The 71,142-nt window shown below is 47.4% G+C and overlaps 4 protein-coding genes across 7 annotated transcripts in view; all 4 read left to right on the top strand.

Moving 5' to 3' along the window:
* The first annotated feature begins 8,727 nt into the window (after positions 1-8,727).
* LOC130208245 (ubiquinol-cytochrome-c reductase complex assembly factor 1) lies at positions 8,728-22,053 on the top strand. Its single transcript, XM_056437264.1, has 10 exons — positions 8,728-8,867; positions 9,099-9,312; positions 11,640-11,729; positions 12,529-12,636; positions 15,312-15,384; positions 15,464-15,521; positions 15,721-15,829; positions 19,848-19,925; positions 19,984-20,097; positions 21,121-22,053. The coding sequence occupies exons 2-10, from the start codon at positions 9,241-9,243 to the stop codon at positions 21,253-21,255; spliced, it is 837 nt and encodes a 278-aa protein (XP_056293239.1). The 5' UTR covers positions 8,728-8,867; positions 9,099-9,240; the 3' UTR covers positions 21,256-22,053.
* A 9,042-nt stretch (positions 22,054-31,095) lies between these two features.
* On the top strand, positions 31,096-53,324 carry fam83c (family with sequence similarity 83 member C). Of its 2 annotated transcripts, none has more exons than XM_056437256.1 (5): positions 31,096-32,056; positions 34,976-35,143; positions 35,478-35,602; positions 50,340-50,558; positions 50,859-53,324. In XM_056437256.1, the coding sequence occupies exons 1-5, from the start codon at positions 31,544-31,546 to the stop codon at positions 51,613-51,615; spliced, it is 1,782 nt and encodes a 593-aa protein (XP_056293231.1). In that variant the 5' UTR covers positions 31,096-31,543; the 3' UTR covers positions 51,616-53,324. The 2 variants fall into 2 exon arrangements, with proteins under 2 accessions (XP_056293231.1, XP_056293232.1); XM_056437257.1 differs by having other exon boundaries at positions 50,862-53,324.
* Positions 53,325-53,914: 590 nt separating this feature from the next.
* LOC130207821 (uncharacterized) lies at positions 53,915-54,568 on the top strand. Its single transcript, XM_056436541.1, has one exon. It carries the CDS (start codon positions 53,915-53,917, stop codon positions 54,566-54,568), a length of 654 nt encoding a protein of 217 aa, XP_056292516.1.
* A 15,778-nt stretch (positions 54,569-70,346) lies between these two features.
* The window catches only part of mmp24 (matrix metallopeptidase 24), a 45,233-nt gene continuing 44,437 nt past the window's right edge, over positions 70,347-71,142 (top strand). For 2 of the 3 annotated variants that reach the window (XM_056437253.1, XM_056437254.1), the window contains exon 1: positions 70,347-70,686. In XM_056437253.1, the coding sequence (XP_056293228.1) occupies positions 70,549-70,686 (138 nt within the window). In that variant the 5' untranslated portion in view covers positions 70,347-70,548. Of the gene's footprint in view, positions 70,687-70,857; positions 70,990-71,142 lie in introns of all 3 variants that reach the window. The other variant, XM_056437255.1, reaches the window with a different exon arrangement.

Raw genomic sequence — 71,142 nt, forward strand, 5'->3', positions numbered from 1 at the left:
AGTAGAGGGGAGGCGGGGTTAACCTCCCGGAAAACGGAAGTTAAGGGTGGTTGACGGGAACCGTTGTTGTTGACGTTGGAACTTGGAGCTGCTGAGCCGAGAGGAGCACGCTGTCTGTGTTGGTGAATGCCCAATAAAGGGAGGAATAATAACGTTGTCCCGTCTCCGTGTCATCAGTCCATAACGTCCGAGACGTTACATCATTGCGCCACCAAGGTCCTGCGATGTCAGATCAGAAGCAGCTAAAGTAGCCTAGCTTGTCTTCTTGTCTGCAAGTGTTCATTTTTCACAAAAGAGAGTAACGCGAGTAACGAACTCATTTAAATTTCAGTAACTGTAACTGCGTTAGTTGATTAAAAAAAATACTTCGTTACACGCTCGTTACCGCTAAAAGTAGTGGGTGGAATTACAGTAACTTTGTAACGCGTCACTCCCAACACTGCCTGGGGGTGACAGTCAGTCAGTGGGGGACCCGGGCTCCATTGATGAGCCCGACTGCCGACGGGAAACAACTTTCGGTGTGGCGGGAGGTCTTTGTCCTGATGGACCGCAGCCTCCTCCCAGAGGGGAGGGACTCGAACAGGGAGTGTCCAGGGTGGGAGGGGTCAGCGACAATCTTTCTGGCCCGCTTCAGTGACCTGGAAGTGAACAGGACCTGGAGGGAAGGCAGATTGCAGCCGATAACCCTCTCGGCCGAGCGGATGATGCTCTGCAGCCTGCACTTGTCTTTGGCTGTGGCTGCAGGGTGCCAGACGGTGATGGAGGAGCAGATGATGGACTCAACGATGGCCGTGTAGAATTGTACCATCATTCTCCCTGGCAGGTTGAATTTCCTCAGCTGCCTCAGGAAGAACATCCTCTGCTGGGCCTTCTTGGTGATGGAGCCGATGTTCAGCTCCCACTTGAGGTCCTGGGTGATGATGGAGCCCAGGAAGCGGACGGACTCCACAGCGTCAACGGGGGAGTCACACAGGATGAGAGGCGGGTGGGGCTGCATTCCTCCTGAAATCCACAACCATCTCCACTGTCTTTAGAGCGTTGAGCTCCAGGTTGTTCTGGCTGCACCAGGTCACCAGGTGGTCAGTCTCCCACCTGTAGGCGGTCTCGTCCCCACCAGAGATGAGCCCAATGAGGGTGGTGTCATCCAGGAACTTTAGGAGCTTGACGGACTGGTGACTGGAGGTGCAGCTGTTGGTGTACAGGGAGAACAGCAGAGGGGAAAGAACACAGCCTTGGGGGGAACCGGTGCTGGTGGTCCGGGAGCCTGAGACGTGTTTCCCCAGCCTCACGTGCTGCTTCCTGTCGGTCAGGAAGTCTGTGATCCACCTGGAGTGGGGTGATTTGGGCCTGTAGTTGGTGATCTGCCTGAGCCTCTCCAGACAGAAGCAGAGTCGTTTGCTGAGAGCTGCTGTTGCAGTTTCTCAGAGTACAGTCGTTTAGCATCTCTCACCGCCTTGCTGAACCTGTATTTTGACTCTGTGTACAGGTCCTTGTCCCCACTCCTGAATGCCTGGTCCTTCTGCAGTCTTAGCTTCCTGAGCTCCGCTGTGAACCAGGGTTTGTCGTTGTTATAACTCACCCTGGAGCTGGATGGAATACAGCTGTCCTCACAGAAGCTGATGTAGGAAGTTACAGCCTCTGTGTACTCATCCAGGCTGTTGGTAGCAGTCCTGAAGACATCCCAGTCAGTACAGTCCAAGCACGCCCGTAGATCCTCCAGAGCCTCACTGGTCCACTTCTTGAACTTCCTCACCACAGGTTTGCAGAGCTTTAGTCTCTGCCTGTATGAGGGAATCAGATGAACCATGACGTGGTCAGAGTTTCCCAGTGCAGCTCGAGGGACGGCGTGATAGGCCCTGCTGATTGTTGTGTAGCAGTGGTCCAGAATGCTCTTCTCTCTGGTAGGGCATTTAATTAACTGTCTATATTTAGGAAGTTCGTGGCTGAGGTTTCCTTTGTTAAAATCATACAGTCCAATAACTAAAGAGTCCGGAAGGTCCGCTCCACACACCGTATCTGTTCGGCGAGGGTCCGCTGTGCCTCTTGCACGTTTCCCTCGCGGCATGTAAACTCCGGCCAGGATGAATGAAGCGAACTCACGTGGGAGTAGAAGGGTTTGCAGTGAATGATAATGATTCCAGGTCCGGCGAACAGTGCTGTAGAATCACCGTTACGTCGTTGCACCAGCCGTTGTTGAGGTAGAAGCAGATTCCTCCACCCTTTGTTTTTCCCGGAGAGCTCCGTGACCGGTCCGCTCGGAACAGCTGGAAGCCAGCCAGCTGGAGCGCAGAATCTGGTATCGATCCACTTAGCCATGATTCCGTGAAACACAGGACGGAGGATGAGGAGAAGTCTCTGTCTCTCCCCACCAGCAGCTGGAGTTCGTCCAGTTTGTTGCACAGTGAGCGGACATTGGAGAGAAATATGCCCGGCAGCGCTGTACGAGATCCCCGTTTCCGTAGCCGTAAGCGCCCTGAACGCTTCCCTCTCCGCGGCGTCTCACCGCGTGGGCGGTGAGCACACCTTTTACAAAAATGTCCAGTAACTCCACAGAAGTTAAAAACGTTGGAAATAAATCCGCTGGAGTTGTTCCCCTGATGTTCATGAGCTCTTCTCTGGTGAAAGAGCTCCGGGAATCACAGCAGAAAACAGTATTTAAAACGAAAACAACAAAAAACATCGCGCACCAACACACCGAGGCGGCCGTCCGCGGCGCCATCAGGAAGTATGAATGTGTGTGTATGTGTGTGTATATATGTGTGTGCATGTGTATGTGTGTGTATATATGTGTGTGTGTGTATGTGTGTGTATATATGTGTGTGTGTGTATATATGTGTGTGCGTGTGTGTATGTATATATGTGTGTGTGTGTGTATATGTATGTATTTGTATGTGTGTGTGTGTGTATATATGTGTGTGTGTATATGTGTGTGCATGTATGTGTGTATATATATGTGCATGTGTATATATATATATATATGTGTGTGCATGTGTATGTGTATATATATGTGTGTGTGTGTGTGTGTATGTATGTATTTGTATGTGTGTATATATGTGTGTGTATATGTATGTATTTGTATGTGTATGTATATATGTGTGTGTGTATGTATGTATGTGTATATATGTGTGTGTGTGTATGTATTTGTATGTGTGTGTATATATGTGTGTGTGTGTATGTATGTATTTGTATGTGTATGTGTGTGTATATATGTGTGTGTGTATGCGTACATGTTTACATAAACATCATTTTTTCACTCTCCAGCTCTAGATGCACAAATTTTATTTTACACCTGAAGATGTGAAACAGGAGAGAGACACACATCTCTGTGTAGTCATGTTGTGACTGTATATATATATATTAGTGCTGTGAAAAATAACGCGTTAACTCAGTTAATTCAATTTCAGGTTTAACTAGTTTTTTATTTATTTACGCATTCAACGCATGCGCAGAATGAGCTTCCAATCCGTCTGTTGTTGGTCGTCGGGACGAAAAAAAAGTCACTTGCAGAATGAGCTTCCAATACACCACTTCAACCTGAACTCTGTCCGCTCTCATGCAGACGGTCTGTTCATCGTAATGATCCTTCCGCAGGTTCACCTCCGGAAACCTTGTTACGACTTTTACTTCCTGTAGATCAGGGTCTCAACACGTCGATCGCGACCTGCCAGTCGATCGCGGCGTAGTGTCGGTAGATCGCATGACATTAAAGAGATTGGCCCGCCCCCTGGCATGTTCTCTAGAGCACGTCTTTGTTCTTTGATTAAACTAAACGTCTGTTGTTGATCGTATCTCCACAGCAGCATGTCATTTCTGTCTCTTCGCGTTGCGTTAACACTTATCGATCTCCGTCTCGCGCGCCACAGAGCTCCGTGCGCGCGCATCGGGACCGAGCAAAACCAAAGTCACTTGTCAATCTGTCCACCTGTCCGGGCCGGTGAGGTTTCAGCTTTGCAGCGGTGTCCCCGCCGTCCCTTTCATCACGGCCCAGTTCATGAAGAAAACCCACACAGTCAGTTTGCCTCAGCAGCTGCTAGAGGAAGACTAGAGGCCTTTAGATTGTATCATGGTGGAGTTAATGGTTGACAAACAAGAGAAAAATGTTCTGTTTAACCTCCTGTTACCTTTACATTTACTAACATATTTTACCCTCAGGGTCAATTTGACCCCAGCAATTAAAACCTCCAGAAAATTATTAGAATTAATATTGCTTCCCAAGTTTAAGTGTGAGGTAATTTATGTTTGTTTGTTGACGACCTAAATAGCCCTTTAAATAAATAAAAAAGTTGATATTTCTTATATGTTTGACACAGTGAAAAACAGCCTGGGGTCAAATTGACCCCAAAGAACACCGACATTAAACATTGAATGGGGTCAAATTGACCCGAAAGGTAACAGGAGGGTTAAACATTCTGTTTAGGATGAAGATGTATTAATGTTCCATATGGAAGAAAACTGCTAAATAACTGCTGAGTTGCAGCACCATTGTATAGAAGAATGTATAAATGTATATATCCGTCTTTTGTCACTATGTTCTCACAAAATATACCGAGAATATCAGTAATATGTGATTAATCATGATTAATCCACAAAAACCTGTGATTAACCCGATTAAAAATTTTAATCGTTTCACAGCCCTAATATATATATATAATATAATATATATTATATATATATATTATATATAAAGATACAATATATATAAATACATATATTGTGTATAGTGCAAATGGATCAAATTCTCACAGGTTCAGCTCCAACATGCTCAGAGGAATACAGTAAACACTCACAAACACACACACAGAGAGACACACACACACTCACACACACACAGAGACACACACACACACACCCACACAGAGACACACCCACACACACACACAGAGACACACACACACACCCACACACAGACACAAACACACAAACACACACAGAGACAGAGCCACACCAACACACACACACACAGAGACACACCCACACACACTTACACTCACTCGCACGCACACACACACACACATAAATTCACTCACACACACACACACACTTACACATACACACACACAGAGACACACCCACACACACACACTTACACTCACACTCACACACACACACACATAAATTCACTCACACACACTTACACATACACGCACACACACTCACAGCTGTGTGGGTTAGATCATAGGTTTGTACAGCAGGCTGCTGCCCCACGTCAGGAGGTGTTAGTGGGAACACAAGCCAGGGGGTGAAGGGAGGAGGAGGAGGAGAGTTAGCATAACCTTCAGGCTCAGATGTGTCACTTGTCTTGTTGTCTTAGCCCCAAACCACAAGCAGGAGACACACACACACTTACACACACACACAGAGACACACACACAGAGACACACACTTACACACACACACAGAGACACACACACAGAGACACACACACAGAGACACACATTTACACACACACACAGAGACACACACACAGAGACACACACTTACACACACACACAGAGACACACACACACACACACACATACACAGAACCAACACTACCACTTTAGTCCACAGGGGGCAGAACCAACACTACCACTTTAGTCCACAGGGGGCAGAACCAACACTACCACTTTAGTCCACAGGGGGCGCCAGAACCAACACTACCACTTTAGTCCACAGGGGGCAGAACCAACACAACCACTTTAGTCCACAGGGGGCAGAACAAACACTACCACTTTAGTCCACAGGGGCATCAGAACCAACACTACCACTTTAGTCCACAGGGGGCAGAACCAACACTACCACTTTAGTCCACAGGGGGCACCAGAACCAACACTACCACTTTAGTCCACAGGGGGCAGAACCAACACTAACACTTTAGTCCACAGGGGGCATCAGAACCAACACTACCACTTTAGTCCACAGGGGGCAGAACCAACACTACCACTTTAGACCACAGGGGGCAGAACCAACACTACCACTTTAGTCCACAGGGGACATCAGAACCAACACTACCACTTTAGTCCACAGGGGACATCAGAACCAACACTACCACTTTAGACCACAGGGGGCAGAACCAACACTACCACTTTAGTCCACAGGGGGCAGCAGAACCAACACTACCACATTAGTCCACAGGGGGCACCAGAACCAACACTACCACTTTAGTCCACAGGGGGCAGCAGAACCAACACTACCACATTAGTCCACAGGGGGCAGCAGAACCAACACTACCACTTTAGACCACAGGGGGGCAGCAGAACCAACACTACCACTTTAGTCCACAGGGGGCAGAACCAACACTACCACTTTAGTCCACAGGGGGCAGAACCAACACTACCACTTTAGTCCACAGGGGGCGTCAGAACCAACACTACCACTTTAGTCCACAGGGGGTGCCAGAACCAACACTACCACTTTAGTCCACAGGGGGCAGAACCAACACTACCACTTTAGTCCACAGGGGGCGTCAGAACCAACACTACCACTTTAGTCCACAGGGGGTGCCAGAACCAACACTACCACTTTAGTCCACAGGGGGCAGAACCAACACTAACACTTTAGTCCACAGGGGGCAGCAGAACCAACACTACCACTTTAGTCCACAGGGGGCAGCAGAAGGAGGAAATTTAAAGTTTCCCAGAGGATCCTTCAGTCCTTCTACTCTGGAGCTGTAGAGAGCGTCCTGACAGGAAGCATCACAGCCTGGTTTGGCAACTGCTCCGCTCAGGACAGGAAGGCTCTGCAGAGAGTAGTGCGTTCGGCTGAGCGCACTATTGGAACTACACTCCCCACCCTGCAGGACTTGTACACCAGGAGGTGCAGAACCAGAGCCGGCAGGATCATGAAGGATCCTCACCACCCCAACAACAGACTGTTTCAGCTGCTGCGGTCAGGCAGGCGCCCGTAGTCACGCTGCAAGAACAGAGACTGAGACGGAGTTTCTTTCCTCAGGCCATCAGGACTGTGAACTCCGACCTCACCAGGACCCCCACATAGACCCACACACACACACACACACACACACACACACACACACACACACACACACACACACACACACACACACACACACACACACACACACACACACACACACACACACACACACACACACACACACACACACACACACACACACACACACACACACACACACACACACATAAATAGTGTTTGTGTTGCCCCATAGTTCCTGCTTAGGCATTGCCACTTTCATTTCACTGCACACCCCTGTGTGTGTGTATGTGACAAATAAAAATCTTTGATCTTGAAATCTTAGAACCAACACTACCACTTTAGTCCACAGGGGCCAGAACCAACACTACCACTTTAGTCCACAGGGGCAGAACCAACACTACCACTTTAGTCCACAGGGGCAGAACCAACACTACCACTTTAGTCCACAGGGGCAGCAGAACCAACACTACCACTTTAGTCCACAGGGGCAGAACCAACATTACCACTTTAGTCCACAGGGGGCAGCAGAACCAACACTACCACTTTAGTCCACAGGGGGCAGCAGAACCAACACTACCACTTTAGTCCACAGGGGGCGCCAGAACCAACACTACCACTTTAGTCCACAGGGGGCAGAACCAACACTAACACTTTAGTCCACAGGGGGCAGCAGAACCAACACTACCACTTTAGTCCACAGGGGGCACCAGAACCAACACTACCACTTTAGTCCACAGGGGGCAGAACCAACACTACAACTTTAGTCCACAGGGGGCAGAACCAACACTACCACTTTAGTCCACAGGGGGCAGAACCAACACTACCACTTTAGTCCACAGGGGGCAGAACCAACACTACCACTTTAGTCCACAGGGGGCAGAACCAACACTACCACTTTAGTCCACAGGGGGCAGAACCAACACTACCACTTTAGTCCACAGGGGGCGCCTCAGGTAACCTAAACAACGATGAATGACTCGTGTTTAGCTTGCCGAGCCGGTTCTTCTGATGATGCAACGCTTCTTAAAGGACTGTATTGGACGCTGTGCACTAAATCACATGTTAGTGTCTAATATCTTTAAATCATTCTTCATACAAAAAGAACAATATTTTCTTGTGAAGGACAAGAGCCTTAACATTGTAGTCATATATGTATTGTAAATGTTTTTATACTATTATCTTATGGTGTAATTTCAATTGTATTGTGATTTTTCTATTCTATATTTATGTTCTTGACTTTCCTGTATTTGTATTACCTTATGATAATATAAATATTATTTTATAATATTTATATTATCATATAGATGTATTATTTTTTACTATTATCTCTAATATTATTATTATTATTTATTATTATTATTGCTATTATCTCTATAATAATACTGATTATTATTATCAATATTATCATTCTTATATATTATTATTTTTATTATTACTATTATCTCTATTATGATAATTATAATTATTATTATCCATATCATTATTATTTAATATTTGTATTATTATTACTATTGTCTATATTATTATTACTATCATTATTATTTTATATTTATATTTATATTATCATTACTATTATCTTTATTATAATAATATTAATTTTAATAATAATAATAATAATCCATCCATTTTCAATACCGCTTCATCCTCAGTAGGGTCGCAGGGCGCTGGAGCCGATCCCAGCTGACAGGGCGAAGGCGGGGACACCCTGGACAGGTCACAGTCCATCTCAGGGCTCACAGAGAGACATACAACGATTCACTCTCACATTCACACTTATGGGCAATTTAGAGATCAATTAACCTGACGGCATGTCTTTGGACTGTGGGAGGAAGCCGGAGAACCCGGAGGGAACCCACGCTGCCACGGGGAGAACATGCAAACTCCACACAGAAGGACCGCCTCGACCGGGAATTGAACCCACGGCCCTCTTTGTGAGGCGACAGTGCTAGCCACTACACCACCGTGAAGCCTTAATAAAAATAAAAATAATAATAATAACAATAATTATTATTGTTATTATTATATATATATTTAGTGTATGCATCTACTTTGCATCTACACGACTAAAACGTAAACACCGTAGGAGTCTTCAGGGTTATTAATAACCTTCCTGTTATCCAAGCGGAACCGTTTCGCTGAACCGTGTGTTTCCCGTCGGACAGTTATCGACGCCGGACAGTCACCGTTGACATTGCCAGGAAGGCGGAGAGCAGCCCGCCGCTCCACCGGACCCGCCGCCGCTCCACCGGACCCGCCGCCGCGCCACCGGACACGCCGCCGCTCCTCAGCCCGGGACCCGGAGCCATGTTCCGGCAGCCGCTGCTGTCCGCCGCGAGGACCGCGTCCAGGGCCGCGCGCGGAGCCGTGCGCGGGAAGGTAAGCCACTCGACCGGTGTCCCGGTGTAACGGGGCCGCCGGTTGAACAACCGTAAGTCTCCGAGTGTTCCATGAACTCACCGCAGCTCCGGGAGGAGTTAAACTCAGTCACGTTATAAACACCACACCTGTCTGTCCTCAACAGGCAGGTAGACCGGATGTCTTGTTTTGTGCGCGCGCATGTGTGCGGTGTGCGCAGCTGCTGGTTCAAAGAGGTCACCTGGTCACCTGGTCACCTGGTCACTTGGTCACCTGGTCACCTGGTCACCTGATCACCTGGTCACCTGGTCACCTGGTCACCTGGTCACCTGATCACCTGATCACCTGGTCACCTGATCACCTGGTCACCTGGTCACCTGGTCACCTGATCACCTGGTCACCTGGTCACCTGATCACCTGGTCACCTGGTCACCTGGTCACCTGGTCACCTGGTCACCTGATCACCTGATCACCTGGTCACCTGGTCACCTGGTCACCTGGTCACCTGATCACCTGGTCACCTGGTCACCTGATCACCTGGTCACCTGGTCACCTGATCACCTGGTCACCTGATCACCTGGTCACCTGGTCACCTGGTCACCTGGTCACCTGGTCACCTGATCACCTGGTCACCTGGTCACCTGATCACCTGGTCACCTGGTCACCTGGTCACCTGGTCACCTGGTCACCTGGTCACCTGGTCACCTGGTCACCTGGTCACCTGGTCACTTGGTCACCTGGTCACCTGGTCACCTGGTCACCTGGTCACCTGGTCACCTGGTCACCTGGTCACCTGGTCACCTGGTCACCTGGTCACCTGGTCACCTGGTCACCTGGTCACCTGGTCACCTGGTCACACGGTCACCTGGTCACCTGGTCACCTGGTCACCTGGTCACCTGGTCACTTGGTCACCTGGTCACCTGGTCACCTGGTCACCTGGTCACCTGGTCACCTGGTCACCTGGTCACCTGGTCACCTGGTCACCTGGTCACTTGGTCACCTGGTCACCTGGTCACCTGGTCACCTGGTCACCTGATCACCTGGTCACCTGGTCACCTGGTCACCTGGTCACCTGGTCACCTGGTCACCTGGTCACCTGGTCACCTGGTCACCTGGTCACTTGGTCACCTGGTCACCTGGTCACCTGGTCACCTGGTCACCTGGTCACCTGATCACCTGGTCACCTGATCACCTGGTCACCTGGTCACCTGGTCACCTGGTCACCTGGTCACCTGGTCACCTGGTCACCTGGTCACCTGGTCACCTGGTCACCTGGTCACCTGGTCACTTGGTCACCTGGTCACCTGGTCATGTGGTCACATGATCACCTGGTCACTGGTCACCTGGTCACCTGGTCACCTGGTCACCTGGTCACCTGGTCACCTGGTCACCTGGTCACCTGGTCACCTGGTCACCTGGTCACCTGGTCACCTGGTCACCTGGTCACTTGGTCACCTGGTCACCTGGTCACCTGGTCACCTGGTCACTTGGTCACCTGGTCACCTGGTCACCTGGTCACTTGGTCACCTGGTCACCTGGTCACCTGGTCACTTGGTCACCTGGTCACCTGGTCACCTGGTCACTTGGTCGCGGTCACCTGGTCACCTGGTCACCTGGTCACCTGGTCACCTGGTCACTTGGTCACTTGGTCACCTGGTCACCTGGTCACCTGGTCACCTGGTCACCTGGTCACCTGGTCACCTGGTCACTTGGTCACCTGGTCACCTGGTCACTTGGTCACCTGGTCACCTGGTCACCTGGTCACTTGGTCACCTGGTCACCTGGTCACTTGGTCACCTGGTCACTTGGTCACCTGGTCACTTGGTCACCTGGTCACCTGGTCACCTGGTCACCTGGTCACCTGGTCACTTGGTCACCTGGTCACCTGGTCACCTGGTCACTTGGTCACCTAATCACCTGGTCACTGGAGGCTCTGCCTGGTCACCAGAGCACACACACACTGATGGAGTTGTCCCAGTTATGTACTTATATCACTTTGAAGTATTTAATATGTATTTATTATTTAATTCATGTTGTCCGTATTCATTCAAATGAAGAGCATGAATTACATGTCAGAGAAGAGTGATTATTATAATGATCTAATGATTTAATGATTTAATGATCTAATGATTTAATACCTTTTGTATGTTAAAGTGTCTCGTTTGGTCCAAAGATTTAATTTACTTCATGAAGTGGTCTCAGAGGGTCTGGTGGTCTCAGAGGGTCTGGTGGTCTCAGAGGGTCTGGTGGTCTCAGAGGACCTGGTGGTCTGGTGGTCTCAGAGGACCCGGTGGTCTGGTGGTCTCAGAGGACCTGGATCTCGTGGGTCTGATTCTTCTCTGTTTAGGCGGCGCTTCAGGAAGCCGGTTCCTCCAGAGCACCTGAACGCCTCAGAGGCCTTCAAGGGACATGTAGGAGGATACACACCACCACACAGGTAACACACACACAGGTAACACACACACAGGTAACACACCACCACACAGGTAACACACACACAGGTAACACACACACAGGTAACACACACACAGGTAACACACACACAGGTAACACACACAGGTAACACACACACAGGTAACACACACACAGGTAACACACACACAGGTAACACACACACAGGTAACACACACACAGGTAACACACACACAGGTAACACACACACACAGGTAACACACACACAGGTAACACACACACAGGTAACACACACAGGTAACACACACACAGGTAACACACACAGGTAACACACACAGGTAACACACCACACAGGTAACACACACAGGTAACACACACACAGGTAACACACACACAGGTAACACACACACAGGTAACACACACACAGGTAACACACACACAGGTAACACACACACAGGTAACACACCACCACACAGGTAACACACACACAGGTAACACACCACCACACAGGTAACACACACACAGGTAACACAGGTAACACACACACACAGGTAACACACACCACCACACAGGTAACACACACACACAGGTAACACACACCACCACACAGGTAACACACACACACATTCACTCATTCATAAGTGGTGTAAGCCGTGTGAGTTCCTCTCCTTCCATTCTGACCCTTCACAATAAAAGCCCGGGCCCCTGCGGTCTGCGTCTCTCTCCGCCTGCCAGGCGCTGCTCGGGGCACGGTGGGGCGACCCGGCCGGACGACGTGATTGGTCGATGCCTTTTATTGAACATGTTTCTTCTTCTGTGGTCAGCTCTGCAACGTGAAGGAGGGGCGGCAGAACACGGAGGAGGAGGTGGGGGCCTTCACCAAGCTCATCGAGGCCATGGGCTTCACGGGGCCCCTCAAGTACAACAAATGGGTGAGGGGGGGTCATTCACGGGCCCCTAAAGTACAACAAGTGGGTGAGGGGGTGGGGGTCATGGGCTCCACGGGGCCCCTCAAGTACAACAAATGGGTGAGGGGGGGGGGGTCATGGGCTTCACGGGGCCCCTCAAGTACAACAAATGGGTGAGGGGGTGGGGGTCATGGGCTTCACGGGCCTCAAGTACAACAAATGGGTGAGGGGGTCATGGCTTCACGGGCCCCTCAAGTACAACAAATGGGTGAGGGGGGGTCATGGCTTCACGGGCCCTCAAGTACAACAAATGGGTGAGGGTGGGGTCATGGGCTTCACGGGCCCCTCAAGTACAACAAATGGGTGAGGGTGGGGTCATGGCTTCACGGGCCCCTCAAGTACAACAAATGGGTGAGGGGGTCATGGGCTTCACGGGCCCCTCAAGTACAACAAATGGGTGAGGGTGGGGTCATGGGCTCAGGGCCCCTCAAGTACAACAAATGGGTGAGGGGGGTCATGGGCTCACGGGCCCTCAAGTACAACAAATGGGTGAGGGGTCATGGGCTACGGGCCCCTCAAGTACAACAAATGGGTGAGGGTGGGGTCATGGGCTTCACGGGGCCCCTCAAGTACAACAAATGGGTGAGGGGGGGGGTCATGGGCTTCACGGGGCCCCTCAAGTACAACAAATGGGTGAGGGGGGGGTCATGGGCTTCACGGGGCCCCTCAAGTACAACAAATGGGTGAGGGGGGTCATGGTCACGGGCCCCTCAAGTACAACAAATGGGTGAGGGGGTCATGGGCTTCACGGGCCCTCAAGTACAACAAATGGGTGAGGGGGGGGTCATGGGCTTCACGGGGCCCCTCAAGTACAACAAATGGGTGAGGGGGTGGGGGTCATGGGCTTCACGGGGCCCCTCAAGTACAACAAATGGATGAGGGGGTCATGGGCTCCACGGGGCCCCTCAAGTACAACAAATGGGTGAGGGGGTGGGGGTCATGGGCTTCACGGGGCCCCTCAAGTACAACAAATGGGTGAGGGGGGGGGTCATGGGCTTCACGGGGCCCCTCAAGTACAACAAATGGGTGAGGGGGTGGGGGTCATGGGCTTCACGGGGCCCCTCAAGTACAACAAATGGGTGAGGGGGGGGTCATGGGCTTCACGGGGCCCCTCAAGTACAACAAATGGGTGAGGGGGGGGGTCTTGTGTCATGCCCCTCAAGTCAAATGGGTGGGGGGTCATGTGTCATGCCTGTCAAATGTGTCAGGGTGTCTTGTGTCATCTTGTGTCATGTGTCATGTGTCTTGTGTCTTGTGTCTTGTGTCATGTGTCATGTGTCTTGTGTCATGTGTCTTGTGTCTTGTGTCATGTGTCATGTGTCTTGTGTCTTGTGTCTTGTGTCATGTGTCATGTGTCTTGTGTCTTGTGTCATGTGTCATGTGTCTTGTGTCTTGTGTCATGTGTCTTGTGTCTTGTGTCCCGTGTCTTGTGTCTTGTGTCATGTGTCATGTGTCTTGTGTCTTGTGTCTTGTGTCATGTGTCTTGTGTCTTGTGTCTTGTGTCTTGTGTCCCGTGTCCCGTGTCTTGTGTCATGTGTCTTGTGTCTTGTGTCTTGTGTCATGTGTCTTGTGTCTTGTGTCATGTGTCTTGTGTCATGTGTCTTGTGTCTTGTGTCATGTGTCTTGTGTCATGTGTCTTGTGTCATGTGTCATGTGTCTTGTGTCTTGTGTCATGTGTCTTGTGTCTTGTGTCATGTGTCATGTGTCTTGTGTCCCGTGTCTTGTGTCTTGTGTCTTGTGTCTTGTGTCATGTGTCATGTGTCTTGTGTCATGTGTCATGTGTCTTGTGTCATGTGTCTTGTGTCATGTGTCTTGTGTCATGTGTCTTGTGTCTTGTGTCTTGTGTCTTGTGTCCCGTGTCTTGTGTCATGTGTCTTGTGTCTTGTGTCTTGTGTCATGTGTCTTGTGTCTTGTGTCATGTTTCTTGTGTCATGTGTCTTGTGTCTTGTGTCCCGTGTCTTGTGTCCCGTGTCTTGTGTCATGTGTCTTGTGTCTTGTGTCTTGTGTCATGTGTCCCGTGTCTTGTGTCATGTGTCATGTGTCTTGTGTCCCGTGTCATGTGTCTTGTGTCTTGTGTCATGTGTCTTGTGTCATGTGTCATGTGTCTTGTGTCCCGTGTCTTGTGTCTTGTGTCTTGTGTCTTGTGTCATGTGTCATGTGTCTTGTGTCATGTGTCATGTGTCTTGTGTCATGTGTCTTGTGTCTTGTGTCTTGTGTCTTGTGTCATGTGTCTTGTGTCTTGTGTCATGTGTCTTGTGTCTTGTGTCCCGTGTCTTGTGTCATGTGTCTTGTGTCTTGTGTCATGTTTCTTGTGTCATGTGTCTTGTGTCTTGTGTCTTGTGTCATGTTTCTTGTGTCCCGTGTCTTGTGTCCCGTGTCTTGTGTCTTGTGTCATGTGTCCCGTGTCTTGTGTCATGTGTCATGTGTCTTGTGTCCCGTGTCTTGTGTCATGTGTCATGTGTCTTGTGTCATGTGTCATGTGTCTTGTGTCCCGTGTCTTGTGTCTTGTGTCATGTGTCTTGTGTCATGTGTCTTGTGTCTTGTGTCATGTGTCTTGTGTCATGTGTCATGTGTCTTGTGTCATGTTTCTTGTGTCCCGTGTCTTGTGTCCCGTGTCTTGTGTCCCATGTCCCCTGTAGAAGATAAAGATCGCCGCTCTGCGCATGTACACCTGCTGCGTGGAGAGGATCCACTACGACGACTTCTTTGACCGTAGGTGTTCCCGCGCTGCAGTACCGCCGACGGCCACCAGGTGAGACCGGAGCGCCTCCTCACCTGTTCTCTTGTTCAGGCTGCTGCCTCCCGGACACGCTGAACTCCTGGTTCCTGGTGGCCCAGCTGCACGTGTGGTGAGACACGCACAGAGACACACACACACAGAGAGACACACACACACAGAGAGACACACACTCACACAGAGAGACACACACTCACACAGAGAGACACACTCACACAGACACACACACAGACACACACACACAGACACACACACAGACACACACACACACTCAGAGACACTCAGTGACCCCCCCCCCCCCCCCCCCCCAGGATGTGTCTGGTGCGGATGCGGCAGGAGGGCCGAGAGGGGAAGTACATGTGTCAGTTCATGGTCCACGCCATGTGGGAGGACGTGGAGCAGAGGAGCAAGATCATGGGGGTGAGTCCAGGGGGGAGGCTAGAGTGTGTGTGTGTGAGAGTCTAGAGTGTGTGTGTGTCTAGAGTGTGAGAGTCTAGAGTGTGTGTGTGTGAGAGTCTAGAGTGTGTGTGTGTGTGTGTGAGAGTCTAGAGTGTGTGTGTGTGTGTGTCTAGAGTGTGTGTGTGTGTGTGTGAGAGTCTAGAGTGTGTGTGTGTGTGTGAGAGTCTAGAGTGTGTGTGTGTGTGTGAGAGTGTGTGTGTGTCTAGAGTGTGTGTGTGAGAGTCTAGAGTGTGTGTGTGTCTAGAGTGTGTGTGTGAGAGTCTAGAGTGTGTGTGTGTGTGAGAGTCTAGATTGTGTGTGTGAGAGTCTAGAGTGTGTGTGTCTAGAGTGTGTGTGTGTTTGAGTCTAGAGTGTGTGTGTGAGAGTAGAGTGTGTGTGTGTGTGTCTAGAGTGTGTGTGTGAGAGTCTAGAGTGTGTGTGTGTCTAGAGTGTGTGTGTGAGAGTCTAGATTCAAGATTCAAGATTCAAGATGTTTTATTTGTCACATACACACACAGGGTGTGCAGTGAAATGAAAGTGGCAATGCTCAGCAGGAATGTGCAAGGGCAACAAGTACACACTATTTACAAATAAAAAACAACACAATATTTACAGTAAGTGTGTGTGTGTGTGTGTGTGTGTGTGTGTGTGTGTGTGTGCCTAAGAGGGGCAGTTGTGTGGGTCTATGTGGGGGTCCTGGTGAGGTCGGAGTTCACAGTCCTGATGGCCTGAGGAAAGAAACTCCGTCTCAGTCTCTCTGTTCTTGCAGCGTGACTGGAGGCGCCTGCCTGACCGCAGCAGCTGAAACAGTCTGTTGTTGGGGTGGTGAGGATCCTTCATGATCCTGCGGCTCTGGTTCTGCACCTCCTGGTGTACAAGTCCTGCAGGGTGGGAGTGTAGTTCCAATAGTGCGCTCAGCCGAACGCACTACTCTCTGCAGAGCCTTCCTGTCCTGAGCGGAGCAGTTGCCAAACCAGGCTGTGATGCTTCCTGTCAGGACGCCTACAGCTCCAGAGTAGAAGGACTGAAGGATCCTCTGGGAAACTTTAAATTTCCTCAGCTGCCTGAGGTGGTAGAGGCGCTGCCTTGCCTTTCTCACCAGAGTGTCTGTGTTTGTTGACCATGTCAGATCCTCGGTGATGTGGACTCCCAGGTATTTATACCCAGTCACCCTCTCCACAGTAGTCCCGTTAATCCCCAGTGGTGAGTACGTCCTCTGTTGTTGTACCTTCCTAAAGTCCACAATCAGCTCCTTAGTTTTGGTGACATTCATGATGAGGCTGTTGTCCTGGCACCAGAGTGACAGATCAGCAACTTCCTCCAGGTAGGCCTTCTGCCGTTGTCGGAGATCAGGCCCACCACCACTGTGTCATCCGCAAACTTGATGATGGTGTTGGAGCTGAACCTGGCCACACAGTCATGTGTGTACAGGGAGTACAGTAGGGGGCTGAGGACGCAACCCTGGGGGGATCCTGTGTTCAGGGTGAGGGATTTGGAGGTGTGTCTGCCCACCCTGACCACCTGTGGCCTGGCGGTCAGGAAGTCCAGGATCCAAGCACACAGGGGGGTGTTCAGTCCCAGCTCAATCAGCTTGTGTGTGTGTGTGTGAGAGAGTCTAGAGTGTGTGTGAGAGTCTAGAGTGTGTGTGTGTCTAGAGTGTGTGTGTGTGTTTGAGTCTAGAGTGTGTGTGAGAGTAGAGTGTGTGTGTGATAGTCTAGAGTGTGTGTGTGAGAGTCTAGAGTGTGTGTGTGTGTGTGAGAGTAGAGTGTGTGTGTGTGAGAGTCTAGAGTGTGTGTGTGTGTGTGAGAGTAGAGTGTGTGTGTGTGAGAGTCTAGAGTGTGTGTGTGAGAGTCTAGAGTGTGTGTGTGAGAGTCTAGAGTGTGTGTGTGAGAGTCTAGAGTGTGTGTGTGTCTAGAGTGTGTGTGTGTGTTTGAGTCTAGAGTGTGTGTGTGTGTGAGAGTCTAGAGTGTGTGTGTGTGTGTCTAGAGTGTGTGTGTGAGAGTCTAGAGTGTGTGTGTGTGTGAGAGTCTAGAGTGTGTGTGTGAGAGTGTGTGTGTGTCTAGAGTGTGTGTGTGAGAGTCTAGAGTGTGTTTGAGTCTAGAGTGTGTGTGTGAGAGTCTAGAGTGTGTGTGTGTCTAGAGTGTGTGTGTGAGAGTCTAGAGTGTGTGTGAGAGTCTAGAGTGTGTGTGTGTGTGAGAGTCTAGAGTGTGTGTGTGAGAGTCTAGAGTGTGTGTGTGTCTAGAGTGTGTGTGTGTTTGAGTCTAGAGTGTGTGTGTGAGAGTAGAGTGTGTGTGTGTCTAGAGTGTGTGTGTGTGTGTGTGTGTGTTTGAGTCTAGAGTGTGTGTGTGTGAGAGTCTAGAGTGTGTGTGTGTGTGTTTGAGTCAAGAGTGTGTGTGTGTGTGTCTAGAGTGTGTGTTGTCTAGAGTGTGAGTCTAGTGTGTGTGAGTCTAGAGTGTGTGTTGTCTAGATTGTGTGTGTGAGAGTCTAGAGTGTGTGTTGTCTAGAGTGTGAGAGTCTAGTGTGTGTGAGTCTAGAGTGTGTGTTGTCTAGAGTGTGTGTGTGTGTGTGTTTGAGTCAAGAGTGTGTGCGTGTGAGTAGAGTGTGTGTCTTGTGTGTGTGTGTTGTCTAGAGTGTGTCTTGTGTGTGTTGTCTAGAGTGTGTGTGAGTCTAGAGTGTGTGTCTTGTGTGTGTGTTGTCTAGAGTGTGTGTTGTCTAGAGTGTATGTGTGTGTTGTCTAGAGTGAGTGTGTGTGAGTCTAGAGTGTGTGTGTGTTGTCTAATCAATACTCTTGTCAATAAGATAAATCATTAAGAAAAGAATCCTAATTTCTTTGTTTTTCTTTTAAACTTTAAGCGTTGGTCTCGTGAGTCCTTCTCATCCTTCTTCTTATCCTTCTTCTTCTTCTTCTTATTCTTCTCATCCTTCTTCTTCTCATCCTTCTTCTTCTCATCTTTCTTCTTCTTCTCATCCTTGTTCTTCTTCTCATCCTTCTTCTTATCCTTCTTCTTCTCATCCTTCTTCTTCTTATTATTATTCTTCTTCTCATCCTTCTTCTTCTTCTCATCCTTCTTCTTCTTCTCATCCTTCTTCTTCTTCTCATCCTTCTTCTTCTTCTCATTACCTTCGCATTGAAAATGCCGGAAGGTTATGTTTTGATCGCCATTTATTTATTTATTTGTATGCGTGTTATTCGCAAAACTCAAAAAGTATTGAACCGAATCGCATGAAATTTGGTGGGATGATTGTTTATTATCTGGGGACCATTTGATTAGATTTTGGGATCAATCGGGTCAAAGGTCAAGGTCATGGAAAGGTCAAACTCTTTTTTTTTACCATAGCACGATACATTTTTGTCCAATTGGCATGCAACTAATGCCAAAATGTTCATAATTCAATGCCCAATCTTGTGATATGCGAAGGTATGCACTCTACCGAGTGCCCATTCTAGTTCTTCTTCTTCTTCTCATCCTTCTTCTTCTCATCCTTCTTCTTCTTCTTGGAGCTGCTTGACCTCGTGAACCCGATCAGATGCAAGTCGTCAATATATTTCACTGAAACCACCAACAGTCAAACCGGCTCCTCGGTTCCAGCCTCCTGATTGGCTGGAACCGAGCGGGTTCTCTGCCCGACGACAGCCCTCACGCCCCCCGTTGAATAAATATTCTGTTTTTTCTGCAACGTTATTTCCTCTTGCAACGAGCGCATTGGCTTTCTTCCCAGCGCCACTGAACGCACCAGAGGAGTCGGTTGTTGTTGTTGGAGGTCGGTTGTTGTTCTAACATTCGGCCGCACGGCGTGCCAGAAGCTCCAACAGCGGCGCTCTGTTCCCTCAGGCTCCAGGAAGTGACATCACAGACTCACCGAGTTCATGAGGAGGAAGACTAACGACGAAGCTTCAAGAGACTTTGAGGAGCAGCAGGGTTTAGTAGCCTCTGCTCCAGGTGTTAGAGACTGGTTGTATAGAACTCTATGCTTCATTTGTGGTGAACTCTCTCCACAGATCGACGCCCTCCACAGGAAGGAGGGCATGAAGGCCATGACGGAGACGTTCTACGCCGCCCTGTTTGGATACGACGAGGTGAGGAGCCGGTCGGTGGAGGTCGACTCGGGGTCGGTGACGCGTGTTTGTGTCCTAGGGGATCCTGTCCGACGACAGCGTGCTGGCTGCCGCGCTCTGGAGGAACCTGTTCAACTGTGAGTGTGAGGACCCCCAACAGCTGGAGCTCATGGTGGGATACGTACGCAAACAGGTGGGTCACTGGGTCCGCCTTAAGAGCCGGTCCACCTTAAGAACAGGTCCGCCTTAAGAGCCGGTCCGCCTTAAGAGCCGGTCCCCCTTAAGAACAGGTCAGCCTTAAGAGCCGGTCCGCCTTAAGAGCCGGTCCTCCTTAAGAGCCGGTCCGCCTTAAGAGCCGGTCCGCCTTAAGAGCCGGTCCCCCTTAAGAACAGCTCCCCCTTAAGAGCCGGTCCGCCTTAAGAGCAGGTCCTTAAGAGCAGGTCCGCCTTAAGAGCCGGTCCGCCTTAAGAGCCGGTCCGCTAAGAGCAGTCCGCCTTAAGAGCCGGTCCGCCTTAAGAGCCGGTCCGCCTTAAGAGCAGGTCAGCCTTAAGAGCCGGTCCGCCTTAAGAGCAGGTCAGCCTTAAGAGCAGGTCCGCCTTAAGAGCTGGTCCGCCTTAAGAGCCGGTCCCCCTTAAGAGCCGGTCAGCCTTAAGAGCCGGTCCTCCTTAAGAGCCGGTCCGCCTTAAGAGCCGGTCCGCCTTAAGAGCCGGTCCTCCTTAAGAGCCGGTCCGCCTTAAGAACAGGTCAGCCTTAAGAGCCGGTCCGCCTTAAGAGCCGGTCCGCCTTAAGAGCCGGTCCTCCTTAAGAGCCGGTCCGCCTTAAGAGCCGGTCCTCCTTAAGAGCCGGTCCTCCTTAAGAGCCGGTCAGCCTTAAGAGCCGGTCCTCCTTAAGAACAGGTCCGCCTTAAGAACAGGTCCGCCTTAAGCCGGTCTATGCAGGTCCGCCTTAAGAGCCGATTAAACAGTTAACAACAACAGTAAACAGTTAACAACAACAGTAAACAACACAGATTATCACTTCAGTGGCTCTTAAATATCTTATTGTGGTACTTTAGTAGTTCGACTATGTTGAGGAAATGTTACTTTCTGTATTCTTGTTGTTCTTAGTTTGTACTCTAGGTTGATTCACTTATTGTAAGTCGCTTTGGATAAAAGGGTCTGTTACATTACATGACAGCGTAAACAACAACAGTAAACAACAGCAGCTTGTTCTCCAGGTGCAGTACGTTGATTCTCTGGACGGAGACGACCTGCTTCTGACCGGAGAGGTGAAGTGGCGCCCCCTGGTGGAGGAGAACGCCCAGAGCATCCTGAAGGTGGCCACGCCCACTTACAACGACACCGGGCTGTGAGGCCAGACGCCCCCTCCTCTTCATCCTCTTCATCCTCTCTTCTCACCCCCTCCTCTCTCCGTCAGAAGGAGAGATTTTAAATGTGTAGCCTTTCCTTTCTTCTCCTCTTCCTCATATTCTTCCTCTTCTTCCTCCTCCTCTTCTTCTGACACACACACACAGTGAACCAGCCAATCCGACTGTAGGAACCTCCAATGCTTCTTCATTTTCTTCATCCTCCTCGTCTTCCTCCTCGCTGTCGGTCTTGAGAGCCTCTTCCTCTTCTCTTCCTCCTCTCTTCCTTTCCTCTCCTCCTTTCTTCCCTCGCTCTGTGGAGAGAACAAGAAACTCTTATTTATGTTCCGCTGTATTGATAAAGTATTTTGTATACTCCATGTTTACCCCCCCCCGAGGTCATGTGACCTGAACAAACTGGTTCTCAGAAACAATGAAAAACCTCACAGCCCCCCCTCTTTGTCTCTCTCTTTCTTTCTCTCTCTCTCCCCTCTCTCTCTCTCCTTCCTCTCTCTCTCCCCTCTCTCTCTCTCTCCTTCCTCTCTCTCTCCCCTCAATCTCTCTCTCTCTTCTCTCTCTCTCTCTCCTTCCTCTCTCCTCTCTCTCTCCTTCCTCTCTCCTCTCTCTTCTCTCTCTCCTTCCTCTCTCTCTCCCCTCTCACTCTCTCTCTCCTTCCTTCCTCTCTCTCTCTCTCTCTCTCTCAGACCAAACAGGAAGTCGAGTTCTAAAACGCCGTCGCTGCAATTCTAAAATGAAAATCTTGTTTTGTTTTTAAAGTGAATAATAAATAAATGTTATGTTGAAGTTTGACGCCTTGTTTCTGGAGGAGGAGGAGCCGCCAGCTTCCTCTTGTGACCCACAATGCTTTGCCCCGCAGGTGGAGGTTTGTTGACTCATTAATATTCCACTTGTAGGTATTATATTTCTATAGAATGAGTTTCAGGTCGTGACGTTAAACTCCCTTTGAGGTGCAGTCTCTGCTGCGGCCTGCAGGGGGCGCCACACTCCACCTAGCGCGCTGCACCGGGTTATAAACTTAATGTTTACAACGTCGCACATTTAATCTATATATATATATATTATATGTATATATTATATGTGTATATATAACTATATAATATATTTATTATAATCATACCTGTGTAGTGCCGAGAGACGGGAGTCGGAGGCGGAGTATCCAGCACAAAGCTTTAATGAACACAATACCAAAAGACCTTCATTCCTCAAGTCAAAACCGGACTAAACTGGACGGTCGTTCCGTCCGCTAAACGGGTCCGTGCTAAACACTCCCCCCACCCATAGTTCCGTGGGTGAATTATGTTATCCACCACACCTGCAAACTTGTCACCTTTCGATGAAATTCACCGTTTTGAACTCAAAATAGGTCATCCACGTGAATCGTGGAGCTCCGAAGAGTTTTTGTTTTTGGGGGGGGGGGGGGTCACCTGGTCACCTGCCGTTGAGATTGCAGTGAGACGCGGAGAAAAGTGTGAAGTGGTGCTCTTCTTCACAATAGAACATCTTTGATGGGGCGTGTCGCGTCTCGGCCAATCAGCGTTCAGATGTCCACAGCGTTTGGGGGTTCAGGTTAGCTTGAATGTTAGCCCGCTACATCTGCTGCTGTCACGCTGCACGGTGTAGCGATGCTAACAAAGTACCCGTACGTTAAACACGATGTGATTTAGCATATCTTTAGTATCGATACTTCATGAAGAGAGCGATCAGAGCGCACGCGCTGCTCCGTGTCGAGCTGTCTGCGCACACTGCGCTGCGCAGCTCACAGCGAGAGAAGAGGCGGAGCTTAGAGACTTCGGCTTAAAGAATCAAAAGGTGCCAGAAGGTAAATGTTTCAGTCTGTAAAGTTGTGTAACTCTCCAGCTGCTCATCCTGATGAACTGTGGATCATCTGGTCAGAGACTAACGGCCTCATAGTGTATCATCAATGCTATGATGGAACCATGTAGTTTCATTCATATCTGGCTGTATTAATACTCATATTACTGTCATTTGTTAAGTGTTGAAAAAGTTGGTAAAAAGTGAACCATACAGATGTTTTATTTATTACTATTATAGATAAATATACCAGTCTCGTATTTATGGTACCATATTGTTTTTATGGTATTGAATTCTGGTATCAGGTATCATGATATTTATGGCAGGTATGTAATATGTATAGAAGTTATAATATGAGTATCGTGACAAACAGGTAGAGACAGAACAGATTCAGGGACAAGTCCATGAGGACTGTTCAGGCAAAAGGAAGTTGGTTCATGAATGACTTTAACCATATTATATATAATGACAATGTATATTTGTTATTACTATCATTATAGGGCTGAGTCAGAGCGGAGAACCTTTTGTTCTTAAACTGTTATCATTGTTTAGATTTGTGGTCAGAACAATAAAATGACTGTAGTTGTGGTTCTAAAAGCTTTGAGGCTTCGAACAACGTGGATGTGGTGACAACAAAAGTCACCTTGCACCCCCCCCCCCCCCCCCGTTGTCACCTTTTTCACCCCTCATGAGTTTGCAATTCAATTCAATTCAGTTTATTTGTATAGCCCAATTTCACAAATTACAAATTTGTCTCGGAGTGCTTTACAATCTGTACACATAGACATCCCTGCCCCAAAACCTCACATCGGACCAGGAAAACTCCCAAATAACCCTTCAGGGGAAAAAAGGAAGAAACCTGGAGGAGAGCAACAGAGGAGGATCCCTCTCCTAGGATGGACAGATGCAATAGATGTAATGTGTACAGAAGGACAGATTTAGAGTTAAAATACATTCAATGAATATGACAGAGTGTATGAATAGTTCATAGTAGGCATATTCCACGATGGAGACCTCCACGATCCATCAGGCAGATGGCGGTGGGGAGGAGGAGTGGGCGGAGTCTCAACAGGACAGTGGCGTAGTCATGAGCAGGAATTCCGACCCAGACGATCCATCAGGCAGATAGGATCTATGCCGTCTCATAGGGTCCGATGACCCCATGAGACGTGAAGTCAAAAGGACTCCCGGGAGAAAGCAGAGTTAGTAACGGTGATTGAGAGATGAAAATTCATCCTTAAGGAGAGAAAAAGAGGAGATAGGTACTCAGTGCATCCTAAAACGTCCCCGGCTATAAGCCTATAGCAGCATATCAAGGCTGGACCAGGGCAAACCTGATTCAGCCCTAACTATAAGCTCTGTCAAAGAGGAAGGTCTTCAGTCTACTCTTAAACGAGGTGACTGTGTCTGCCTCCCGGACTGAAATTGGAAGCTGGTTCCATAAAAGAGGAGCTTGATAACTAAAGGCTCTGGCTCCCATTCTACTTTTAAGACTCTAGGAACTACAAGTAGTCCGCATTTAGTGAGCGTAGCTCTCTAGTGGCAATATGGTACTACAAGCTCCTTAAGATATGATGGAGCATCACCAATCAAGGCTTTGTAGGTTAAGAGAAGAATTTTAAATTGTGATTCTTGATTTTACTGGGAGCCAGTGCAGAGCAGCTAGTGCAGGAGTGATGTGATCTCTTTTCTTAGTTTTAGTGAGAACACGAGCTGCAGCATTCTGGATCAACTGGAGGGACCTAAGAGATTTATTAGAGCAGCCTGCTAATAAGGAGTTGCAGTAATCCAGTCTCAAGTAATCTAACGCGTGAACCAATTTTTCTGCATCAAAGGCGCACGCGCTGCTCCGTGTCGAGCTGTCTGCGCACACTGCGCTGCGCAGCTCACAGCGAGAGAAGGGCGGAGCTTGAGACTTCGGCTTAAAAAAAAAAAGGTGCCAGAAGGAAATGTTTCAGTCTGTAAAGTTTGTAACTCTCCAGCTGCTCATCCTGATGAACTGTGGATCATCTGGTCAGAGACTAACGGCCTCTAGTGTATAATCAATGCTATGAGGGAACCATTAGTTTCATTCATATCTGGCTGTATTAATAATTTACTGTCATTTGTTAAGTGTTGAAAAGTTGGAAAAAAGTGAACCATACAGATGTTTTATTTATTACTTTTATAGATAAATATACCAGTTTTATTTATGGTACCATATTGTTTTATGGTATTGAATTCTGGTATCGGGTATCATGATATTTAGGGGGGGGGGGGGGGGGGGGGGGGGGGGGGGGGGGGGGGGGGGGGGGGGGGGGGGGGGGGGGGGGGGGGGGGGGGGGGGGGGGGGGGGGGGGGGGGGGGGGGGGGGGGGGGGGGGGGGGGGGGGGGGGGGGGGGGGGGGGGGGGGGGGGGGGGGGGGGGGGGTTTTTTTTTTTTTTTTTTTTTTTTTTTTTTTTTTTTTTTTTTTTTTTTTTTTTTTTTGTTTTTTTTTTTTTTTTTTTTTTTTTTTTTTTTTTTTTTTTTTTTTTTTTTTTTTTTTTTTTTTTTTTTTTTTTTTTTTTTATTTTTTTTTTTTTTTTTTTTTTTTTTTTTTTTTTTTTTTATGATGGAGCATCACCAATCAAGGCTTTGTAGGTTAAGAAAAAATTTTAAAAGTGATTCTTGATTTTACTGGGAGCCAGTGCAGAGCAGCTGGGCAGGAGTGATGTTTTTTCTTAGGGGAGCCCTGAATTTAAAGGGGAAAGGTTTTTGGCAAATTTATTTCCTCTAAGAAACAAACGGAACCTTTTTCTCTTTTTTGAGACAAGATGTGCCTGATTTTGAAATATTCGAGATGAAAGAATGCAGTCCTTGAGATTTGCTTTACGGGGGAGTTAAAGGACAAGCCCCGATCAAAGATAACGCCAAGATTCTTTACAGTGGTGTTGGATGCCGGGGCGGGTCACAGAATCCACATCACCAGAAAATTTTTTTTTTTTTTTTTTTACCCATTTTTTTTTTTACATTTTTTTTTTTTTTTTTTTTTTTTTTTTCCTCCCCCCCCCCCCCCCCCCCCCCCCCAACCAAAAACCTTGGGCTCCGTTTAACGTTGGTGGTTTCGGCCATGTTTAAAAACAAACGAGATCATCTGTAAAAGGATTTAAACCCAAAAAGTGCCGTCCTGAAATCCAATCCTGTATTTTTAAAATTATTAAGGGTGTGAATGCAGAAAATTAAAAAACCCAAAAAATTTTATCTCTATTAAATATTTTAATTTTCCCCATTTCTCTTTTTTTTAAATCCTATTAAATTTTAAATAAACTATTATATTAAAATCCATATTATATAATAACTAACTATATAATAATATATATATAATAACTAACTATATCATAATATATATATAATAACTAACTATATAATAACTAACTATATAATAATATATATATAATAACTAACTATATTAATTATAAAATAAATATAAAAAAAATAAAACCTTTAAAAATTAAATCTCTTTATAATTATTATTAACTAACTTTTAACAACATTTTTTATAAATCAAACTATTTAATATTTTAACAACTTTAATAATTATTTAAATCTTCCTCCTTGAACTGACCTGTAAAATAGTTAAATGTTTTTTGAATTTGCCGAAAAAAATAAATATGAAACCGACCCCAAAAGGGGCGGAGAACACTCTGTGAAGGGCATCCTCCACCAGGGGTCCTCTGGTTGTATAGAAGTCTATGCTTCATGTGTTAAAGCTGCATTCTCTCTCCTGACCACCAGGGGGCTCCTCTGGTTGTATAGAAGTCTATGCTTCATGTGTTAAAGCTGCATTCTCTCTCCTGACCACCGGGGGGCTCCTCTGGTTGTATGAAGTCTATGCTTTGTGTTAAAGCTGCTTCTCTCCTGACCACCAGGGGGACTCTGGTTGTATAGAAGTCTATGCTCGTGTTTTAAAGTGCTTTTTCCTGACCAAGGATGGTTGTTAAAGTTTTGCCGGTGAAACTGCTTCCTCCTGCCCCGGGGTCTCGGGTTGTTGGTCTTGCTTCTGGTTGCTCTTTTTCCTCCTGCCCCGGGGTCCTCGGGTTGTTTGTCTTCTTCGGGTTTTTTTGGGCTCTTCTCTTCCTGCCCCGGGGGCCCTCCTTTTGTTGGTCTTGCTTCTGTTTGCTCTTCCCTTTTCCTGCCCCGGGGTCCTCGGGTTTGTTGGGTCTTGCTTCTGTTTGGTCTTTCCCCCTCCCCCGGGGCGCCCTTGGTTGTTGGTCTTGCTTCTGTGAAAAACCCAGATTCCTTGATTCTTTTTTTCCTGGCAAAACAGGTCATCCCGGGCGCCCGGGGGTCAAATTGATTTTTTAAGATTAGGAATACAAGTAGGCATTTAGGAGGAGCTCTAGTGGGGAAATTTGGTGAAAGCCCCTTAAGAATGATGGAGCATCACCAATCAAGGCTTTGTAGGTTAAGAAAAGTTTTTTTAAAAGGATTTTTTTTCGGGAGGGGCAGAGAGTAGTGAGGGGGAGGGATTCTTTCTTAAGGAGAAAGAGGAGTTTTGGTAACTGGGGGACCTAAGGATTTTTTAAGCACCCGCAATAAGGGTTGCAGAACCGTTAAAGTAACAAGCTGAAAATTTTTCTATTTTTTAACAAGATGTGCCTTTTTTTTGAAATTTACGGATAAAGAAGCGTCCTTGGATTTCTTTGGGGATTAAAACAAGTCCCGATAAAGTAACCCCAAGTTTTTTAAGTGGGTTGGTCCACAAGCCCTTTAAGAATACATCACCAATAAGTTTGAGGTTAGGGGATTAAAATTATTGGTTTTTCTGGAACATCAAGAAGTTGCAGGTATATTTTTTTGTTTTAAGACAGTTTGAATTTTACAATTGGGCCTTGGTTTTATGAAAATAAGTTGAGTTCATCTCATAACAAGAAATTTATGGAGTTTTTCCTGATAATTTTCCCCAAAGGAAGCAGTTAAGGTAAATAAAAGGCCAAGCACAAAGTAACCCGGATTAACGTGGGGGTTTGAGGCCCAGCTTACAAATCAAACGAGATCGATCTGATAAATAGGTTTAAACCCAAAAAGTCCCGTCCTGTCCCCGACTGCTTTTTAAACAGGTGTTGGGTCGGGTTTTAATGGATAAGGTAAACGCCATACAAAAAAGGGTTTATGATTTTCCCTCAAACCAAAAGGAGCCTTATAGATGGTCAACAAGACCGGACGAAAGGTTTATCGGGGGCCCTAAAAAACCCAACGGGGCCCTCTATAAAAAGGTTAAAAACCAAAAGGGGTCCCTAAGCCGGTCTAAAAAGCCGTACAGAGGGGTCCTTATAACAAGGTTAAAAACCCAACAGGAGGGTCCTCTATAACAAAGGTCTAACAAACCATCAGGAGATCCTCTATAACAGGTTAAAAAGCCCAACAAGGAGTCCTCTAAACAAGGTTAACAAGACTACAGGATGATCCTCATAACTGGTCAACAAACCAGGACAGAGGTCCTCTATAACAAGGTTTAAAAAGACCAGGACATAATTAAAAGACCAGACAAAGGAGTCCCTTTTTAAATAAGGTCTAACAAAAACAGGAATGAGTCCTCTATAACGGTTTTAAAAGACCAAACAAAAACCCTTTTTTTTGCCTTTAAATCTTTTGTTTTTCACCAGTGCCTCTTCTGGGGTTTTTCAAATCTGATTGAAATTTCCAAATAAACTTTTATGTTAGAAAGGCAAACTGTTTTACCACTTTTTAAGGTTTGGGAGAAAAATTAGAATCTCTGTGTTAGCCAAAACTTGGATTTAAAAGATTGGGTTCCCTTCAAAAAGGTTTTTAAAGCCCTTTGAAAAGGATTTGTGGGGCCGAAAAAACGGAGACCTTGAAAATTTTCTATGAGACCGCATTAAAAGGAACCTCTTTAACTTTTTTTTGCCATGTTATAACATGTGTTATTGATCTATGACTATATAACATGTGTTATTGATCCATGACTATATAACATGTGTTATTGATCCATGACTATATAACATGTGTTATTGATCCATAACTATATAACATGTGTTATTGATCCATGACTATATAACATGTGTTATTGATCCATGACTATATAACATGTGTTATTGATCCATGACTATATAACATGTGTTATTGATCCATGACTATATAACATGTGTTATTGATCCATGACTATATAACATGTGTTATTGATCCATGACTATATAACATGTGTTATTGATCCATAACTATATAACATGTGTTATTGATCCATAACTATATAACATGTGTTATTGATCCATAACTATATAACATGTGTTATTGATCCATAACTATATAACATGTGTTATTGATCCATGACTATATAACATGTTATTGATCCATAACTATATAACATGTGTTATTGATCCATGACTATATAACATGTGTTATTGATCCATAACTATATAACATGTGTTATTGATCCATGACTATATAACATGTGTTATTGATCCATGACTATATAACATGTGTTATTGATCCATGACTATATAACATGTGTTATTGATCCATGACTATATAACATGTGTTATTGATCCATAACTATATAACATGTGTTATTGATCCATGACTATATAACATGTGTTATTGATCCATAACTATATAACATGTGTTATTGAACCATAACTATATAACATCATGTGTTATTGATCCATAACTATATAACATGTGTTATTGATCCATAACTATATAACATGTGTTATTGATCCATGACTATATAACATGTGTTATTGATCCATGACTATATAACATGTGTTATTGATCCATGACTATATAACATGTGTTATTGATCCATGACTATATAACATGTGTTATTGATCCATGACTATATAACATGTGTTATTGATCCATGACTATATAACATGTGTTATTGATCATGACTATATATCATGTGTTATTGATCCATGACTATATAACATGTGTTATTGATCCATAACTATATAACATGTGTTATTGATCCATAACTATAACATGTGTTATTGATCCATAACTATATAACATCATGTGTTATTGATCCATAACTATATAACATGTTATTGATCCATAACTATATAACATGTGTTATTGATCCATAACTATATAACATGTTATTGATCCATAACTATATAACATGTTATTGATCCATAACTATATAACATCATGTGTTATTGATCCATAACTATATAACGTGTTATTGATCCATGACTATAACATGTGTTATTGATCCATGATTATATAACATGTGTTATTGATCCATAACTATATAACATGTGTTATTGATCCATAACTATATAACATCATGTGTTATTGATCCATGACTATATAACATCATGTGTTATTGATCCATGACTATATAACATGTGTTATTGATCCATGACTATATAACATGTGTTATTGATCCATAACTATATAACATGTGTTATTGATCCATAACTATATAACGTCATGTGTTATTGATCCATAACTATATAACATGTGTTATTGATCCATAACTATATAACATGTGTTATTGATCCATAACTATATAACGCCCCCTCGCTGCTCCTTTGTTGAGACGATTTACTTTCATTTAGCCGAGGACCAAATGCACCGATACATTATTCATGCACCTGTTGCCTGTAAATGATCAGGTAGAACTTTATTTTGAAATCCCAGTGTTTCTAAAACCTGAATCTCTTTTAATTCACTTCTTAAAACTACAGACTTTCATGTGGCTTCATTTCATTATTGATATTGTTTTTGTAGTTATTTATGAATTTGTTGATTGTTTTTTGTCAGGGTTTAATTATTACCTTTTTACATTATTATATTTCATATAAATCAATACATATATCATGTATATATTATATTTGTGTCTGACTTTTGTTGATCCGTTTGTTATATTAACTTTATTTGTCCCTTAAAGAATATTATGATGGAGAATAAAGTTCCTGATAAAGAATAAATGGTGAATTATTATTTATGTTTAATTTGAGCTTTTATTTCCATTTCTATTGTCCTCGTAATCAGTGGGAATCATCACAAATAAAACACGACGTGCTCGGTCTCATGAGGACTTTTATTTTGAAATGCCTCGCCAGAAGTTGGCGTTCATGTGTGTCATGAACTGAGGAAGAGGAGGAGCAGCGAGGAAGAGGAGGAGGAGGAGCATGTCACCGTTGGAGACCAATGACAGGACAGGTAGCAACAGGTGAGACGAAAACAAGTGCACACACACACGCACACACACACGCGTGCGCACGCATGCACAGGGAGCGCGAGCAACAGAAGGCTCCCGGGACCGAAGAGATCCTGTCTGAGAGGACCAGGAACCAGAGACCAGAAACCAGAGACCAGCGGCGGGAGGTTGTTCCGGGGACTTCACGGAGTTCCACAAGTTCCACCAAGTTCCGGTCTCGAGGCGGAGCACCTGCTGCTGGGTCCGGACCCGGTCCCCATGCGTCCTCAGACCCGCAGGAAGTAGTCGGGTGTCCTCGCTCCCGCGGAGCGGACCATGAGCGGCTCGGAGGGCCTGCGGCCCGCGTCGGCCGGCCGGAAGCCGCTGGGGAAGCTGGCCCTGCGGCTGGAGCAGGTGAAGAGCCCGTGGCGCCAGGTGTCCTCGCTGGAGCTCAGCCACAACGAGGCGGCGCGCCTGGCCACGGACGCGCTGCTGGAGCACGGCGAGCACGAGTACCGGCGCGTGCTGGCGGAGGAGCGCGAGCTCAGCTTCCTGTCCCCGCTGGAGCTGCGATACATCACGGAGCAGCAGGCGGCCCGGGCCGGTGGCGCGCATCGCGGCCCCGAGGGGCCCGACGACCGGGACCTCGGGGACCTCGACGCGGCGTCCGACCTCAACTCCGGGACCTACTTCCCCATGATGTCCGACGACGAGCCGCCGATGCTGGAGCTCGGCTGGCCGGACGGGCCCGCGCGGTTCAGCCCGACCGAGACCCAGATCTACTTCCAGAGGGACCGGAGCCACAACGTCAAGGACCTGATCCGGTCCCTCATCAACAGAGCCAAGAAGGTCTGGGCCACCACTCACAGCGGGGGGGGGGGGGGGGGTTGTATGTTATGAATACTTCATCATGTGGGGAGGAAGAGCAGGAGGGGGGGGACACCTACACACACACTCACCAATCAGGTAATCAATCACCAATGGGGGATGGTTTCTCGAGTCAGACGAGGAGCCGATCTTCATCATGTCTTCATCACAACGACGTGAGACGTCCTCAGACTGAGGGTCTGGCTCTGAGCCGACCTGGGACCCTCCAGACAGACCCGAAGACGAGGCCCCGAAGACGAGGACCCGAAGACGAGGCCCCGAAGACGAGGACCCGAAGACGAGGACCCGAAGACGAGGACCCGAAGACGAGGACCCGAAGACGAGGACCCGAAGACGAGGCCCCGAGAGACTTCTGTTTGAGGAGCTGGAGTCCTGGTGGCCCCAGGTGGCCCTCCGGTTGTTTCCGCTGAGTCGGCGGATCTGATCATTGGCTGATGAGACATGTGACCCGCCTCCATCTGTAGGAGTGAGACAGCATCTTCATGTTGTTGTTGTTTTTTCTTTGTAGTCACTTCCTGTCTCCTTGTAGTCACTTCCTGTCTGCTCGTAGTCACTTTCTGTCTCCTTGTAGTCACTTCCTGTCTCCTTGTAGTCACTTCCTGTATCCTTGTAGTCACTTCCTGTCTTCTCGCTGTCCTTTAGTTTCTCTTTGTAGTCGCTTGTTGTCTCTTTGTAGTCCTTTAGGGTCTCTTTGTAGTCGCTTGTTGTCTCTTTGTAGTCCTTTAGTGTCTCTTTCTAGTCACTTGTTGTCTCTTTGTAGTCCTTTAGTGTCTCTTTCTAGTCACTTGTTGTCTCTTTGTAGTCGCTTGTTGTCTCTTTGTAGTCCTTTAGTGTCTCTTTCTAGTCGCTTGTTGTCTCTTTGTAGTCCTTTAGTGTCTCTTTCTAGTCACTTGTTGTCTCTTTGTAGTCCTTTAGTGTCTCTTTCTAGTCGCTTGTTGTCTCTTTGTAGTCCTTTAGTGTCTCTTTCTAGTCACTTGTTGTCTCTTTGTAGTCGCTTGTTGTCTCTCTGTCGTCATCTTCCTCTTCTGGTGTCGGTGTGTCTCTTTGTAGTTGAGTCTTTGAGGTTGTGTTGTGTCTCTTTGTGGCTGAGTCTTTGAGGTTGTGTCTCTTTGTAGTTGAGTCTTTGAGGTTGTGTCTCTTTGTGGTTGAATCTTTGAGGTTGTGTCTCTTTGTAGTTGAGTCTTTGAGGTTGTGTCTCTTTGTAGTTGAGTCTTTGAGGTTGTGTCTCTTTGTGGCTGAGTATTTGAGGTTGTGTCTCTTTGTAGTTGAGTCTTTGAGGTTGTGTCTCTTTGTGGTTGAGTCTTTGAGGTTGTGTCTCTTTGTGGTTGAGTCTTTGAGGTTGTGTCTCTTTGTAGTTGAGTCTTTGAGGTTGTGTCTCTTTGTGGTGGGCTGTGTCTTTGTTCTTTCATGTTTGTCCTTGTCGTTCCTTTTTGTGTCTCTGTTGCCGTTTGAATGACGACGAATACATCAGAGTATAGGAAAGAGGTCCAGACCCTCGGCCCACAGGCCCTTAGTCCACAGGCCCCAGGCCCGGTGTCCGGTGGGTCCCTTTAGTGATGGGTCCGTTGTGGATGCTGTAAACTACCAAACAAACCCGTTGGTTCTGGTGTCCAGTGATCCGGTGGTTCAGGTTGATGTGGAACGCGCTGCACATTCCTCTCTTCCTCTTTCTCAACCTATAAACACAGCGGTCTTTGAACGCATCGTGTCTGAGTCTAATAAAAGAATTTAAAACCTATTTAAGGAAATATTCCAAGAAATGTCGACGAGGAGGCTGAAGAGGAGCTGAAAGAGAACATCTGGGGAACATCTGGGGAACATGGTTCTCTCCGTTGCTCTCCAGAAGCAGAAGAACCAACGAGGCCTTCATGGCCACAGGATTCCTGTTTGAACTCGTTTGGTGTCAAACTGAAGCGTCAATCACCTTAAAGTGTGCGTTGCTCAACGGCGTGAGGCGTTCACTGTCTGTGGGGAATTAAAGTCCGCCTGAAGGAGCATCAGCAGAGGCGGACAGAGACCCTCACAACCGGTTCCCCGGGTTCCCGACTATCACCGTGACTACACCGTGATTACACCCTGACTACACCGTGACTATCACTGTGATTACACCCTGACTATCACCGTGACTACACCGTGATTACACCCTGACTATCACCGTGACTACACCCTGACTATCACCGTGATTACACCTAGACTATCACCGTGACTACACCGTGATTACACCCTGACTATCACCGTGACTACACCCTGACTATCACTGTGATTACACCTAGACTATCACCGTGACTACACCCTGACTATCACCGTGACTACACCCTGACTATCACTGTGACTACACCCTGACTATCACCGTGATTACACCGTGACTACACCCTGACTATCACCGTGACTACACCCTGACTATCACTGTGACTACACCCTGACTATCACTGTGACTACACCCTGACTATCACCGTGACTACACCCTGACTATCACCGTGACTACACCCTGACTATCACCGTGACTATCACCCTGACTACACTTAACACAAATATCACCATGTGCTGCTTTAACCATGTTGTACGTCTGGTAGTGATTGTTTGTGTGTCTCTCTGACGTTGTGTGTCTTTGACGTTGTGTATCTGACGTGTGTCTTTGACGTTGTATATCTGATGTTGTGTGTCTTTGACGTGTGTCTCTCTGACGTTGTGTCTCTGACATTGTGTGTCTCTGAAGTTGTGTCTCTGACGTTGTGTTTCTGATGTTGTGTGTCTCTCTGACGTGTGTCTGACGTTGTGTGTCTCTGACATTGTGTGTCTCTGATGTTGTGCGTCTCTCTGACGTTGTGTGTCTCATGGTTGTGTGTCTCATGGTTGTGTGTCTGACGTTGTGCGTCTCAGGTCATCGCCGTGGTGATGGACGTGTTCACCGACGTGGACCTGCTCTGTGACCTCATAGAGGCGTCCAACAAGCGCCGCGTGCCGGTCTACATCCTGCTGGACCAGCAGAACCTGGACCACTTCACCGGCATGTGCGCCGCCCTGGACCTGCAGGGCTCCCACATGAGCGTGAGGAGGGGGGGACCAGGACCAGTAGGGGAGGGGGGCGCTGGGGACCAGGACTAGTAGGTCCTTTGAAGTAGAAGGAAACTTACAGAATATAAATCTAAGGTCCACATTTCTCCAGCCGGCAGCTGGTTGGTCACGGGCGGGGCTTGACTGATGATGATGATGATGATGATGATGATGATGTGTGTGTGTGTGTGTGTGTGTGTGTGTGTGTGTGTGTGTGTGTGTGTGTGTGTGTGTGTGTGTGTGTGTGTGTGTGTGTGTGTGTGTGTGTGTGTGTGTGTGTGTGTGTGTGTGTGTGTGTGTGTGTGTGTGTGTGTGTGTGTGTGTGTAGAACATGCGTATCCGCAGCACGTGTGGTGATACGTACTGCACCAAGAGCGGCAAGAAGTTCAGCGGTCAGATCCTGGAGAAGTTCATGATCATCGACTGTGAAGAGGTCATCGCAGGGTCATACAGGTGAGACACACACACACACAGAGAGACACACACACACAGGCGTCATCATCTGTCAAGCCCCGCCCCTGTGACCAACGGACCAATCAGCTGCCGGCTCACGTTGACCTTTGTCACACATTCCTTGCAGCGTCACGCGGGCGCGGCGCCTAATCCGCTCGCCTCGCCGGATAATTCCTACAGGGTGTGATCTAACGAGTCTCATAGTCTTTGAGTCTCCGAGTCTTTGAGTCTCCGTGTATCAGTCTGAGAGTCTTTGAGTCTCTGTGTATCAGTCTAAGAGTCGCCGGGTATCTGAGTCTTTGAGTCTCTGTGTATCAGTCTGAGAGTCTTTGAGTCTCTGTGTATCAGTCTGAGAGTCTTTGAGTCTCTGTGTATCAGTCTGAGCGTCTTTGAGTCTCCGTGTATCAGAGTCTGAGAGTCTTTGAGTCGCCGTGTATCAGTCTTGAGAGTCTTTGAGTCTGTGTATCAGTCTGAGAGTCTTTGAGTCTCCGTGGATCAGAGTCTTTGAGTCTCCGTGGATCAGAGTCTTTGAGTCTCGGTGTATCTGAGTCTTCAGCTAGTCCGGTTTCAGGTGTTTTGAGGCCTCCAACCAGCTGACGGTGGAATGAAGGGCGAGGTCCTCCAGCCAGGCAAATGTTTCCTGATCACCTGAGCGCTGCGCCACCTCCCTCGTTGCCTCCCTCGTTGCCTCATTCCCTCCCTCATTCCCTCCCTCCTGCGTCCTCATTCCTCTAAAGCATACTTGTCAAACTCAAGGCCCGCGGGCCAAATGTGGCCCGCCACGTCATTTTATGTGGCCCGCAACGGCATGAAATAAATATGATGCCTTTTCTTAAAAAAGGGAGGGGAAAAAAATCTTGTGCTTTTATTTTGACGGTCTTTTTTTTTTGCAGCGGACTGCGGTCTGTTCACGCCCCTTCATGCTGCGTTCAGCCAGAGGAGAGGCGAACCCTTGCGTTGCTTTACTAAATGTACTCGTTTGAGTTCAATCGCCGGACTATTTGTCACGTTTTCTTCACTCGCGCTAGAAGCGCCGGCGAGGGGGTGTGGCTTATCGTGGCATATAACAGTTCGTTACCACCGTCCACCACGGAAGAAATACACACTCTTTGTTCTGTTGAGGGAGTCCCACACATGTCGGACCATCAAGCCCTCGAGTCTGGGTTAATAAAATAAATATTACATATTATATTATCCGTAGCCGCACGCAGCTTCTCCAGGAGCTGCGTCTGGATGACGGCCGCTTCCAGACGATCGATATCCTCCGGAGGTTCTGATTCAACGGTATGACGTCAGTGACGTCACGCGGAGCATTTCAACAGTCTCGCCTACTTTTACCGCCCGAGTTTAAAAAATCAGCCCGAATGAGGCGCATTGTTCGCGTCCTGTCATTCACGCGCCCGGCGGACATCCAGACGCGCTGTGTGACCACATTGACTTTGTATTAACAAACATCCCCAGTTCCCCTATTATGAATTCGTCCATCAGGTCATGTCAGTGGTCACTAAGGTTGAAGTGAGTGCTGCTTCATGTTGTTCAGTATTTATAATATAGTCAGAAGAAAGGTTAATGTTGAATATGTGAATCTTTTTTAATTACCCTTGTTTAATTTATTTATATTTGTGTATAAAAGCTGCTCCTCAAGACTCTGACTTGTCGAGCAGCTTTATGTGTCATAAAGTGAGTGAGACATGAATTACATCTTTTGAGGCTTTTTAAAACCAGACTTTTTTATTTCATGTTTATGCATGAAAGCACTGTTTAGACATGTTTTAAAGTCTGAAGTTACTGAGTAGTAATGTATGTTGTATTACCTTGTGTCCTTAAGATTCACTTGTTGGTTCATAATTGACTGTAAAAGGGAATATTACTAAATAGTTTTGTTGTGCTTACTGTGATATTCTGAACTCTCAGGTTCAAACTGCACCATCTTTTCATTAAATACATTTGAGAAGTTAAAAATGTCCCTCGATTTAGGTCTCAGCTTGTCATGCAGGGGTGATAGTGCGTCCCAAAGCCAGACCAGTAGAGAACCACAGCCCCAGACCAGTGGAGAACCACTACCCAGACCAGTGGAGAACCACTGCCCAGACCAGTGGAGAACCACTACCCAGACCAGTGGAGAACCACTACCCAGACCAGTGGAGAACCACTGCCCAGACCAGTGGAGAACCACTGCCCAGACCAGTGGAGAACCACTACCCAGACCAGTGGAGAACCACTACCCAGACCAGTGGAGAACCACTACCCAGACCAGTGGAGAACCACTACCCAGACCAGTAGAGAACCACTGCCCAGACCAGTAGAGAACCACTACCCAGACCAGTAGAGAACCACTACCCAGACCAGTAGAGAACCACTACCCAGACCAGTAGAGAACCACTACCCAGACCAGTAGAGAACCACTACCCAGACCAGTAGAGAACCACTGCCCCAGACCAGTAGAGAACCACTACCCAGACCAGTAGAGAACCACTGCCCCAGACCAGTAGAGAACCACTGCCCCAGACCAGTAGAGAACCACTACCCAGACCAGTGGAGAACCACTACCCAGACCAGTAGAGAACCACTACCCAGACCAGTAGAGAACCACTACCCAGACCAGTAGAGAACCACTACCCAGACCAGTAGAGAACCACTACCCAGACCAGTAGAGAACCACTACCCAGACCAGTGGAGAACCACTACCCAGACCAGTGGAGAACCACTACCCAGACCAGTAGAGAACCACTGCCCAGACCAGTGGAGAACCACTACCCAGACCAGTAGAGAACCACTACCCAGACCAGTGGAGAACCACTACCCAGACCAGTGGAGAACCACTACCCAGACCAGTGGAGAACCACTACCCAGACCAGTGGAGAACCACTGCCCAGACCAGTGGAGAACCACTGCCCAGACCAGTGGAGAACCACTACCCAGACCAGTGGAGAACCACTACCCAGACCAGTGGAGAACCACTGCCCAGACCAGTGGAGAACCACTGCCCCAGACCAGTGGAGAACCACTGCCCAGACCAGTGGAGAACCACTGCCCAGACCAGTGGAGAACCACTACCCAGACCAGTGGAGAACCACTGCCCAGACCAGTGGAGAACCACTGCCCAGACCAGTGGAGAACCACTGCCCAGACCAGTAGAGAACCACTGCCCAGACCAGTGGAGAACCACTACCCAGACCAGTAGAGAACCACTACCCAGACAAGTGGAGAACCACTACCCAGACCAGTGGAGAACCACCCGTCTCAACTGTGACAAAGCTTTTATCAAAGTTAATGTAATAATGTTTGTTTGATCTTTGATAAAGTAATGTGGGTTAAAATAAATATAATGAAATTAAATAGATTTATTTTATAATATTAAATACATTTGCATATATAGTAATACATTTATATAAGTACACCTAATAAACAATAAACAAATGCAAAGACATTTATTTAACAATATGTTCTGGAGTAGTTAGAATGATCCCGTGTTCGTGACGGCCCTTTGAGGGCCGCCATGAGGCCGATGTGGCCCTCGGTGAAAATGAGTTTGACACCCCTGCTCTAAAGGCATACGCTGGTTCTCATGTTAATACTCTGGAGTTTGTTTGAGAAGCAAATAAATTGACTCTGATTCAGTAATATTGATCATTTAGTAATTTACCTTTTAATCCAGAGTAACTCCTCTTCATCTTGTTAGAGATGACAATTCAATTCAGTTTATTTGTATAGCCCAATTTCACAAATTACAAATTTGTCTCGGAGTGCTTTACAATCTGTACACATAGACATCCCTGACCTTTGACCTTTGACCTCACATCGGATCAGGAAAAACTCCCAAATAACCCTTCAGGGGGAAAAGGTCAGAACCCTTGAGGAGAGAACAGAGGAGGATCCCTCTCCAGGATGGACAGAACAATAGATGTCATGTGACCAGAAGGACAGATTAGAGTTTAAATACATTCAATGAATATGACAGAGTGTATGAATAGTTCATAGTAGGCATATTCCACGATGGAGACCTCCACGATCCATCAGGCAGATGGCGGTAGAGGAGGAGTGGGCGGAGTCTCAACAGTGGGCGGAGTCTCAACAGGACAGTGGCGTAGTCAGGAGCAGGAATTCCACGACCCAGACCTCGATGATCCAGCAGCAGATAGGATCTATGTCGTCTCATAGGGTCCGATGACCCCATGAGACGTGAAGTCACAAGGACTCCGGGGAGAAAGCAGAGTTAGTAACGTGTGATTGAGAGATGAAAATTCATCCTTAAGGAGAGAAAAGAGGAGAGAGGTACTCAGTGCATCATAAACGTCCCCCGGCAGCTATAAGCCTATAGCAGCATATCAAGGGGCTGGACCAGGTGAACCTGATTCAGCCCTAACTATAAGCTCTGTCAAAGAGGAAGGTCTTAAGTCTACTCTTAAACGAGGTGACTGTGTCTGCCTCCCGGACTGAAATTGGAAGCTGGTTCCATAAAAGAGGAGCTTGATAACTAAAGGCTCTGGCTCCCATTCTACTTTTTACAACAACATTAGAACGACGTATTATTTTCACAGCTGCTGATAGCTACAGGTAGCTACTTATAGTTACCTGTAGCTATGTGAAGCTCCATGTAGCTACTGATCGCTGCATAAAGCTACTGATCGCTCCATGTAGCTACTGATCGCTGCATAAAGCTACTGATCGCTCCATGTAGCTACTGATCGCTGCATAAAGCTACTGATCGCTCCATGTAGCTACTGATCGCTGCATAAAGCTACTGATCGCTCCATGTAGATACTGATCGCTACATAAAGCTACTGATCGCTACATGTAGATACTGATCGCTACATAAAGCTACTGATCGCTCCATGTAGCTACTGATCGCTACATAAAGCTACTGATCGCTACATGTAGATACTGATCGCTACATAAAGCTACTGATCGCTCCATGTAGCTACTGATCGCTACATAAAGCTACTGATCGCTACATGTAGATACTGATCGCTACATAAAGCTACTGATCGCTCCATGTAGCTACTGATCGCTACATAAAGCTACTGATCGCTACATGTAGCTACTGATCGCTACATAAAGCTACTGATCGCTACATGTAGATACTGATCGCTACATAAAGCTACTGATCGCTCCATGTAGCTACTGATCGCTACATAAAGCTACTGATCGCTACATGTAGATACTGATCGCTACATAAAGCTACTGATCGCTCCATGTAGCTACTGATCGCTACATAAAGCTACTGATCGCTACATGTAGATACTGATCGCTACATAAAGCTACTGATCGCTCCATGTAGCTACTGATCGCTACATAAAGCTACTGATCGCTCCATGTAGCTACTGATCGCTACATAAAGCTACTGATCGCTACATAAAGCTACTGATCGCTACATGTAGATACTGATCGCTGCATAAAGCTACTGATCGCTCCATGTAGCTACTGACCGCTACATAAAGCTACTGATCGCTACATAAAGCTACTGATCGCTACATAAAGCTACTGACCGCTCCATGTAGCTACTGATCGCTACATAAAGCTACTGATCGCTCCATGTAGCTACTGATCGCTACATAAAGCTACTGATCGCTCCATGTAGATACTGATCGCTGCATAAAGCTACTGATCGCTACATAAAGCTACTGATCGCTACATAAAGCTACTGATCGCTCCATGTAGATACTGATCGCTGCATAAAGCTACTGATCGCTACATAAAGCTACTGATCGCTCCATGTAGCTACTGATCGCTACATAAAGCTACTGATCGCTACATAAAGCTACTGACCGCTCCATGTAGCTACTGATCGCTACATAAAGCTACTGATCGCTCCATGTAGATACTGATCGCTGCATAAAGCTACTGATCGCTACATGTAGATACTGATCGCTACATAAAGCTACTGATCGCTCCATGTAGATACTGATCGCTACATGTAGATACTGATCGCTACATAAAGCTACTGATCGCTACATGTAGATACTGATCGCTACATAAAGCTACTGATCGCTCCATGTAGATACTGATCGCTACATGTAGATACTGATCGCTGCATAAAGCTACTGATCGCTACATGTAGATACTGATCGCTACATAAAGCTACTGATCGCTCCATGTAGCTACTGATCGCTACAGGTAGCTACTGATCGCTACATAAAGCTACTGATCGCTACATGTAGATACTGATCGCTACATAAAGCTACTGATCGCTGCATAAAGCTACTGATCGCTACATGTAGATACTGATCGCTACATAAAGCTACTGATCGCTCCATGTAGCTACTGATCGCTACATAAAGCTACTGATCGCTACATGTAGATACTGATCGCTACATAAAGCTACTAATCACTCCATGTAGCTACTGATCGCTACATAAAGCTACTGATCGCTCCATGTAGCTACTGATCGCTACATAAAGCTACTGATCGCTACATAAAGCTACTGATCGCTACATGTAGATACTGATCGCTGCATAAAGCTACTGATCGCTACATAAAGCTACTGATCGCTACATAAAGCTACTGACCGCTCCATGTAGCTACTGATCGCTACATAAAGCTACTGATCGCTCCATGTAGATACTGATCGCTGCATAAAGCTACTGATCGCTACATAAAGCTACTGATCGCTCCATGTAGATACTGATCGCTACATAAAGCTACTGATCGCTACATAAAGCTACTGATCGCTCCATGTAGATACTGATCGCTGCATAAAGCTACTGATCGCTACATAAAGCTACTGATCGCTACATAAAGCTACTGATCGCTACATAAAGCTACTGACCGCTCCATGTAGCTACTGATCGCTACATAAAGCTACTGATCGCTCCATGTAGATACTGATCGCTGCATAAAGCTACTGATCGCTACATGTAGATACTGATCGCTACATAAAGCTACTGATCGCTCCATGTAGATACTGATCGCTCCATGTAGATACTGATCGCTACATAAAGCTACTGATCGCTACATGTAGATACTGATCGCTACATAAAGCTACTGATCGCTACATGTAGATACTGATCGCTGCATAAAGCTACTGATCGCTACATGTAGATACTGATCGCTACATAAAGCTACTGATCGCTCCATGTAGCTACTGATCGCTACATAAAGCTACTGATCGCTCCATGTAGATACTGATCGCTACATAAAGCTACTGATCGCTACATGTAGATACTGATCGCTACATAAAGCTACTGATCGCTCCATGTAGATACTGATCGCTACATAAAGCTACTGATCGCTACATGTAGATACTGATCGCTACATAAAGCTACTGATCGCTCCATGTAGCTACTGATCGCTACAGGTAGCTACTGATCGCTACATAAAGCTACTGATTGCTACATGTAGATACTGATCGCTACATGTAGCTACTGATCGCAGCCACGCTTCCGTCAGTCTGCCCCAGGGCAGCTGTGGCTACTGATGTAGCTTACCACCACCGGTATGACTGTGTATGTATGACTTCTGGACTCTGCACTCTGTAAAGCGACTTCGGGTATTTAGAGAAGCGCTATATAAAATTGAAGGTTATTACATAAAGCTACTGATCGCTGCATAAAGCTACTGATCGCTACATGTAGATCCTGATCGCTACATAAAGCTACAGATCGCTACATGTAGATACTGATTACTACATAAAGCTACAGATCGCTACATAAAGCTACAGATCGCTACATGTAGATACTGATCGCTACATAAAGCTACAGATCGCTACATGTAGATACTGATTACTACATAAAGCTACAGATCGCTACATAAAGCTACAGATCGCTACATGTAGATACTGATCGCTACATAAAGCTACAGATCGCTACATAAAGCTACAGATCGCTACATAAAGCTACTGATCGCTACATAAAGCTACTGACCGCTCCATGTAGCTACTGATCGCTACATAAAGCTACTGATCGCTCCATGTAGATACTGATCGCTACATAAAGCTACTGATCGCTACATAAAGCTACTGATCGCTCCATGTAGATACTGATCGCTACATAAAGCTACTGATCGCTACATAAAGCTACTGATTGCTACATGTAGCTACTGATCGCTCCATGTAACTACTGATTGCTACATAAAGCTACTGATCGCTCCATGTAGCTACTGATCGCTAAGCGTGAATGTGTAGCCGGTCCCAGTCAGTGGCAGTGAGGCTGTCGTGTACTTTATGAAGACGAGTTGAAGCAGTTTAACCGTCACAGGAAGCAGCCGAGCTCATGTTGATCTGACATGTGAAGATCTGAGCTCGGTGTTCATGTCGCAGCCACACGGCTCCTCGGGAAGAGGAGCGTTGTGCTTCTGAAGGCGCGCTCTGATCGGGTGTACAGAGTCACCTGGGAGAGGATCACGAGTTTACTCTGACCTCTGGGGGAAGCCGTCCTGCAGGTCAGGCCGGCTGCAGACGAGCAGCTCGGGAAGTCGGATGTGTTTTCTCTGCGTGGATTATTAAGAGTTCTTTGCATTTTTAATCTTCATTGCAACACATTCGCAGCGAGGTGACTCATCATCGCCCAGGAGAATGTTAATGATGTGATCGGCAGGTTTATCAGCTGGAGGTGGACAGAGATCGTTTTCACAAAGACGGCTCAAGTTACATTTTGGGTTTCATAATTTCCAGTTTAGCATGAGAGTAATTAGGGTCCTCGTCAACTTCGTCGTAGAGGAACCTATTGTTTTTCTAAGAGTTATTATTTCTCTGTCAACGAAAGTGTTTTTGAGACCTTTATCATATCCCAAACGTTGTCAAATTTGACATGCATATCAGGACTGGTGAAAATTTTTATATTTTACAGGTGTCGCATTTTAGTACAAAGAAATTGCTCTAACGCCTTCTTTCAGTAGAAAGGCTGCCATTTTTGAAAACTATGACCGATTGTTCTGAAATTTGGTATACATGTTCACTTGGACCTGCTCTACAAATAAGTCAATGGTGGCCATCAAATGCGCCTTCTTAGATTTTCCGCCATTTTGAATTTTGTAAAAGAATATTTTTTTCACTCTTTCCGAAACACTTTGTCCGATTCATCCGAAATTTTCTGGGGTCCATTATTGGTTCAATGTCATCATAACTCCTGAAATTCTTGTTGATATCTTTTTGCGTTCAGAGAATATGGACCAATCAACATTTAAGGGGTGTGGCCTCATATTTGAAGTCACACAACTTCTAAATTATTTGGCCTATCCTCACCAAATTGCTAGCCTATGTCCATATCGCATCCCTTAAACTAGTTTATTTTTTTCATAATATTTGAACATTAGGGGGCGCTGCAATTAATTCCTCAATATCTGCATTTTTGGCCCTTTTTAAGCCTTTTTTCATGTTTTGGGCAGTTGTTAAACTGTTAACTCCTCCTAGAGCTTACGCCCGATCCATTCCAAACTTGCCTAGTATGATCTTGAGACCTTTGCCGTGAAAAGTCTTTGAAAGATTTAAAAAATATTAAACTTTGTGCGGTGGGTCGAACATCAAACAACATCATTCGCCATACAAATCCCAGTTGATGTAACTCGCCCATACATTATGTAATCTGCTCCATATTTCTCATATATCATGACATACTGATCCTGAAGACATCCATATGCTAATTTTGAATAATAGTCATAGTGCCACCTCGTGGCAACAGGAAGTTTCATGTTTTCTACATTTTTACCCTTCTCCTCACAGATTATTCAGATCCCTCTCAAAATATACCAGAATAGATGTAAGACCGTGATAATGCTTCCCTGTGAAGGTCGTAATGACACGTTGAAGTCAGTGGCGGCTGGTGAATTTTTTTTTGGGGGGGGCGCAGTTGGGCGACGTGGTTTAAATATCACTCAACAATGAGAAGAAGAGAGGTTTTGAGTAGAATATAGTAGAACACAAAGCTTTATTTCAAGAACACAGCGTGCTCAACACTGTCCAACAACAACTATCAACACACTGTAACTTTGGGCATGAGAGGTTCAGAGCAGCTTTAAGGAACATTGGGTTGGGTTTCAGAGGTTTGCAAAATAAAAGAGTTTCACCCTCACATGAAAGAGGTTCAGAGCAGATGTAACTGATGTGGAACAGGCATGGAAGAAGTCGGCTCAGATGGTGGATTTTCCCAGCACTTATTTATTCTGCAGAAGACAACAGAACACACACATTTGCCTTCTGATTTGTCTCTGCACTTCCACTTCCTCAGCAATAAAAAACATTGTCCATGGAAGACAGGACCACATTAAATCTAAATAATAACAATTCTCATCAAAAACCATGACATGTAACATACAAGGGGAAAACAGAGACCCCTAATGGACAAAATAAATAACTACATGAGCTAGAAAGTGGCTCAATGAAACCCCCACCAAACGTATATTTTGACAGTCTAAATGACACGACAGCTGGACGCCGGGATCGTATTAACATTCCATTACTGTATGTAACATGAACGGTTCATTTTTATTCAAGAATATAGCCAAAATAGTGCAAAATCGTTTTTCACTCAACTCACCCTCGGCAATATAAAACCATTGTGACGGAAAGACGGACTCAGGAGCAGGAAGTGCAACAGATGGAAAGCAATTTCCGCAGGAAACAGATTTTTACAAATAACGCTAAATAAAAATAGCTCATTAAAATAAAATTCACAAACACTCATATCGTTGAACAACAAACAAAAATAAAATACAATACATTGAAAACAAGAAATGACAGAGTGCATTTCTAACTGTTTGACAGAGTAGACCCACTATATGTAAAGAAAAGTAGCCTCTCTTTAAAGTGGTCAAACTTCTCAATAACTCTGGTTAAAGTCAATCATGTCTGTAACCAGCCTGTTTCCATTATTCTGGAGGGAATGTGTCTGTTTTTCAGAACTTCTTCGTTGTGTTTTCGATGCCAGTTCGGTCTGCAAACAGGGTTAGCTTCATGCTGTTAGCGAGTTAGCTCCATGTTCTTAGCTAGATAACTTGGCAAGATTAGTGCTTTACACTTGTCTGAAGCTCTGTAGATCCCTCACCCCGTTGTAGTCCAGAGAGTTTCCGTCCCAGGACTTTGGAAAACAGAGAGGGGAAACAAAAAACGAATTACTCATGGAGCATTCAGCTAATCAGCTCCGGTTAGCATATAGGCTTGAGGAGCACCTCCGGGTGTACGTCCTCCCGCGGTCAGCGCTTTGCTGCACAATTTTTAAATCCGGATGTTCGGGTCCCAACTCTTTCAGACTCTTCTTGTCAATATCTGACCGTCGATTGAAAGGTGTTTGGTGTAGAGATACCAGAGTTTTCAGTCGCCGACGCCATACTAACATAAAGCTTCTGCTAGCTATGTTGCTCGCGTACCTCCGTGGAGCTCTGGGCAGCAGGGTTGCCAGGTCTGTGTGACACAACCAGCCCAAAACCAGCCCAATATCAGAACTCAAAATATGCCCGTGCCAAACCATATACACTGCTTTTAAAGTTCAACAGCATTGCTATCATTGCCAAATGTATTGTAATATCTACAAAGTAACAACATATGTTTAGTTTGCCAGCATTAAAAGCAGTTTTCCCTCAAGTTATTTCACCTAGGTCCTAAAATGGCCTTGTGTAATTAGATACAGTATATTATCATAAATAAAATGTGTACGTGCTGATCTGGAGTCAGTTTGGTAGGATTTGGGTATGAATAAATTATTTCATTTAAAATATGGATTTTTATTGAAAGATATTCATGTAATTTGCATGCAAAATAGGTCTACCCGAACCAAGGACAACTAATTCAACCCGCGCAACACTTCAAAAGTGGCCCGATTCCGCAGGAAAACCACGGACCTGGCAACACTGCTCTATGGGCTGAGGGAACATACGGGTCTCTGATCTGCCGAATAATCCAATCGCGGTTTCATCCGCCAATGTGAAGCCGGTCATTGCCAAAACGACTGAAACGTTGTATCGATGCCGTACACACGCGTTAGAACAGCGCCTCGAAAAAGGGGAGGGGCTTCTCTCCGTGATAATGGCGATATATTATATTTTTTCACATTAACTTAAGTGGTTGTTGACAGGGGCTTACGGTCTCCCACACACATTTAGCGCGTCAACACGGTATATTTACTATTTAAATGATTTGGCATATAATGTTTTTTGACAGAATGTTTTTTCTTTTTCTTCTTCTTCTTTTTTTTTCAACTCCAAATTTTAAGAGGGGCGGCGCCCTAACGCCCCTATGGACGAACCGCCACTGGTTGAAGTGTGGCGAGTCGTAGCATCAGCAAACTTTGATCCTTCGCCGTGAACAAATAAACTATGTAACATGCTCGAAACGTGACTAAACTTGGCACACACATTTAAAGTCAAATATGTAGTGACCTGATATGATTTGAATGCTTCGGAATGACAATATGGCTCGATAGCGCCCCCTAGAATGAATTTTTGTTCAAAAGCCCAAGTTTTTTGCCTTTAATGACTAATTGACTCGTAATTCAGCATACATGTCCGCTTGGACCTGCTCTTCAAAAAATATTATTATGACCATAGGCTACGTCAACTTAGATTCTCCGCCATTTTGAATTTTGTAAAAAAAAAAATTCACTTTTCTTCAAAACGCTTGTTCCAATTCATACCAACATTTCTGAGGTCCATTATTGGTTCAATTTAAAGGAAGATTTTTCATGAATTGTTGATATCTTATTGCGTTCAGAAGATATGGAACAATGAACATCCATGGGGTGTGGCCTAATATATAAAGACACCTAACTTCCAAATCACTGTGACTATCTTCACCAAATTGGTAGCCTATGTCCACAAGGACAATCTTAACCTACATTAATTTTTTCATAATATTTGAACATTAGGGGGCGCTACAATCAATCCCTCAAAATATGCCTTTTTGGCCTTTTTCATGTTTTTAGGGGTTGTAAAACAGTTAACTCCTCCTAGAGCTTAAACCCGATTGATTCCAATGTATGTTCTTCAGACCTTTGTCTTGAAAAATCTTTGAAAGATTTCAAAAATATTAAACTATGTGCGTTTGCCGGACCGGTAAAGAAACGCCATTCGCCATGAAAATGTACGTTGTCGTAACTCGGCCATACATTGTGTAATCTGCTCCATATTTCTCATATGTCATGACATACTGACCCTGAAGACATCCATATGCTAATTTTTTATTATGGTCTTAGCGCCACCTAGTGGCAACGGGGACAACAATCATTTATTCTTTGGCTTCCTTCTCTTAGAAGGTAAATCAGATCAACATACAATTTGTTCCACATGAAAGTTAGACTTTCATGATGCCAGAAGACGAAGCATTTCATGTTTCGTCTAACACTGTTGCCGTGGCAACCCATTCTTCGCGTCAAACAACGAAGGCGCTTTAGAAGGACTTAAAATTCTTGAAACATAACTAAACTTAGCACACACATTTAAAGTAAAAGATATGATTTGAAAGCTTTGAAATGCCAATATGGCTCCATAGCGCCCCCTAGACTGTATTTTATGTTCAAAAGGCCACGTTATTTTCCCCCGATGACCGATTACCTTGAAATTCATCATACATGTCCGCTTAGACCTGCTCTAAAAAAAATTACATTATGACCATAAGCTCCGCCCACTTACATTTTCCGCCATTTTTAATTTTGTAAAAAACACATTCTTTTCAACTCCTCCAAAATGATAGTTGCGATTCATACACGACTTGTTATCTCATTGCGTTCAGAGAATATGGACCAATGAACATCCAAGGGGTGTGGCCTGATATTTAAAGACACCTAACTTCCATATCACTTGGCCAATCCTCACTAAAGTACTAGACTATGTTCACATGACATCCCTTAAAGTACCCTAAGTTTTTCATAATATTTGAACATTAGGGGGCGCAACAATCAATCCCTTAATATATGACTTTTTTGCATTATTTTCTCATGTTTTGGGGGGTTGTTAAACAGTTAACTCCTCCTAGAGCTTAAACCCGATTCATTCCAAACTAGGCCAGTATAGTCTTGAGACCTTTGACTTGAAAAATCTTTGAAAGATTTTAAAAATATTAAAGTTTGTGCGTTCTCCGGACCGGCAAAGAATCACCATTCGCCATTAACATGTAAGATGATGTAACTCGGCCATACATTATCCAATCTGCTCCATATTCCTCACATACTGACCGTGAAGACATCCATATGCTAATTTAAAATTCTAGTCTTCGCGCCACTGAGTGGCCAAAGCAAATCAGCCTAAAAAGCATCACATTCACATGTAATTTACATGACAAGGTCAAGACTTCACGTGGGTACACATGACATGTATATGTTCAAATTGTCACAGCGCCCCCTGCTGGCTACTCTGGACTCGTTCGAATCTGCTCCAAACTTCTCATGCTTCATAGAATTCACGGCCTGAGGATATCAACAAGCCTTTTTTCACTCAGTCAAAGCGCCACCGACTAGCAAAGTAAAATCAGTGTCGTGTGACAAACGGTCAAACGCCCGAACGCCGTGCATGCGCTCTCGGCCGAGGGGGCCGGCGTCCGGCCAGCACCCCCGACGTGCGAAGCAGGAAGAGGACCCGTTCATCATAATAATAAATGTTTCCTTCTCAAGAAACAGAGAGCATCTCTGGATTCTTTTGGCAGGAAGTGACCAAATGGGACTGAGGAGGAGAAATGTAGAGACTACGTCTCTCATGTTGACGCAGCTCTAACACATGAAGCTGACTTCTATACAACCAGGAGTCGCCCCCTGGTGGTCAGGAGAGATATTGCAGCTCTAACACCTGGCCTGTTTAACCTCCGTGTCTCCTCTAGTTTCACCTGGCTCTCGGCTCAGGTGCACAGCAACATGATGATGCATTTCTCGGGTCGCATCACCGACAGCTTCGACCGTGAGTTCCGCTGCCTGTACGCCGACTCGATGATCATCGACTGCTTCTTCAACCCCGAAGACGAGGGCGCGACGTACTACCAGCCCTACCAGGCCCTGATGGGGCCGTCGCCGCTCACGAGCGCCGACCTGCTTGCCGACAGGTACCGAGCTGGAGGCTGACGAATTTTAAAAAAAAAAATTAATCAACAAAATTCAAGATGAAATTAAATGTTTTTTAAATTTAATTCTAGATTTTATGGAATTTTTATTTTGTGAAAATTAAATTCTACATTCCTAAAAAAAAATCTTGATTTTATGGAAAACAATTCTAGATTTAATCCCAAAAAAATTCTAGATTTCTTGATTAAAAAAAAATATATATATATTTTGTACACCTACTTCCTTTTGAAGGAGGTGTAGTTATCTCAACAAACATCACAGACACCCCCCCCCCCCCCCAGCAGGCAGAGGGACCGCGTGTCCTCTGAACACTCCAGCAGCCAATCGAGTAACAGCGTGTCCAGCGTGAAGGCCGCGCCCACGGTGACCTCCAACCCCGTCTACAAGGTCACTCAGAGTCACGACAGGAAGGAGTCCGGCAGCAGCCAGCACCACAGCCCCGAGCGGCGAGGGGGCGGGGCCACGCCTCAGGGCCACGTCGCGGCGGGGTCGCGGCTCTCTGCTAACGGAGGACTCGACCACGGCCCGGCCACGGACCGCACGCCGCCGCCCTACGGCCTGCCGCCGGGGGGCGCCGAGTGGAACAAGCCCGCGGACGCCATGCGCTTCAATGTGGGCGGAGCCTCCTCCAAGTTCCAGGCGTTGGGGTTGTACGACCACAAAGCGAGCATGTTCCACGGCGCCGGGCTCGGCGCCGCCAACGACGTGAAGCTCCCGTACCGGCAGCGGTCCGGCTCCAACCAGTTCCTCAACAAGCTGTCGGACCTCTTCCTGCCCACCTCCGGCAAAGACGCCTACGGCTTCCGGAGGTCGCCGCCCCCTCACGGCGCCGCGCCCTGGCCGGGGCCGGACCTCTCCAAAGCGGAGCCGGAGAGCCAGCAGAGCCCGCCGCCGCCGCTCTCCCCCACCGTGCTGATGAGCCGGCAGGACCAGAAGCGGATGACGCTGGGCCACAGCAAGCTGGACCTGGTGAACCAGTACAACCAGGTGAAGTCCAAGCAGGTCTACAGCCGCTTCGAGCTGAAGACCTCCAACTGAGCCGGGTCCGGACTCCGTTCACCGGCACTTCCCGTTTCCTGCGTCTTCTTCTACCGGGTCGGCGGTTGCCGGGGCGAATCCCGCCGTGTTGGCGTTTCCCTCTGATTCCTGAAGCCACACCTCTTTCATGAAGCGAGGAGCCCTGGAGGATTCAAAGGAGTGAGAACGAGTCCCGACTGAAGGTCTCAGTGAATACGGCACGTTTAAAACGAATCCTGCTGGAAGGGAAGGAGGTAAAGAATGGGAACGTTGTTCATCGGTGCTTTGGCTAAACAACTGGGAGCTCAATGATTTTCACAGCCGTAACTAAAATTGAATTTTACATTATTACCTAATATATAATATTACTTATCATGAAAGGAGATATTACCAGTTATGATTTTTTGGCATAATGTGATAACCGAGCCTCGACTTCCAGCCTGAGAAGCTCGGAGACGTCTTGGTGCTTTCGGAATGGTGATTCAACATCCTTGTGGCCACTGACGGTACTGCAGCAACACACACCGAGAAAAGTGGCATCAATATCCAATGAGAGGTCAGCAGAAGATAAACACATTTTAGTGCCCGCCCACAAAAAAAGCTCCACCAATGAAATGACCAAGAAGTGCATCGCGAGTCGGAACATAAATTCTGATCTCTGGGAACAAAATTTAAGCTTTTCATGAAAAACAATGCAAGACATTCCTGAATTTCTTTTTCAGATCTTCTTGGAAAAAATTTAACATTTTCTAAAAAAATGGTACGACTTTCAGGATTTCAGAAAAGGTTCCTTTAAAAAAAACAGATTTTCATGATTTGATTTTTTTTTTATTTGACGAAGAAATTGAATAATTTCATGGAAAAATGTTTTTACATTTTAATTAATGTTTTTAAAATTAATTCTAGATTTTATGGAATTGTTATTTTTTGAAAACTAAGTTCTAGATTCATGGGGGAAAAAAATAGATTTTATGGAAAACAATTCTAGATTGTATCTAAAAAAAGATTCTAGATTTCTTAATTAAAAAAGAATATTTGTAACCAAAACAAACACCATTGGCAAAAATAAATTTAAACACGAGACCTGTTTGTGTTGTTTGAGACAAACTGAACTTATTGTTGTAAACGGTTTATCGCTTCATCTTCCTCCTTCTTTCCGTCTCTTCTTCCCGTGACTTCCTGTGTTGCGCAACGCGTGCCTCGATCATCGTCCTCCACCTTGAGGAAACCGTTTAAACTCCTTACGGTGAATCTTATTATCTGGTGAATAATTTAAAATCTGACGGTGTCTCGCCCGAAAAATAGTTTCTTGTTGACAGACGATTTGTTGTTGTTGTTTTGTTACAGCACTTTTTTTCAGCCGTGTATTTGTATATAAACTGTGAATTGAAGCGATGAGATCCTGTTCTACTTCCTGTCCCAGAGCTTCGGGCCTCCAGCACCACAGGAGGACATGGATCAATTATTTTAATAAATGTTTTGTTTACTGTTCGTTTCAGTTGGTGTTGTTGTTTGTTGTTGACTGTGCAGGCATGGATTGACCTGTGCCCCGTGTGTATAAGGGTGTGTATAAGACAGGAATGTGGGTTAGCGCTGAGGAAACTCTTCTGAAAAGGTTTCCTTAGTGGATATTGTTGTGTTTCCTGGAGGATGTGAACTTTTCTGTCTGAACGTTGCTCGTGATTTGTACAAAACTGGAGGATTTAATAAAAGGAAAAGTTTGAAGTTCAGATTTTCTCAGAATTGTAATAACTTGTCAGCCTTCATCAGGTCAACGTCTCAATAATTTCGGTTTATGACCAAATGCCTTCAGAACCAATGACATTCATTCACCTGGATGTTAACTTCAATGAGCTAATGTTAGCATGCTAACACACTGAGATTCCTGCTGAACATCAGCATTGTCATGGTTAGCATGCTGCTGATTTTGCGGTCTGTCATAATATTTCCGACACGTGTTCCTGGTTTTGCACCAGAATCCTGATCGATGCAGACCTCTACCTTGTTTACATTCAACCTCCAATATGAAGCACTTTGTTATTCTAATTTATAGTAATAAACAAAAGTGAATGAGCAGGCTGAACTCTGATCGGCCCGAAAGCTCTCAGTTTTAAATTAAGCTCAATATCCCGAGTTAGTGGATGTTTTTAATATTTCATAAAGCACCTCCTGAAAGAATCTCTTGCCGAGACCCTCCGGTGGTTTCTGGGTCCCTGGGGAGGATGTTTGACCCCCGTCTAAGAATACGCTCCTCAGACGGGGGAGGGGTTCCTGTCAGGAAACCCGGCCCGGCTCCCGGCTCGGTGTCGCAGCGTGAACAATGTGGCAGGGTTATGAACAATGGAGCGTCCAAGAGAAGCCCAACGTCCTGAAGGAGCACCGTCCCCCAGCCCTGCTCCCCCAACCGTCCCCCAGCCCTGCTCCCCCCACCGTCCTCCAGCCCTGCTCCCCCCACCGTCCCCCAGCCCTGCTCCCCACCGTCCCCAGCCCTGCTCCCCCACCGTCCCCAGCCCTGCTCCCCACCGTCCCCAGCCCTGCTCCCCCCACCGTCCTCCAGCCCTGCTCCCCCAACCGTCCCCCAGCCCTGCTCCCCCCACCGTCCTCCAGCCCTGCTCCCCCCACCGTCCCCCAGCCCTGCTCCCCCCACCGTCCCCAGCCCTGCTCCCCACCGTCCTCCAGCCCTGCTCCCACCGTCCCAGCCCTGCTCCCCCACCGTCCTCCAGCCCTGCTCCCCACCGTCCCCAGCCCTGCTCCCCACCGTCCCCAGCCCTGCTCCCCACCGTCCCCAGCCCTGCTCCACCGTCCCCAGCCCTGCTCCCCCCACCGTCCCCCAGCCCTGCTCCCCCCACCGTCCTCCAGCCCTGCTCCCCCCACCGTCCTCCAGCCCTGCTCCCCACCGCCCCCAGCCCTGCTCCCCACCGTCCTCCAGCCCTGCGCCCCCACCGCCCCCAGCTCGGCCCCCACCGTCACGTGAAATATTTAGTGTGTTTGGAAAGTTTTTTACGTAGATGCAGATGTGGACGTAGATGTGGATGTAGATATGTGGATGTAGATATGTGGACGTAGATATATGGATGTAGATATGTGGATGTAGATATGTGGACGTAGATATGTGGATGTAGATATGTGGATGTAGATATATGGACGTGGATGTAGATATGTGGACGTAGATATGTGGATGTAGATATATGGACGTGGATATATGGACGTGGATGTAGATATGTGGATGTAGATATGTGGATGTAGATATGTGGATGTAGATATGTGGACGTAGATATGTGGATGTAGATATGTGGATGTAGATATATGGATGTAGATATGTGGATGTAGATATGTGGACGTAGATATGTGGATGTAGATATGTGGATGTAGATATATGGACGTGGATGTAGATATGTGGATGTAGATATGTGGATGTAGATATGTGGACGTAGATATATGGATGTAGATATGTGGATGTAGATATGTGGATGTAGATATGTGGATGTAGATATATGGACGTGGATGTAGATATGTGGATGTAGATATATGGACGTGGATGTAGATATGTGGACGTAGATATGTGGATGTAGATATGTGGATGTAGATATATGGACGTGGATGTAGATATGTGGACGTAGATATGTGGATGTAGATATGTGGATGTAGATATGTGGATGTAGATATATGGACGTGGATGTAGATATGTGGACGTAGATATGTGGATGTAGATATGTGGACGTAGATATGTGGATGTAGATATGTGGACGTAGATGTGGACGTAGAGCGACGGGGCGGCTCGACGTCAGTTCTCCTTTGTGTCACAGGAATGTTCTGCAGAGGCTTCGGAGCAACAGGTTTGAATCCAGTTATGAGGCACGCGGAAGCTTCAGCACAAAGACCATCACACACATACGCACGCTTCTTTTATCTGAAGGCTCTTTGGTTCCAGATCAAACACAAAGGGGCGGGGCTTCCAGACGGACCCTGTCTGTGACATGTTTGTCCTCACTTCTGTTAACTTGTTGACGTTTACCTGTTTGTTTACCTGTTTGTTTTAAGCACAATGATGAATCCACCACGTTGGCCGCATGTTTCCTGCCGACACAGATTATCATTTTAGTTTTCAATCATTTGAATTGACCATAAGGAGCTTTTTGCTTCTGACGCCCCCTGTGGACTAAAGTGGTAGTGTTGGTTCTGGTGCCCCCTGTGGACTAAAGTGGTAGTGTTGGTTCTGCTGCCCCCTGTGGACTAAAGTGGTAGTGTTGGTTCTGACGCCCCCTGTGGACTAAAGTGGTAGTGTTGGTTCTGCTGCCCCCTGTGGTCTAAAGTGGTAGTGTTGGTTCTGGTGCCCCCTGTGGACTAAAGTGGTAGTGTTGGTTCTGGTGCCCCCTGTGGACTAAAGTGGTAGTGTTGGTTCTGCTGCCCCCTGTGGTCTAAAGTGGTAGTGTTGGTTCTGCCCCCTGTGGACTAAAGTGGTAGTGTTGGTTCTGCTGCCCCCTGTGGACTAAAGTGGTAGTGTTGGTTCTGACGCCCCCTGTGGACTAAAGTGGTAGTGTTGGTTCTGCTGCCCCCTGTGGACTAAAGTGGTAGTGTTGGTTCTGACGCCCCCTGTGGTCTAAAGTGGTAGTGTTGGTTCTGCTGCCCCCTGTGGACTAAAGTGGTAGTGTTGGTTCTGGTGCCCCCTGTGGACTAAAGTGGTAGTGTTGGTTCTGCCCCCTGTGGACGAAAGTGGTAGTGTTGGTTCTGATGCCCCCTGTGGACTAAAGTGGCAGTGTTGGTTCTGCCCCCTGTGGACTAAAGTGGTAGTGTTCGTTCTGCCCCCTGTGGACTAAAGTGGTAGTGTTGGTTCTGCCCCCTGTGGTCTAAAGTGGTAGTGTTGGTTCTGCCCCCTGTGGACTAAAGAGGTAGTGTTGGTTCTGCTGCCCCCTGTGGACTAAAGTGGTAGTGTTGGTTCTGCTGCCCCCTGTGGACTCAAGTGGTAGTGTTGGTTCTGCTGCCCACTGTGGTCTAAAGTGGTAGTGTTGGTTCTGCCCCCTGTGGACTAAAGTGGTAGTGTTGGTTCTGCCCCCTGTGGACTAAAGTGGTAGTGTTGGTTCTGCCCCCTGTGGACTAAAGTGGTAGTGTTGGTTCTGCCCCCTGTGGACTAAAGTGGTAGTGTTGGTTCTGCCCCCTGTGGTCTAAAGTGGTAGTGTTGGTTCTGCCCCCTGTGGACTAAAGTGGTAGTGTTGGTTCTGCCCCCTGTGGACTAAAGTGGTTGTGTTGGTTCTGACGCCCCCCGTGGACTAAAGTGGTAGTGTTGGTTCTGGTGCCCCTGTGGACTAAAGTGGTAGTGTTGGTTCTGACGCACCCCCGTGGACTAAAGTGGTAGTGTTGGTTCTGGTGCCCCCTGTGGACTAAAGTGGTAGTGTTGGTTCTGCCCCATGTGGACTAAAGTGGTAGTGTTGGTTCTGATGCCCCCTGTGGACTAAAGTGGCAGTGTTGGTTCTGTCGCTCCCTGTGGACTAAAGTGGTAGTGTTGGTTCTGCTGCCCCCTGTGGACTCAAGTGGTGGTTCTGGTGCCCCCTGTGGTCTAAATTGGTAGTGTTGGTTCTGCCCCCTGTGGACTAAAGAGGTAGTGTTGGTTCTGCTGTCCCCTGTGGACTAAAGTGGTAGTGTTGGTTCTGCTGCCCCCTGTGGACTCAAGTGGTAGTGGTGGTTCTGGTGCCCCCTGTGGTCTAAAGAGGTAGTGTTGGTTCTGCTGCCCTCTGTGGACTAAAGAGGTAGTGTTGGTTCTGCTGCCCCCTGTGGACTAAAGTGGTAGTGTTGGTTCTGCTGCCCCCTGTGGACTCAAGTGGTAGTGGTGGTTCTGGTGCCCCCTGTGGACTAAAGTGGTAGTGTTGGTTCTGCTGCCCCCTGTGGACTAATGTGGTAGTGTTGGTTCTGCTGCCCCCTGTGGACTAAAGTGGTAGTGTTGGTTCTGCTGCCCCCTGTGGACTAAAGTGGTAGTGTTGGTTCTGCCCCCTGTGGACTAAAGTGGTAGTGGTGGTTCTGGTGCCCCCTGTGGACTAAAGTGGTAGTGTTGGTTCTGCTGCCCCCTGTGGTCTAAAGTGGTAGTGTTGGTTCTGCCCCCTGTGGACTAAAGTGGTAGTGTTGGTTCTGCCCCCTGTGGTCTAAAGTGGTAGTGTTGGTTCTGGTGCCCCCTGTGGACTAAAGTGGTAGTGTTGGTTCTGCCCTCTGTGGACTAAAGTGGTAGTGGTGGTTCTGGTGCCCCCTGTGGACTAAAGTGGTAGTGTTGGTTCTGCTGCCCCCTGTGGTCTAAAGTGGTAGTGTTGGTTCTGCCCCCTGTGGACTAAAGTGGTAGTGTTGGTTCTGCTGCCCCCTGTGGTCTAAAGTGGTAGTGTTGGTTCTGCCCCCTGTGGACTAAAGTGGTAGTGTTGGTTCTGCCCCTGTGGTCTAAAGTGGTAGTGTTGGTTCTGCCCCTGTGGACTAAAGTGGTAGTGTTGGTTCTGCCCCCTGTGGACTAAAGTGGTAGTGTTGGTTCTGCCCCCTGTGGACTAAAGTGGTAGTGGTGGTTCTGGTGCCCCCTGTGGACTAAAGTGGTAGTGTTGGTTCTGCTGCCCCCTGTGGTCTAAAGTGGTAGTGTTGGTTCTGCCCCCTGTGGACTAAAGTGGTAGTGTTGGTTCTGCCCCCTGTGGTCTAAAGTGGTAGTGTTGGTTCTGGTGCCCCCTGTGGACTAAAGTGGTAGTGTTGGTTCTGCCCTCTGTGGACTAAAGTGGTAGTGGTGGTTCTGGTGCCCCCTGTGGACTAAAGTGGTAGTGTTGGTTCTGCTGCCCCCTGTGGTCTAAAGTGGTAGTGTTGGTTCTGCCCCCTGTGGACTAAAGTGGTAGTGTTGGTTCTGCTGCCCCCTGTGGTCTAAAGTGGTAGTGTTGGTTCTGCCCCCTGTGGTCTAAAGTGGTAGTGTTGGTTCTGCCCCCTGTGGACTAAAGTGGTAGTGTTGGTTCTGCCCCCTGTGGACTAAAGTGGTAGTGTTGGTTCTGCCCCCTGTGGACTAAAGTGGTAGTGTTGGTTCGCAGAGCTGCGGCTGACGTCATCTTCTTTCTGCTCCTGCTGGTATTTGGCAAGCAGCCAAAGTATTTGACAAGTTAATTCATGAGTGAATGTCAGATGGAATGTCATCTGAATGATGTGGAGATAATTCCGCCTGACAACAAAGCCTCCGGTGACAGGATTCGTTGCCGTCACCCGTAGGTTCCCTCCCCAAAGCACTCGTCAACAGCGAGGTTCTACTTGTTACATGCTTCGTTCCAGCAGACTGTGGCTCTGCTCACTCCCCTGCCTCCCTCTCCCCTCCAGCTTATATAGCTGAGGGCTAATCAAGTCAGATCCCCCACATCTGGGGCCAATCAGGCCCATTTGCGGCCCCTGTCCCAGAGACACACCCCCACCCACAGCTGCCACAGAGGCATTATTTATTCACACCACCAGGTGGCAGTGTACTGAAGGTAAGCGCTGTTCTTGTATACATACCTGTGTATTCAAACATGACATCTGTCTCACCTCTTCACCGTGAAGTGTGCATGCGGAATAGAGGACCATTAAGTCACTGGAATAGTTTTATTTGAATAACACTTCATCTGTGAATGCATTCAGGAACCAACGAGCCTGTTGCCGTGTCGTGTGCAGGGTTAACGCGATCCGTAAAGACGGGAGCGGATGCCGGGAACCTTCCGGGCTGAAGTCAGCGTGAGTGAGTCGTGTTGGTTGATGTGAAGGCTCAGGTTGTCCTTGATGTTTACAAAATGACTCTTTAAACCTTCATATTTGGAGAAAACGTTGTTCATGAACGGCTCCATCACACAAGGACCATAACAGTAGGATCGCGGATGAAAATTCTTTTCATGTCTTTTACAATTCTTGACATTGTTTTCTATATAACATGTGCTCGATGGTTCATAACATCCGTAGCCAACGCAATTTAAATTGAAATGAATCCGAGTGATGCTGGTCAGGTGAGCCCTGTAGGCCTCCAGCATGTGCTCCAGGTCCCGTGAGTACACATTGATGGCGGCTCGGATGATGTGGACGGAGTCCGTCGCTCTGATGCATGTCTGAGAGTTCAGTCGAGCCTCGTGGATCAGCATCAGGACGTGGAAGGAGGCTCCGTTGACCCAGATCTTGAACCCCTGGCTCCCCATCTGCCCGTCGTGCAGCAGGGAGTTCTTGAGCACCGTGAGATGGTTGCTCAGCTGCGTCTCCAGCCTCTGGATTTCCATCTGGAGCAGGCGCTGGTCCTTCATGTGCATCTCATGGCGCTTCACGTACTCCGACATCGTGTCCCGGACGCCTGAAGCTTTCTCTTCGCCAAACACTCGCCGGAACATGTTGTAGGAATCGTCAGCTGCTCCAGTGGAGCCCAACCTGTCCACGTATCCCGGCACCTTGTCGATCAGCTCGTTGGAGTAGCTCCGCAGCGCGGCGTTGGAGTCCAGACCAGAATACTTCAGCAGAGACGGATCTATGCCGACATCTGGTAGGAGGCACGGCTGCTCTAAAGCAAATTCATAAAGCCTCAGAGCCATGTCGTCATACTCCGACCATAAGGGGGAACAGTCGATCGTGGGTTTAGAGCCCATGGTTTCCCCTCAAGTGTAAATGTACCAACAGGCTGAACACGGGTGATAAAATGATCAAGTCAGAGTCCCAAAGCAATTAAATGAAATCCAGGCAGCTCCCTCACTTGTAACCAGGACGACAACACCACCAACCAACCAGGCCTCTGGAAAGTCAGGCGTATTTGTTGACTTTTCTCAAATGTCCCAACAATGTGTCCGAGGTCCAGAAGTCTCGAGCCGAATGAAAATATTGAGCTGAACAACAGCCAGAAGGTGAAGGAGGAGGAGGAGGAGGGGGGGAGGAGGAGGGGGAGGAGATGGAGGAGGAGGAGGGGGAAGAGGAGAAGGAGGTGAAGGAGGGGGTGGGGGAGGAGGGGGGGGAGGAGGAGGTGAAGGAGGAAGAGGGGGAAGAGGAGAAGGAGGTGAAGGAGGGGGGGTGGGGGAGGAGGTGAAGGAGGAGGAGGGGGAGGAGGAGGAGGTGGAGGAGGTGAAGGAGGAGGAGCACTAAAAGAGGGCTGAAGGACAGAAGTGTGAAAGGAGTAAAAGGCTGTAAGGGCAACGGCTGAAACCAAGGAGACGGAGACAAGAGGAAGGTGTGAGACGCCTCCTGACAGACTGAGCTGATGGAGGGAGGGATGAGAAGGAGGTGCAGAGGGATGAGAAGGAGAGACGAGCATCAGCAGTCCAGAGAGGAGACAATGTGATGCCACCAGTCCAGTGCTGTATAGAAGAAGACTTGGAACTAGAGACTGAGACATAAACTCATGTTTACAATGTTTACTGAGGGAAGTCGAGTCACTATATTGACTTATATACAACCAGAGGCGCCCCCTGGTGGTCAGGAGAGAGAATGCAGCTTTAACACATGAAGTATAGACTTCTATACAACCAGAGGAGCCCCCTGGTGGTCAGGAGAGAGAATGCAGCGTTAACACATGAAGCATAGACTTCTATACAACCAGAGGAGTCGCCCCCTGGTGGTCAGGAGAGAGAATGCAGCTTTAACACATGAAGCATAGACTTCTATACAACCAGAGTCGCCCCCTGGTGGTCAGGAGAGAGAATGCAGCTTTAACACATGAAGCATAGACTTCTATACAACCAGAGGAGTCGCCCCCTGGTGGTCAGGAGAGAGAATGCAGCTTTAACACATGAAGCATAGACTTCTATACAACCAGAGTCGCCCCCTGGTGGTCAGGAGAGAGAATGCAGCTTTAACACATGAAGCATAGACTTCTATACAACCAGAGGAGTCGCCCCCTGGTGGTCAGGAGAGAGAATGCAGCTTTAACACATGAAGCATAGACTTCTATACAACCAGAGTCGCCCCCTGGTGGTCAGGAGAGAGAATGCAGCTTTAACACATGATGCATAGACTTCTATATAACCAGAGTCGCCCCCTGGTGGTCAGGAGAGAGAATGCAGCTTTAACACATGAAGCATAGACTTCTATACAACCAGAGTCGCCCCCTGGTGGTCAGGAGAGAGAATGCAGCTTTAACACATGAAGCATAGACTTCTATACAACCAGAGTCGCCCCCTGGTGGTCAGGAGAGAGAATGCAGCTTTAACACATGAAGCATAGACTTCTATACAACCAGAGTCGGCCCCTGGTGGTCAGGAGAGAGAATGCAGCTTTAACACATGAAGCATAGACTTCTATACAACCAGAGGAGCCCCCTGGTGGCCAGGAGAGAGAAGGCAGCTTTACCACATGAAGCATAGTCTTCATTTTTAAGAATCAGAGCTCTCCTTCGTGATTGTTTCTGTTCCTCTCCTGGTTTTAAGTTAGGGAAGATTTAATTTGATATCTATATTTATATATATATATTTATTTATTTATATATATATCTCTTCTTTAACTTGTTCACTGGATGAAATTCTTCAGTTTAAGGTTCAAAGAAGAATCTCGTTCCCTACTGCGCAGTTCAGAGATGTATGGTTCCACATAGAACCTTCTCCTGAGGACAGAGACACAAAGACACAGAGAGACAAAGACACAAAGACACACAGAGACACAAATAGAGGATTCTCTGCATCTGGAGCACTCCTGGTGTAGATGAAGCGCGACTGCAACAACATCTCCCTCTCTCCCTCTCCCTCTGTCTCTCTCTCCCTCTCCCTCTGTCTCTCTCTCCCTCTGTCTCTCTCTCTGTCCCTCTCCCTCTCTCTCTCCCTCTCTCTCTCTCTCCTCCCTCTCTCTCTCCTCCCTCTCTCCTCTCTCTCTCTCAGTTCGCGCTGTGAGTCAGAGTGACAGGTTGGGTGTGTGTGAGCGGAGCGATTGCGTGTCTCTTTTCTTTTCTCTCTTTCACAGTTACGTGGGTTAATTCTATGTGGTGTGTTAGTTGGTTTCACAGTAGTTTAATTTGTTTGGTGGTTATTTGGGTTTTTCTCTGGGTGTCTTCCCGCTGCCGGTGCCTCACCGGGCTCGGTGCGTGGCGGAAATGTTTGCCCCGGTTCCCCCCCCGCTGCTCACGAGGAGACACGGTATGAAGATTGCCGGTGACTCCTCGTGCAGCGTGGAGGAATTGGCTCGGGCAGTCGGGAAGAAAGTCGGGTTCAGCAGCGTGAAGTCCGCCGCCAAGATGAACGGCTCGGTCGTGATCTTCCTGGATCAGGTGGGGAAGGTGAGCCGAGTAGTGGAGGAGGGTCTCTCGGTGGGAGATTTGTTTGTGCAGGTGTTTCCGCTGGATCAGCCGTCCACCAGAGTCCTCGTGTCAAACGTCCCTCCGCTCATCTCCGATGAGTTCCTCAGCAGAGAGCTCTCCCGGCACGGGAAACTGGTCTCCCCGATGAGAGAGATCCCATCGGGGTTCAAGGAGAGCTCGATGAAGCATATCATGAGTTACCGTAGATCGGTTTATATGATACTCAACGACCGGAGCGCGGAGTTAAACCTGCGCTTCAGCGTAAGAGTAGATGATTTCAACTATAACGCGTCTCGCGTCTTCGGCGATGAAGTGCTTTCATTGTGGAGAGGAGGGGCACACCGCGAGGGTCTGCTCGAAGCGCGGCGACCCGGCGTCAGCTGGTCCGGGCGGCTCGGGTCCGTCCGGCGCGTCGCGCCGCGCTACACCTGCATGGGGGGCGGCGGGCGCGGCAGCTGCCGCGGCTGGGCTCACCGCTACTGCGGCGGCGGGGCTCGCGACCACGGCGTCTCTGAGAGGAGGCGCTGCCAGCGCGGCCACCGGCGCGGCAGCTGCGGCGGCGGCTCCGATTCCAGCGGAGAGCGCGGCGAGCGGCGTCACTGCTGCTGTACCCGACACACATGTGGTGGGGATGAATGAAAGCGTGAGTAATGGTGATGGTGGCGATGGTAATGGTGATGGTGATGGTGGTGAGGCTAGGCAGGGCAGTGAAAGGCAGGCTGTGGGTGGGGTAGGAAGGGATAAGAGTGAAGGAGAAAAAGGAAAAATAGACTCACAAAATGGTGGTGACGGGGCTAAAGCTGCCAAGAGCTGAGAGGGGGAAGAGGTGGGTGAGCTGGGAAATAATGAGGATAATAAAAAGGAAGAAGGAAATGGAAAAAAGGGGGAAAAAAATGGGGCTGATGATGGCAAGGGTGGTGGTGAGGGTGGAGATGGGGGCATAGGTGGGGAAACTGCCCAGAGCCGGGGGGGCTGTGGGTGAGGTGAGAAGTGATGAGGATGAAGAAAAAGGAGGGGAGAATAAGAAAAACAAAAGAAATGTTGCTGATGGGGCTATGGCTGGCAAGGGTGATGGTGATGGTGGCAAAGGTGTTGAAATCACCCAGAGCAGTGGGGGGGAGGCTGTGGTTGGGGTAGGAAATGATGACGAAGGAAAGAAAGAGGAAGAAAAAAGAAGGAAGGACAAAGAGAATGCTGACGGGAAGCCCATGGAGGTGGTAGGACAGGTGGGTGGAGTCGTAGGGGCAGAGGAAGAAGGTGTAGGTGAGGAGGGGGCTGAACAGGTGGAGATGGACAAGGAGGAAGCAGGGGGGCAGAAAGGAGCCCCAAAAAGGAACAGTGACCAGAGCGCCGGCGGCGAGGCCAAAGCCAGCAAGGTGGAGGTGAGGAGGAGGAGTCAGGGGGCGGGGCCGGCGGAGGACAGCAGTGACGAGGAGGGGTCAGAGGTCAGCCACTCTCCTCTGTTTTTAACAAACAGTCAGACACAAAAACTATATACGGCGGATGAAATCAGTCTGTTTTTATATAAAACAAAAAACAAGAAGAAAGTAGAAGTCAGGGATCACTTCCCTAACCTCGTGGCCTTCGAACACTCCTGCCGCTACTACATGGCGAAGAAAAAGTTAGACATGCAGGAGGTTTTTAGAATTAGAAAGATGTTACCGAAAGTGAAAGAGTGCATCCAGCAGGGGGAGGTGGAGAGCTCCAATGTGTGTTTTAATTGATTTGTTGTTTTTAAGTTTTATTTGTTTTTTAAACTCTTTTCTTTCAATGAACACATTCAGAGTCGGAGTTTTAAACGTAAATGGAGCGAGGGACAGTAAGAAGAGAACATCTATTCATGAATTTAACAAGATGAAAGCCAATGATGTTCTCTTCTTACAAGAGACGCACAGCGACAGCACCAACGAGGCGGACTGGAGGAGGGAGTGGGGGGGGGGGAAGTCCTCCTGAGCCACAACACCAACCTCAGCGGAGGAGTGGGCTTCCTCTTCTCCAGGGCCTTCAGCCCGCGGTCACTGGAGGTCAAACACATCGTGGAGGGGAGGCTGTTCTTTGTGAAAGCACGGTTCGACCTTTTTAATGTTGTTTTTATAAATGTGTATGCTCCAACAACTGGGACAGAGAGGAAGCTGTTTTTATCCAAAGTTAATGATGTTTTAAATGATTGTGCCTCGGAGGATTTTTTATTCTTGGGGGGGATTTTAACTGCACAGAGGATGATTTTAAAGACAGAAACCACACAGAGCCACATCCAGCTTCACAGCAGGTGCTGAGGAGGCTGGTCCATTCTCATGGCCTGGTGGACGTGTGGAGAAGGATGCATCCGGACTGCCGACAGTACACATGGTCCCACGTTAGGGAGGGAAGGATCTCCTCAGCCAGGTTAGACCGTATTTATGTTTTTAAGCACCATTTAAATATTTTAAAAATGTGCAGCATTGTTCCGGCTGGTTTTACTGATCACTCTTTGGTTTTATGTCATGTTTTTATGAGGAATGTTTTAACCAGGAGCGCGTATTGGCATTTAAATTCAGTTTTAACTTTCGATAGGAATTTTAGAGAGGTGTTGTTTTATTTTTGGAGCGTTTTTAGGCTGAGGAAGAGTGATTTTAATAATCTTAGGCAGTGGTGGGACCGTGGTAAGGTAGAAATTAAGCTCCTTTGTCAGCAGCACACTTTCAACGTCACTAGAGACGTCACCAGATCTATGAAAGACCTGGAGACTGAGATAGTGGACCTAGAAAGTTTGAGCGAGTCCACAGGAGATCGAGGACATATTGAAGTCCTCAAAAGTAAAAAGGCGGCTCTCGCCGACCTGTTCGAAGTTAGAGTACAAGGCGCACTGGTCAGGTCCCGATTCCAAACCATCGCGGAGATGGACACTCCCTCTAGCTTCTTCTTCGGCCTGGAGAAGAGGAGTGGGCAGGGGCGAGTGATCCACTCACTGCTGACGGACGCAGGGCAGCCGGTTGTGGAACCATACCTGAAAACTTGTCACCTTTCGGTGAAATTCATCGTTTTGAACTCAAAATAGGTCATCCACGTGAATCGTGGAGCTCCGAAGAGTTTTTGTTTGGGGTCACCTGGCCCGCTGCCGTTGAGATTGCAGTGAGACGCGGAGAAAAGTGTGAAGTGTTGCTCTTCGCAATAAAACATCTTTGATGGGACGTGTCGCGTCTCGGCCAATCAGCGTTCAGATGTCCACAGCGTCTGGGGGTGCAGGTTAGCTTGAATGTTAGCCCGCTACATCTGCTGCTGTCACGCTGCACGGTGTAGCGATGCTAACAAAGTACCCGTACGTTAAACACGATGTGATTTAGCATATGTTTAGTATCGATACTTCATTAAGAGAGCGATCAGAGCGCACGCGCTGCTCCGTGTCGAGCTGTCTGCGCACACTGCGCTGCGCAGCTCACAGCGAGAGAAGAGGCGGAGCTTAGAGACTTCGGCTTAAAGAATCAAAAGATGCCAGAAGTGAAATGTTTCAGTGTGTAAAGTTGTGTAACTCTCCAGCTGCTCATCCTGATGAACTGTGGATCATCTGGTCAGAGACTAACGGCCTCATAGTGTATCATCAATGCTATGATGGAACCATGTAGTTTCATTCATATCTGGCTGTATTAATACTCATATTACTGTCATTTGTTAAATGTTGAAAAAGTTGGTAAAAAGTGAACCATACAGATGTTTTATTTATTACTATTATAGATAAATATACCAGTCTCGTATTTATGGTACCATATTGTTTTTATGGTATTGAATTCTGGTATCGGGTATCATGATATTTATGGCATGTCTGTAATATGTATAGAAGTTATAATATGAGTATCGTGACAAACAGGTAGAGACAGAACAGATTCAGGGACAAGTCCATGAGGACTGTTCAGGCAAAAAAAGGAAGTTGGTTCATGAATGACTTTAACCATATTATATATAATGACAATGTATATTTGTTATTACTATCATTATAGGGCTGAGTCAGAGCGGAGAACCTTTTGTTCTTAAACTGTTTATTATCATTATTTAGATTTGTGGTCAGAACAATAAAATGACTGTAGTTGTGGTTCTAAAAGCTTTGAGGCTTCAAACAACGTGGATGTGGTGTGGTGTCAACAACAAAAAGTCACCTGCACCCCCCCCCCACCCCCCCCCCCCGTTGTCACCTTTTTCACCCCTCATGAGTTTGCAGGTATGGGAACCAAGCCAGATCCGGAAGCGAGCGGTGGGGTTTTACTCCTCCCTGTATGTGAGTACAGGGAGGAGGGAGAGTCGACGGAGGGGCTCTGTGGGGAGCTGCCTCAGGTCTCCGAGGAGACTAATGAGGAGCTCGACAGACCCATAACCCCCCAAGAGCTGAAAGCTGCCCTGCAGGAGGGCGCCCCCGGGATCGACGGCCTCCCCGCTGAGTTTTACAAGAAATACTGGGATGTCCTCGGAGGGGACATCCTAGAAGTCTTCAACGAGAGTCTGGCCTCTGGTTCCATGCCGATGTCCTGCCGGAGGGCAGTGCTAACGCTACTGCCAAAAAAAGGAAACCCGCAGGATATCGGTAACTGGCGCCCTGTGTCTCTGCTGTGTGTGGATTACAAGCTTCTGTCCAGGGTCCTGGCCTCCAGGCTGAGGGGAGCTATGGAGCAGGTCCTCCATCGGGACCAGACCTACTGTGTGCCCGGTAGGTCCATGGTGGACAACGTCCACCTCATTCAGGACGTTTTGGAGGTCTCCAGCTCGTTGGGTATGGACACTGGTCTGATTTCTCTAGATCAGGAAAAGGCTTTTGACCGCGTTGAGCACGGCTTCCTCTGGAAAGTTCTGGGGAAGTTTGGGTTCAGCGCTGGCTTCATAGCTAAGATCAAGGTGTTGTACAGTAATGTTGAGATTGTGCTGAAGATAAACGGCAGGCTGTGTGCTCCTTTTAGAGTGGGTAGAGGGGTCCGGGATGCTCTACGCACTCTCCCTCGAGCCCCTCATTAAAATACGCTCTAGCTTACATGGTTTGGTTTTACCTGGTTTTAGTAAGAGAATGATTTTATCGGCATATGCCGACGACGTTGTTGTTTTTATTAAGAATCAGAATGATGTAAACCTTTTAAATCAAATAGTACATGATTTTAGCACGGCATCATCAGCGAGGGTGAACTGGAAGAAAAGCGAAGCCCTCGCTGTGGGGGAGTGGCGTGGCGGCCTCCCGGTTCTTCCACAAAAGCTCATATGGAAAAAGGACGGTTTTAAATATTTAGGGATATACCTGGGGAAGCCGAGCATGGTCCAGAAGAACTGGGAGGGCGTCACAGAGAAGATAGAGGGGAAACTTTCCAAGTGGAAGTGGCTGCTCCCCCAGATGTCTTTTAAAGGTAGAGTACTGGTTTTAAACAATCTTATTGCATCCCAACTGTGGCACAGGTTGACCGTGTTAGACCCTCCCTCGGGCTTCTTAGCCAACATACAAAAGAAGATGGTGGATTTTTTTTGGGAGGGTCTACACTGGGTGCCACAGGGGGTGCTGTTTTAGCCAGAGAGGAGGGGGGACAGGGCCTTGTCCACCTGGCCAGCCGGACGGCCACTTTTAGATTACAGTTTGTTCAGAAGTTTTTAACGAGTCCGGGGTTTTTAGTGTGGCGAGACGTGGCCAGCTGCATCCTCAGACGTGCTGACAACCTGGGGCTGGATACTGCTCTGTTTTTAATAGACTACAGCATTTTAAAGTTAAGTGGGCTGCCTCCTTTTTATCAGGGTGTTTTTAAGTCGTGGGCCCTTTTTAAACACGAAAGTTGCCCACAGTCTGACTCTCTGTTCTGGTTGTAGAGAGAACCATTAATTTATAATGCAAGAATGGACATTAGCAGCAGCGTCACCCCTGGACTAACGGGGGCGCTGCTGCGAACAAAGACCCTTTCCCTGCAGCAGTTGGTGGATGCAGTGGGGCCGACGCTGAGCGACCCCCCGGCCCTGGGCTCCCTGCTGGGGATGCATTCCGACCGGGTGGCGAGGAGGCTCCTGGAGCTGTGGAGGCAGAGGCTGACCGGGTTGGAGAGGAGCCTCCTCAACGACTACAGCCAGGAGAGAGCAGAGCCGGACCCTGCAGACCCCTTCCCAGACATCTCCCTCAGCCCGGGGCTAGGGGGACTCACCGGCCCCCTGCTAAGAACGAGCCACCCAGAAAACTGCACACTGAACAAAGCAGACAAGAAGACTTTGTATTTTAACCTCGTGAAGAGCATCAACAGGTCCAGACTGTGCAACAGACCGCCCACTGTGTGGTCAGAGAGACTTGGGCATGGAGGCCCTGGCCCGCAGTGGGGGGTCCTATACAAGCCTCCCCTGAAGAAAAGGACCGCTGACCTCCAGTGGCGGATTTTACACGGTGCTGTCGCGTCCAACGCTTTTATTTCCGTAATTAATCCCGCTGTCCCGAGCCAGTGCCCCTTCTGTGACCTCCGGGAGACTATTTACCATGTTTTTAATGAGTGTAAGAGACTTTTGAGTTTCTTCGCTCTTGTTATGATTTGTCTTCGACCCCAATTGCACGACAACAGACAGTGTTACTGTTTAGCCGAGAAAGCACAGCGTAATTTATTTGAATACTCAAGGGAGTGGAAAGTTCAGAGAAAACGAAAGAAAAACTGCCTCCTTAATTTGGCAAAGGGAAGCAAGCAAACAAAAAAACTCACAATTGAAATAATCCACGGGAAAAGTTACTCCACGATAATCCAGATGACACAAAGCTCTGACATAAAAAAACTCCAGGGTTGAATGAGCTCTCCTCCTGAGCTTCCAGAACGAACTCGCAGCGAGCTACTGGCAGTCCTTCTACTTACTCCCTGTATAACGAGCTACAGCTGCGACGTGAGCAGAGTGGCTTCAGGTGTGCGCTGGAGGTGGGACCCCGGCTGGCTGAGTCCTAACAGCTCTTTTAACATTGGTTTTTAGTCTTTTTAATGTGGTTTTTACAGAGAAGGTTTTTATCATGGGAGCTGCCTACAAAAAAACAGAAAAAGAAAAGTGGCAGCTCCTTAATTTTTTATCTGGCGAAGCCAAAATGGCCATTTATTTAACGAGGAAGTCCCGGGTGGAAAACAGAGAGGGGCAGGAGGCCGGGGCAGTGTGGCTCTGTAACATCAGAGCCAGACTCTGGCTGGAGTTCAGGTTTTATAAACACATTGGAGACCTGGATGCTTTTAAACAACGCTGGTGTTTTAAAGGTATTGTTTGTTCTGTGGTGGAGGAGGAGCTGGTGTTTGCACCACTTTTTATCAGGTAAAACATGTTTTCTTTTTTTAAATGTTTTTTTATTTTGTTTGTTTGCTTTTATTTTAAACAACCTGATTTTTTAAAACACTTCATTTTTTAAAGAAACGTAGTAATGGAAAAAAAATGTAAATAAAGTGTTTTTCAAAAATCAAAACATCTCTCTCTCTGTCTCTCTGTCTCTCTCTCTCCCTCTCTCTGTCTCTCTCTCTCTCTCTCTCTCTCTTTGTCTCTCTCCCTCTCTCTGTCTCTCCCTCTCTCTCTCCTCCTTGATACCCGACCAACCTGCATCCGCGCCTGTGTAGTCGGCTTCCTCATGCAGCTGTTCCGCTCCACCTAGAGGAGCATGCGCAGTGGCCACGAGAGAGACAGAGAGAGATGAAGGAGGAGAGGATGAAGCGCGAGCACACGGACCGTTTTCTCCGGTAACAAAGCAGGAGCCGGAGTCTGGGATATTTGGGGGAATTTCGGAGACATCCATGGCGACGGGAGGAGGAGGAGTGAGGCGGAGGAGGAGGAGAGCCTGGCTCCCGGGGCTCTGCTGGAAGACCTGCTCCGTCCCGCTCCTGTTGTGGGTGCTGTCGGTCTGCGGGGAGGAGAAGACGCTCATCGTGGAGGTAGGCGGCTCACGGGCGCAGGGAGCCTCCTACTCCCCGGGGGGTCGTGCTCCTCCTCGGGATGTGTTCGGGTTGTATATGATATTCATATCGTGCGTGTTTCTTCACCACCGCCGCGCGCGCGCCGGGACCCGGATGAATGAACGCAGCGCGAGCTTCTTTTGTTTGCAGACGCGCGCCCCGCACGTCCAGTGAAGACTTCCCTGGTGACAAAGCGCGCGTCCCGTTGGATGCTCTGCTTCTGTCGCGGCCGCGCAGCCGGACAACGCGCGCGACCCTTGATGGACCGTAACACATGGGGGGGTAAGAGGCACCGACGCTCGCGTGTCTCTGGAACGAGCTGCCGGCGCGCGTGCTCATAAATAGTCATGAGGAGTGTTTTTAAAGTGAAACTGGACGAGCGCGTTCATGTGCAGCTCGGGCCAAATATAGCCTCCCTTTATAATTCATGGGAAC

Source organism: Pseudoliparis swirei, chromosome 18 (assembly GCF_029220125.1).
Source record: "Pseudoliparis swirei isolate HS2019 ecotype Mariana Trench chromosome 18, NWPU_hadal_v1, whole genome shotgun sequence".
Lineage (NCBI taxonomy): Eukaryota > Metazoa > Chordata > Actinopteri > Perciformes > Liparidae > Pseudoliparis > Pseudoliparis swirei.

What these genes read in the sequence shown, in the direction of transcription:
- LOC130208245 (XM_056437264.1), top strand. Translation starts at nt 9,241, where the DNA reads ATGTTCCGGCAGCCGCTGCTGTCCGCCGCGAGGACCGCGTCCAGGGCC. An exon ending in CTACGACGACTTCTTTGACC is followed by an intron (nt 15,385 to 15,463) that starts GTAGGTGTTCCC and finishes TCTCTTGTTCAG; the next exon opens with GCTGCTGCCTCCCGGACACG. An exon ending in AGAGGAGCAAGATCATGGGG is followed by an intron (nt 15,830 to 19,847) that starts GTGAGTCCAGGG and finishes CTCTCTCCACAG; the next exon opens with ATCGACGCCCTCCACAGGAA.
- fam83c (XM_056437256.1), top strand. Translation starts at nt 31,544, where the DNA reads ATGAGCGGCTCGGAGGGCCTGCGGCCCGCGTCGGCCGGCCGGAAGCCG. An exon ending in TCATCAACAGAGCCAAGAAG is followed by an intron (nt 32,057 to 34,975) that starts GTCTGGGCCACC and finishes TGTGCGTCTCAG; the next exon opens with GTCATCGCCGTGGTGATGGA. An exon ending in TGCAGGGCTCCCACATGAGC is followed by an intron (nt 35,144 to 35,477) that starts GTGAGGAGGGGG and finishes GTGTGTGTGTAG; the next exon opens with AACATGCGTATCCGCAGCAC.
- LOC130207821 (XM_056436541.1), top strand. Translation starts at nt 53,915, where the DNA reads ATGTGGCAGGGTTATGAACAATGGAGCGTCCAAGAGAAGCCCAACGTC.